Source organism: Pygocentrus nattereri, chromosome 8 (assembly GCF_015220715.1).
Source record: "Pygocentrus nattereri isolate fPygNat1 chromosome 8, fPygNat1.pri, whole genome shotgun sequence".
Classification (NCBI taxonomy): domain Eukaryota; kingdom Metazoa; phylum Chordata; class Actinopteri; order Characiformes; family Serrasalmidae; genus Pygocentrus; species Pygocentrus nattereri.
In genome coordinates, this window is record NC_051218.1 from 773,369 (window position 1) to 832,673 (window position 59,305).

A 59,305-nucleotide genomic window follows, 5' to 3' on the forward strand; every position below is an offset into this window, starting at 1 on the left:
TCATCATGCTTTTACAGTTTTTACTTTTGAGTTTTGGTTCCTCTCGGTGGGCCTTCCTCGTGCTTTTAGAGGGGTTTTCATTTTGAGTCTTGGTTCCTGACATTGTTTCTTCCTCATGCTCTCAGAGGTTTTGGTCCTCTGACTGTGTTTTCTCTTTGTGCTCTTTGGGAGTCTTTACTTTTGAGTCTTGATTCTTCTGAGTGTTTCTTCCACATGTACTTGGGTAGTTTTTCCTTCTGAATCTTGGCTCCTCTCAGAGGTTCCTCATGCTCTTGGATGCTTTTTCTTTTGAGACTTGGCTACTCTCAGTGGTTCTACCTCATGCTCTTGGATAGTTTCTCCTTTGAGTCTTGGTTCCACTGAGTACTTCTTCCTCATGCTTTTAGGGATTTTTTCCTGACACTGTTGCCAGTGATTTGACCCCACATTTCTTGAATAATATTTTGGACAATGTCTGTTGTAAAAAACGAACAAAATAAAATTGTTTCCCTAATTCTGATGTTGTTCTTCCTATAGATGGTGAGGAGATAAGCAGGGTTTCCAGAGGCACTTTGTGAAGCTCTTGGACACTACCTGGAATCTGGGAATCAAGGAGAAAGTGTGTATAGCCCACTAGTGCCACCTCACGCAGGTGAGCCAGGCAGGCCAGACAGGCCCTGGCAGGTTGGGTCTCACATCTACTGCTCAAGCCATACAGTGTCAGAGGAAGAGGAGTGTGAGGAGAGCAGCAGATTTGGAGAGCAGAAGGCTTGGTGGTGCTGTGCAGGATGCCCGAGAAGAAAGTCAGGTAAACTTTTATTTCCTTTAAATCTACAAGTAAGATTGTCCTCTTTGTAGCCTGAATGGACGAATTATACCCAAAAGACCAGCAGACAATGAATCACAGCCTTTGATCCTTTATCCTTAGACATGTGCCTGCATGCTGGTGAGTCTGTGCTCCTGATTCTTTGTGTGCCGGTGTGTTTGCATGTGTTTGTTTCCTTCCATTTACAGCCTCCCTGCTAAGCTGATTAACGGGGGCGTGGCAGGGCTGGTGGGCGTCACCTGCGTGTTTCCCATTGATCTGGCCAAGACCCGCCTTCAAAATCAGCAGGGTGCTCGAGTCTATAGTGGGATGTGAGTACGCCTTTGAGAAATCTTTTCTCTTTGTCTACACTGTGCTGTAATTTGATACGAACCGCTCAATAAAAGACTACAGGTGTAAATTTATACAGTGCAGTTACCAGGGCTGAATTAACCCCTTAAACCCCAGGCATCTATTTGGTCCGCACTTCAATTCCGGACTCTAACATATTGTTGCTGTCCAAAGAAACACACACACACCTTCTAAGCCACTTCTCCTTCTGGGTCATGGGGGGGGGTGCTACAGCCTATCCCAGCTGTCGCCTGGTGGAGAGCAGGATACACCTTGGACAGGTCACCAGTCCATTGCAGGGCAAACAGACAGACACGTTCACACCTAGGAGCAGTTTAGCATGTCCAACTGGCCTGAAACCGGAGAACCAGGGGGAACATGCAAACTCCACACAGAACGGACCCTGGTCACCCGGCCATGGAATTGAACCCAGGCCCTGCTTGCTTTGAGGTGACCGCGCTCCCCGCCACGCCCCCATGCCACCCAACTTCTTTACAGGAGATTCAAGAGTTTCAAGAGTTTTATTGTCGTGTGCACCGCAGAGCAGGCAGTTACACTGTACAATGAAATCCTTACTTTGCTGTTCCTCCATTCACCAAGTATAAAAAAAAAGTATTAAAAAAAAAAAGAAAATATAAGAATAACTCTAAAAACAGTAGTAAAAAGTAAAAGTAAAAATGTACAGTATGAAAGTTGAAATAAAATTAGTTACACGTGCAAATGTGGACAAAACTCTCTTACCTTTCAATGTAAGTTCATATAAAGAGGTTTTATACGAAGTGATTTTAGAGCATTTCTATTGGTCCTTTCATCATGAAATTTTCATACAATGTAAAGGAAAACAGGTCTGTTGAAATGATGTAGAAAGCCAAAAATCGACCAAAATGGAGATACATGATTATGTTACTTACAGATTAGTTATATAGCAGTTACTGAGACATTTAAAGTATTAAAGTTACTGAATAAGATGTTTTGAGATGGTTTGTGTTGAAAAACAAGCCTACAGTCTCATGATTTTTCAAAATGAAATGATTTAGTCACTGAGATGTATGGAAGGTCAGTCAGATCACGTAGTTTGATATGAAATTGTGCGTTACAGATTCAGATTTTCTTTATAGTGGTGGCGATAGGAAGCAGGGGTTAGGATTAGGATTGGAATACAATAAAGGCATCATCAAATACCAGTTAGAAATATCAGATACTGACATTGTTAAGCATATATAAGCATATTATATATTTTCCAGAAATGACCAGTGAACCACGGGTTTTTATATATAATGCTGACAATGGTTAAAATAATCTTTGACTACATTGAGGTCGCAAAATAAATTACAGCAGTGCATTATTTTACATGTACCATCCAATAAACATCAAAGCTTCAATCTTTCAAACACTGATTTCTAAATGCTAAACAGTGCTGCTAACCAGGAGAGTTGGTTAGTATTAGCTTAGCCAGCGCTGCTCATCACAAAACAGGGGAGATTCTGACGAACAAAAGCTTGACTGACACGGGTTTAGAGGACAATAACTCAACTCTGAGGAAGCGAAGTCAAGCGGCTGGTGTTGGAGAGACAGACGGATGAAATTAAACCTGATGTTAGCCAGCTCTTCTCTCCTAGCTAACTTAGCTTAGCTAATGGGATCCAAACACTCTATAAAGGTTCGATCTGATTAACTAGTGCACTGCAACTACAAATATAGATGATAAAGACTTACAGCAGTAAGAAGTCGACTGACTGGAAGTTGTTCCGTAGTGTTTTAAGCTGTAGACTGTCAGGTTGAGCTAACACAAATATACAGCGCCTCCCACTGCAGTTTAGATTAAGTGACCCTTATTAGTCCCACAACGGGGAAATTTCACCTCCGGATTTAACCCGTCCGTGAAGTGAAACACCACACACACACTAGTGAACACACAGACACTAGAGGGCAGTGAGCACACTTGTCCGGAGCAGTGGGCAGCCCTATCCACGGCGCCCAGGGAGCAGATGGGGGTTAGGTGTCTTGCTCAAGGACACCCCAGTCATGTGCTGTCGGCTCTGGGTATCAAACCGGCGACCTTCCGGTCACGAGGCTGGTTCCTGTCGAGTGCGCTCTACTATCCCTCACTTGACAGCACTCGCGTGTTCGTTGAATCTGGTTACAGATCAAAACAGACCCAGCAGTTTTATTATCAGAGCTCTGGGAGCTTCATCTGGCATTCACAAAGTCTGCCAGAGAAGGTCTCAGTCCAGGTGTGCAGAAATACATTTTATAATCAAACCCCACCCTCATCGTGTGGGTGGGAGGACAACCAAACCTGAGCCACAACAGTTGGCTCTTAACGCTCTCTAATGCTATACGAGAGTAAATAATGCTAAACAATTATGATATTTCCACATTCCCTAACCTCCAGCCCACGACTGCCCCAGTACAGGTCTGGGTTTCAGCAAACCGCTGCTTAAAAGCACCCATTTAGAAGATAAAAACTCAAATCTGAGATCACAAATTTTAATGTGTGGGTATTTTAATTGAAGTGACAGAAGGCAAAAAATAGAATTGAATTAAGGAGACTTTGAAAAACTGATGGACTTCCCATTAATGAAGCAGTTGTGGGCTGAAGGTTAGGGAACCGGCCCTGTGACCGGAAGGTTGCCGGTTCGATCCCCAGAGCTGACGGTCCATGACTGAGGTGCTCTTGAGCAAGACACCTAACCCCCACCTGCTCCCCGGGCGCTGTGGATAGGGCTGCCCACCGCTCTGGGCAAGTGTGCTCACTGCCCCCTAGTGTGTATTGTGGTGTTTCACTTCACAGATGGGTTAAATGCGGAGGTGAAATTTCCCTGTTAATAAGAGTCACTTAATCTAATCATTGAAATTTACAGGATTTGGCTCAATAACGCCCAAAGAAACGGTTGATCTGGCTATTGTACTTGCGTGGATCTCTACAGCTAGGGGTGTCTTTCCCAACATGCGGCATAACCAGCAGGCTGATTGACTTCTGAAGGGCAGGACTGTCTCTGCCCACAGACACCATGTTGAGCGTTATGAGCAATCCCATTCGTATTTAAACAGTGACCGGTCTCCTCCTTTTCAACATCCCTGGCTGAACCCTGCTGGACTACGCCAATGGTAAGCGTAGTTAAGTAGCTTCAGTAACTGATGCTCAAATAACACCAGTTTAGAGGATGAAGGATCTGAGAGCATGCCGAGCGACAGATGGAATGTGTGGGTATAAGGCTTTTAGCACTCAGCCACTCTTTAGTGTAGTTTTCTTTGGTATTTCCTGGTTCTGGTTCAGCAACATAACAGATGGACAGAAATTGTAACGGGTCTCACGGGTCTGGACCAGCGCAGCCCTGAGAACCATTTGGCTCCACAGTGGAAAAGAGGCCAGGCGTCAGATTCATAACCATTTGTAATGGGTTTCTGTTACTGAACTCTTCGGACGTCTGGTTCCTATCACCACCACTGTAAATAATTCTGGTAAATGTTTCTAGAACTGAACATTTTACATCAAATCACTCAGTCAGTTTGTTCAATTCTTAATCTTAACCATTTAATCATGTAGAATTTTTTTAAGTGCAATTCCTCTTCAAGGGGTTAACATGCTGTCTTACTTCAAACCTCACAGTTTGGATTTGAGTCCATAATGGGAGATTTTTAACATTACATTTTATCAAGCTGCCAAGTTGAAGATATTCTGCTGTTTTACTTCAATGTGGAATTCCATTTCTAGCAAAAATTCCTGGTTCTGAAGAACTTACAAAACCTAGCAGGCCTACAAGGCGTTTCCCCGGGAAAAGAGGCTAGAATGGTCCATGTGGGATACATTAGGGCTTGTTTACATCCTGACTGGGCAGAGAGATGCTGTGGTGAACTTACCATGTGACTGCTATGACTCACACAGACGATGCCAAACCGCCTGAGTCATGTTTTTCCACCATCTGTAGTTAAAGCGAGTGTGCACACCAATCCCAGCCGCTGTCTGTGTTACTTGGTACTTTTGCACAAACTGCACAGTCACCCAAGCGCTGATACGCTGTGTGGTGGCATTAAAAGAGCAGGCGAGTTGTATCAGACTGGTGGTTCTCTGGCGTCCGCCGCCCTCTTTGTTTACTTACATAAGAATCCCAGTGAATACCTAAGTAAGCGGCCAGGAAAAGGCCCACTGCCATGTTTGAGGCACTCTTTCCAGCAGCATGCTGTCTTCTAAGAGTTCCCAGTGAAAGTGAGATAAAGGGGATGTTTTGGATGCGATGACTCACAGGGAGTCCTGAGTCAGAGCTCATTTATGGCCTCTTTATTTCTGCTGTTTTACAGGCCTTTTGGGCTTTTTTATCCTATTATTCCTGAATACTGTAACCTGGGTCTGCTGGCACATGGAAAGCAAACTTAGCATAGAACGTTTGTTCTCTGATGTGGTTAATGGATGTAAATTTACAAGATATTCATTTTTTAGGAGACATTTCTGAGATTAGATTAAAAAATCCTTTACTTACATAAAGGAGAAAGTCAAAGGAAAATATGTGAAAAAGAAATTTGTTTCTAAAACTGCCGTTGAAAAAAAAACATGATATATTTAAAGTGAGAGAAAATGAGATTCTTAACAACTGTGACGAACAGCGCTTTCATCTTTGAGAGTGAGGAGAAAATCGAGCTGCTTCAGATCTGAAAGAATCCACATGTATTTCTTTCCATCCTTCTGAAAGGACGTGTAGCTCAGCTCTCACTGAGAAAAGGCTTATTAGATCCTAAGGCTTATTACTGAGTAAATTACATGGAAAACAATGCAAACTGAGCCATTCTGAAGCTGTAGGTGTGTGGAATGGAAGACTGGACCTGCCCGTAGGTCACTGGCCATTTAAGAGGTTAACAAGGTGCCTGCAGATAAATGGTAGCATTACTGTGTTTCTGCTTCAAACAAAAACAGTTTTATTTCATAAAAGAGAGACCAATAGTAATTTCACTGGCTGAAAGACGTCTTTTCCTTTGTTGTGAAGGCTGGACTGTTTGACTAAGACGGTTAGGACGGAGGGCTACTTCGGCATGTATCGAGGTATGACAGACCTAAACCTGTGCTGTCTGTGTCAGATTCATACCCACTGCTTCTATGTGTTCAATTGATTCATACGATGCTTCAGTGCAAATGCTGTGGTTAAATATCTTAATTGTGACAAAATATCACCCTTAAATGTTTATTGAAAACACTTCAGTCTTATTCTTGTGTTCCTTTCTCCATCACACCAACCGTTGCAGGCGCTGCAGTGAACCTCACACTTGTAACTCCAGAAAAAGCCATCAAACTTGCAGCCAATGACATCTTCAGGCAGAAGCTCTCTAAAGACGGGTATCTCCTCTCTCAACTCTTCTGAATAACTAGCACATACAGATGTGTTGAAGGAAATCCTGACCATAAGGAGATTTATATAATGAACGACTGATGTATATTTTATAATGGACATGATTCTCATTTATGTTAGTAGGTAAATAAGCTGCCGAATTATTGTGGTGTTTCTTTTGACCTCACCTTTCTTTTTTCTGACCTAAAGGAAGTTGCCCTTGTGGGGGGAGATCCTTGCAGGCTGTGGGGCAGGAACATGTCAGGTGGTGGTCACCACCCCCATGGAGATGCTGAAAATACAGCTGCAGGACGCTGGCAGGTTGGGTAAGTTGTGACCCACGTTGTTGTTAAACACTAGTAAACATGAGGTAAAGAGGACTGGGCCAATCCACGGGATGGAGTTTTCTCAACTGTATTACACGATTCCACGTACTAGCTAATTATCAAGAACGTGATGAGCTAACAGTCAGGTTTGTTAGAGAAGAGAAAATTCTCTTTTAGGAAAATAAAGTTGCTGGGAATGTAAATGTCTTACACAATGTACACGTGTTATACATTTGCTTTATTAGAGGCACCTGCCTTGTGCTTCCACTCACTGGCCACTTTATTAGAAACCCCTACCTTATACTTCTACCCACTGGCCAGTTTATTATAAATGCCTCTCTATTACTTTCACTTGGGGGCCACTTTATTAGAAACACCTACCTTGTATTTAAACTCACTGGCCACTTTATTAGAAACACCTACCTTATACTTCCACTCAGTGGCCACTTTATTAGAAACACCTAACTTGTACGTCCACTTACTAAACACTTTACTAACACTATAATTATGCCTACCTTGTAGTCCACGTTGTATAATTACAGACTGTAGACCATCTGTTACTGCAGAATTTATCAACCCCCTTTTTCCTCTTTACCATAGGTCCACTGCTGTCCAGACATTATTTGGGTGGTGGATCATTCTTAGTACAGCAGTGACACTGACCTGGCTGTGTGCTGCTGGTTTCCTTTTAACGTCAGTGTTACTGCTGGGATTACAGCAGACCGCCACCCTCAGCCAAGAGCAGCTCTGTGGTCAGAAACTGGCCGCTGATAACAGGCCGGAGGAAGGCTAACAGAAAGCCATCCATTGTAATGCCAGCGTTTAACGTCCCGTTTGTGCGTCTCCACAGCTGCCCAGAGGTCGGTCTCGGCCTCGGCTCCAGCCGCCTCTCCGGCTCCCTCTCTGGTGGCGTCTCGAACAGCTCAAGCGGGTCATGCTGCAGCACGCCGGGCTTCAGCCACCAGCATTACTCTGGAACTGCTGAGAACGCGCGGCCTCAGGGGGCTGTACAGGGGCACTGGGGCCACTCTGCTCAGGTTAGACACCGACACTACATTCATCTCCTTTTATATGAATAATTTAGCATATTTCATATATAGTAATAACTAATTTTAGAAGTTTTATTTGTTTATTTATTTATTATTTCAAGCATTTCGGGAAAACAAAATGTTATTAAAGGGCCCTTATGATTCATATGATTCATTATGACTGATTTCTCCGATTTATCCAGAGCATTGTTTTTTGTTTTTTTCCAGAAAATGAATCAATCCTTGTAAATCAAAACTCGAATAGTTGATGACACTGTCAGCTACTAATTATGTTAGTGGATAATCCGACATGTTAGGCCTTCCGTTCAGCTCCTGATGTCCTAACCAGTGAGAGAGCTGCATAACCGGCCGTGCGAGTGGACGAGTTTTCTTTCGCTGTTTCAAGAATTCAACGCTTTAGTTTCCAACCAAAACTGATTGATATTTGAACTCAATAGCAAAACAAACACACCCCCCTCCCTGTTAAAGCCAGTTTTTATTCAACTTAAACTTGGAACTAAGTTGTAAATAAATCTGAAACTGAAACTTTGCTTGTGTGTAAAAAGTGATTTCAGAGCCACTCGGTTCTCCCTGATGGAAACTGTTTACCTTCAGTGTTTTGTGCTTCTGATCAATTTAATAGACGTCAGCGTCACTAATTAATGACGTTCTATAATTTTGTACTGGAAACAGTAAAAATGAGTTAATGTTATATTATATTGTACGTATATTGTATTATATGTATTCTTTTTCCTACCTTTCGATTCAGTGAAGCTGCCGTCAGCTTCTATTTACCTTCTCGTTTGAATTTTCCCGCTACACATTAAAAGGTCCAGCAGCTACACTGCATTCCAGCGCCTCAGCTTCCTGTTCAAAGTTTAACATTACAGCTTACATTGTCCACACACGCTGTGTGGGCGGTCACTGTCTGGGGAGGGCAAAACAAAACGTGGGGAGGGCAAAACAAAAACGTGGGGAGGGCAAAACAAAATGTGGGGAGGGCAAAACAAAAACGTGGGGAGGGCAAAACAAAAACGTGGGGAGGGCAAAACAAAAACGTGGGCAGGGCAAAACAAAAACGTGGGGAGGGCAAAACAAAAACGTGGGGTGGGCAAAACAAAAACGTGGAGAGGGCAAAACAAAAACGTGGAGAGGGCAAAACAAAACGTGGGGAGGGTAAAATAAAAACGTGGGGAGGGCAAAACAAAACGTGGGGAGGGCAAAACAAAAACATGGGCAGGGCAAAACAAAAACGTGGAGAGGGCAAAACAAAACATGGGCAGGGCAAAACAAAAACGTGGAGAGGGCAAAACAATAACGTGGGGAGGGCAAAACAAAAACGTGGAGAGGGCAAAACAAAACGTGGGGAGGGCAAAACAAAAACGTGGGCAGGGCAAAACAAAAACGTGGGGAGGGCAAAACAAAAACGTGGGGTGGGCAAAACAAAAACGTGGAGAGGGCAAAACAAAAACGTGGGCAGGGCAAAACAAAAACGTGGGGAGGGCAAAACAAAAACGTGGGGTGGGCAAAACAAAAACGTGGAGAGGGCAAAACAAAAACGTGGGGTGGGCAAAACAAAACGTGGGGAGGGCAAAACAAAAACGTGGGCAGGGCAAAACAAAAACGTGGGGAGGGCAAAACAAAAACGTGGGGTGGGCAAAACAAAAACGTGGAGAGGGCAAAACAAAAACGTGGAGAGGGCAAAACAAAACGTGGGGAGGGTAAAACAAAAACGTGGGGAGGGCAAAACAAAACGTGGGGAGGGCAAAACAAAAACATGGGCAGGGCAAAACAAAAACGTGGAGAGGGCAAAACAAAACATGGGCAGGGCAAAACAAAAACGTGGAGAGGGCAAAACAATAACGTGGGGAGGGCAAAACAAAAACGTGGAGAGGGCAAAACAAAACGTGGGGAGGGCAAAACAAAAACGTGGGGAGGGCAAAACAAAATGTGGGGAGGCCAAAACAAAAACGTGGGGAGGGCAAAACAAAAACGTGGGGAGGGCAAAACAAAAACGTGGGCAGGGCAAAACAAAAACGTGGGGAGGGCAAAACAAAAACGTGGGGTGGGTAAAACAAAAACGTGGGGAGGGCAAAACAAAACGTGGGGAGGGCAAAACAAAAACATGGGGAGGGCAAAACAAAACGTGGGGAGGGCAAAACAAAAACGTGGGGAGGGCAAAACAAAAACGTGGGGAGGGCACAACAAAACGTGGGGAGGGTAAAACAAAAACGTGGGGAGGGCAAAACAAAAACGTGGGGAGGGCACAACAAATACGTGGGGTGGTCCAGTGTTTTCAGAGGGTGGGACATGCACGTGCGGCCAGACTGGCTATGAAAACAAAAAACAGAGCAGCTTGAATTAAACACACACAACGATGGTGTGACCTCACACTCTGCTCAGAACGCCTTTATTCCACTATATCTGAACAAATAGTTACAAAATAGTTGCTTGCTGCTACATTAATGTTAAAAACATCAAACATATCACCTTTAACAATTACATAAACGTGTAATAACTGCAGAATTTAAATGCAACATGATAATATTAAATAATAATGAACAGTGCTATTTACAGGAATTCTGCTATTTACTGTTATTTATCTGCTTCACTGCCTTTGTAATGGAACATATCTAGAACGTCAGTTTTTTTTTCAAATCATTTGAAACCTGTAGTGCTGAAACTATCTAGCATATTATACATTAATTATTAGATTAGATTGTTATTTAAAACATGATCCCAAACTTTTGAATGGCATTGTTTAGAAGCTACGATGACCTTTCACACATAAATAAACACACCCACGCAAAGCCACCTACACACGCGCACACACACACACACACACACCTACACACGCACACACACACACACACACACACACACGCACACACACACACAGAGGGTAAATAAGTGATGTAATCTTTCACTGACCTATTGTGACCTGTTGGCTGTCAGCGCTGATTTGTCATCCACAGCCACTAATGAACATTAAGTTGATCTCAGTGGCCGGAAAGCGTGATGTGGCCAGTCCAGGCCGACGGGAAGCAGTCGTGATATATTTGTGAACTCTGCGGAATTCTGTTCCATGAATATAGTAATGAAGGAATCGTCCATTAGGACGTCACTCCGGCTTTGAAAGGCCAGACTGTTGTAGTGTAAATCAATCAAAAGTCTTCCAGCCATGTCTGATTGACTTTACTATGCTCACTGTGACTCTCTCACACTCTCACACTCTCTCACTCTCACACTCTCTCACTCTTTCCCTTTTCCCTCTCACACTCTCTCACACTCTCACACTCTCTCTCTTTCCCTTTTCCCTCTCACACTCTCACACTCTCTCACTCTTTCCCTTTTCCCTCTCACACTCTCTCACACTCTCTCCCTTTTCCCTCTCACACTCTCACACTCTCTCACTCTTTCCCTTTTCCCTCTCACACTCTCTCACACTCTCTCCCTTTTCCCTCTCACACTCTCTCCCTTTTCCCTCTCACACTCTCTCACACTCTCTCCCTTTTCCCTCTCACACTCTCTCACACTCTCTCCCTTTTCCCTCTTTTACACTCTCACACTCTCTCCCTTTTCCCTTTTTCACACTCTCTCACACTCTCTCCCTTTCACACTCTCTCACACTCTCTCCCTTTTCCCTCTCACACTCTCTCCCTTTTCTCTCTCACACTCTCTCCCTTTCACACTCTCTCACACTCTCTCCCTTTTCCCTCTCACACTCTCTCACACTCTCTCCCTTTTCCCTCTTTTACACTCTCACACTCTCTCCCTTTTCCCTTTTTCACACTCTCTCACACTCTCTCCCTTTTCCCTCTCACACTCTCTCCCTTTTCCCTCTCACACTCTCTCACACTCTCTCCCTTTTCCCTCTCACACTCTCTCCCTTTCACACTCTCTCACTCTCTCCCTTTCACACTCTCTCACACTCTCTCCCTTTTCCCTCTCACACTCTCTCCCTTTTCCCTCTCACACACTCTCACACTCTCTCCCTTTCCCTCTTTTACACTCTCACACTCTCTCCCTTTTCCCTTTTTCACACTCTCTCACACTCTCTCCCTTTTCCCTCTTTCACACTCTCTCACACTCTCTCAATTTTCCCTCTTTTACACTTTCTTACACTCCCTTTATCTCTTTTACATTCTCTTACACTCTCTCCCTTTCCCTCTCTCTTTCTCTTTCTTTTTGTCTTTTTTGCCCTCTTCCTCCCTTTCTCTCTCTCTTTCATCTCTTCTTTATTTATTCTTCTTTATAAATTAGACATTTTCTTTCCTAATTTTCCCTCATTTTTCCCCCTTTTCTCTCTCTCCCCCTCTCTCTCTCTCTCTCTCTCTCTCTCTCTCTCTCTCTCTCTCTCTCTCTCTCTCTGTTCAGGGACGTTCCGTTCTCCATGATCTACTTTCCACTGTTCGCCAAACTCAACGCGGTGGGTCGGAGAGAAGATCTCCATGGTAACCCCCAGGACCGGGCTCCCTTCATGCAGTCTTTTATGGCTGGCTGTGCGGCAGGCTCAGTGGCGGCTGTAGCGGTCACTCCACTGGACGGTGAGATACAGGCAAGAGAGGCATGGAGTCTCCCATTGTCCCTCTATCTCCTTTCACTCTCTGTCTTTGAATTTACTCTCTTCTCTTTCTCTCATTCATTCTCCTCTAGAAAAGGTTATACTCTCTAATGCCATCAAGTTCATAGGCCAACAGGTTCAAGCTGCAAAACTCAGCTCTAATCCTCTTTAGAACCTGTGTGCTCACCAGGAAATGTAGAATAAGATCATTAGCTTGCTGGTGAGTACATTTGTGTCCACAAACAGGATGGAGAGGAGGCCTTGCCATTATCAGCCACTACATTGTATCTACACTCTCTACACTGGAGATGGCCTGGCTCCACTGACCGTATAGCTGCACTCTGTAGTTCTACAGTTACAGACTGTAGTCCATCTGTTTCTCTGATACTCTGCTACCCTGTTCTTCAGTGGTCAGGACCCCCATGGACCCTCACAGAGCAGGTACTGTTTGGGTGGTGGATCATTCTCAGCACTGCAGTAACACTGACGTGGTGGTGGTGCGAGTGGATCAGACACAGCAGTGCTGCTGGAGTTTTTAAACACTGCGCCCACTCACTGTCTCCTTTCTTGTCGGTCCACCTTGTAGATGTAAAGTCAGAGACAGCAGTTCATCTGCTGCTGCACAGGTTTTGTTGGTCATCCTTTAGTCCTTCATCAGTTCGCACTGGACACTGTTGGCTGGATATTTTTGGTTGGCGGACTATTCTCGGTCCAGCAGTGGCACTGAGGTGTTTAAAAACTCTGATCCACTCAGTATCAGCACAACACACACTAACACACCACCACCACGTCAGTGTCACTGAGAATGATCCACCATCCAAATAGTACCTGCTCTGTGGTGGTCCTGACCATTAAAGAATGTGTGTATGCAGAGAAACAGTTGGACCAAACTTGTGCACCTGTACGGTAGTTGAAGCTGAAAAAATGAGTATAAGTATAGAAATATAGTTTTAATGTTATGGCTGATCAGTGTACACTATCATGTACATTATGTGCTATGCTGTCATTACTGTATACTAATGACGGAAGGTCAGGGTCTGAATCAGTTTCATTTCAGTCCAGTGCAAAAATGTGAGAATCAGATTCACCATTCAAATGTATTCACACAGCGTCAGCTTTCCAGCTCATCGGCTAAACTGGGGGAAATCACCTGAAACGAAACCCCAAACTGAAACCCTAAACCCGTAACTATTCATTGTTTTCAGTCATAAAGACTCGGCTTCAGACCTTGCAGAAGGGGCAGGGAGAAGATTCATACAGAGGAATCATCGACTGCACACGGTAAGACCTGGAATGCAGCAATAACGAGCCTCTCTCATCCTTTTATTTCTAAAGAAATGTTAGGAATTGAAAAGGTTGCGTATGGGGAATATAGACGTGAGTGAGAATAATGCTAATATTGTTTGAAAAGAGTAACCTCGCAAAAAGCCGAATTGACCCAGTTTTTCCTGCTTATCCCACATGTAGTCAACCTGACGAGACATTTACGTCCTAAATTTTGCACTGGAGCTAAAAAGTAACAAGAAGCAATGGAAGCTTATAGACCATCATTTAGTGTTGCATTCCTAAAACATCACATTCTCAACTCAAACCATGTCACGCCGTTAAATATCACAAACATATTTGCTTCTGTGGTTTCCGACACTGATTTACTGGTATTTATAAACATGGACATGGACTTCAGTGTAGCCTCTACCAGAGTATTTCTACTGAAGAGAACTGCTGCTTTGTTAGACACTAGAGGGCGCTCCAAAATGAATGGGTAATCTTTAAACAGAAAATTAAATAGTGTAGCTAACTATCTTGTGATCTCAAGATAACAAAGTTGTTAACAAAGTTGTTATCTTGAGAAAAAGACAACGCTCTTGCGATCTCAAGACAACAAACTTTCTATCTTGAGATAACGAGTTAACTATCTTGTGATCCAGAGCAATCCAGAAAATTAGCCACACTCATGGCCTCTCTGGACTTACATATAAAATATTTTAGTATTATTATTATTTTAAACTCCAGTTCTAGGACTTTATAACAGTGCCTTACGTACAGTACTTCCATGACATCAGGGGGCTCTAACCACTTTTATCCATCAATGAGCTGCCAACCAGTCAGTAATGCTAAAACCCATCCATCCATCCATCCATCCTCAAACGCTTACCCAAGTCCGGGTCGCAGGGGCAGCAGCCTAAGCAAAGAGGCCCAGGCCTCCCTCTCCCCCGCCACCTCCTCCAGCTCTTCTGGAGGGATCCTGAGGTGTTCCCAAGACAGTCAAGAGATATAATCCCCCTAATGTGTCCTGGGTCTTTCCCGGGGTCTCCTCCCCGTCAGACATGTCAGGAACACCTCCCTAGGGAGGCGTCCAGAGGCCATCCTTACCAGATGCCGGAACCACCTCAACTGGCTTCTCTCAACGTGGAGGAGCAGTAGATCTACTCCGAGCCTCTCCTGAATCGCCGAGCTTCTCACCCTATCTCTAAGGGAGAGCCCAGCGACCCTGCGGAGAAAGCTCATTTCGGCCACTTGTATCTCGTTCTTTCAGTCACTACCCAAAGCTTGTGACCATAGGTGAGAGTCGGAACGTAGATTGACCGGTAAATTGACAGCTTCGTCTTCTGGCTCAGCTCCTCTCTTCACCATGACGGACCGGTATAGAGTCCACATCACTGCAGACGCCGCACCAATATGCACCAATATGGCAACCTAAAATCCTAAATGCTAAAATCCTACTGTCTAAAAAATGTTTGTTGTAAAAAATGGAAAATGGAAAAATACTGTTCTTTTGTTTGTTTGTTGTTTTTTTTTTTTTTGAGGGAATACATCCTTTCCAAAATTGAAGGGACTTCCATTCTAAACATGTAGAAACTCAAAAATCTGTTATTTCAGAAACGGTAACTTTATAGGAGAAAAAAAACATTCTTCACTTTTAATGTTAATGAATTAAAACTTTTTCTGGTTAATTTTGGACTATTTCTCTTGATCCTTTAGCCATGAAATTAACACTCAATCTAAGGGGTGACTGGCATTTTTAAATAGTGTAAAATGTTCTAAGCTGCTGTTACCGCTAACACAAGCAGTGACGTTGCACACTAATCGCTTCTAAGAGCAAAAACAAACAGTTTTCCAAGTGGTTTAAATCAAGCGGATCAGGGAAATCAAGGAATACTTCAGCGTTTTTCAGTGTAACCTTTATCTGCCGCATTTGTGTCATAACCTCGATCACAACGGACAATGAATTCAGCCAAACATGTCGTGGTATTTGGTGCCACCAGAGATTTTAGAGGCTCACACACAATCTAAAGTGATGATAAATGATATCAAATGTTTTTAGTTGTTTATCTCCTTTCACCCCATTCACTGAGAGCTGGTTCACAGGCAGCCTATAGTGTTTTTACCCTCATGATTTCAGGAGAAGTAGATGGCCAGTCATCCTAAACTGGCTCTGCTTCTAGTACCATCATGGTCCATCACACAGTTTAGACATAAGACATGTCTTGGCTGATCGACTAAGGCGTAAACTTTTGTTTTAAGGTAGAAACTTTATTATCGCACTTGCATGTGAGAATTCTGAATGTGCTTTGGTTTTGTTTTGGCCTCCACAGACGCATCCTGAATCGAGAGGGACCGCTGGCCTTTCTTAAAGGGGCGACGTGTCGAGCGCTGGTCATCGCCCCGCTCTTCGGGATCGCCCAGGGCGTGTATTTCCTGGGAATCGGGGAGAAGGTGCTGGGGCTCTTGGGATAGAGACAGAGAAGGCAGAGTCTAATCATGAAGAACAAACACACAGTACTGTTTCTACATGTGGAGAGGGGGGTGAGGAGGGAGGTAGTAAGTGGTTTAAAAAGAGGGAGATGTCCACTTACTTAACCAAAGGAGTCAGGGAAGACGAGGGGAAAGACAGGGAGGGTTGCTAACGCTAACACAAGCAGTGACGTTGCACACTAATCGCTTTTCTTTAGCGTTCTAAAAGCTGCAAACAGGGTTCTTTGGGCTAAACAGGGTCCTGAGTGATCAGAAGGCTGAGTACTGTAAATGTGGGTGACGCATTGTGAACGAAACCTCAGCTTTCCAAAGCGGTTTGAATCGAATGGATGAGGCCCACATCAAGCGTTTTTCAGGATGACGTTTAACTGCCGCATCAATTACAACAGATATTAAACTCAACCAAACTCGGGCTGCGTTCACCAATTCAGAAGACCACGATAAGAAACACGCACAATAACATTTTCAGACACTTTTAAATACTCACATTGCAATTTAGTCAAACACACTGCAGCCCCGCGGGAGATCTTTCAGAGACGCACACCTGTTTTCACAAGCTCCCACTATACCGCCTCACGCTCACAGCAGAAGGAGGAGCAGGCGGAGAAATTTCTCTCCCTCGTGAAGGCGGAAAACTCATGCCTCACTCAGCTTTGACTCAGACTCAGGAACGCATGAATGCAGTCACAAACTTTGTGCGTATAAAATAAAAGGCTTAAAATAAGACCGAACATGCGCTGACTTAACACCGGTTCTGTTAAACAGCCAGATCAGCAGGCGGAGTTAGGTGTTAAGTTGAAATATTTACTAAATAATCCCATAAAAAACTGGAACATGCAAAGTAAAGAAGGTTATAGGCTTTGTTTTTTGTACCGAACCCAGTACCGAACCCAGTACCGAACCCAGTGCGGGGAAAAGAAAACTCCACTGCCGTTAGCTGGATGCTAATATGTAATGAAAAATCTCATTCCTGCTGCTGTAAATTGGCATTATCGCTGCGTGTTTTTGACAAATTTTTTATTTTATTTAAAATTTTATTGTAAATATTACACACTGCTATTATACAATGAAATTCATGACATAGCTTTTAATGTAAGTCGATGGAACCAGACTTTTTTCCAAATAATTTTGGCCCGTTTCCTATGTGTATGTATAAATATGTGTGTGTGTGTGTGTGTGTGTGTGTGTGTGTGTGTGTGTATATATATAAAACACATACACACATAATGGTTCATGCCTAATTTCAATACGATCTCCTGTACCCATTGACATGAAATTCGCTATATATACTAGACGTTATTTGGCAGTTTCTGGATTTGAATCTATAACCACTCCACTCTAACGGGCTCTTAGAAAGACACATAGTGGGACAACACTCGACTAAAGCAGTTTTATTCCAAAGTTGAAAACAGTTTTGGTTTCTTATGCTTTTCTTAAGGTGTTCTGCTGTCCAGGCGGAGCCTGTGAAATGAAATGCCTCAAATTCTTCCCTCTGGAAAACTAGTCTCACCTGTAAAAGCCTGAATTACACAGATTTACAGTTTCATTTACAAATCCTTTGAGTAAAGATGTGTTTTACAACACACTTGCACATAAACTGAGTTAAGCAATGAGTTTGGCTTCTGTTATAAGTAAGTCTTTCTGTTTTTTTCTCTAAGAACAGAGAAAAACGGTGAGATTGTGCTGGACCGTACACTACAGATGCGGCAGAGAGTGACTTTAACGACAGCTTGCTAAATGCACGGAAACTGCAGAAGAGCGATCAGTGCTGCATGAGGTAGGGCGTGATGGGAGCTGTACAGGGTCTGTGCTGTTAATCCGTGTAATCTGCGTGCTTTAATCCCAGTCCCTGCGTGCTGTAACTCTGTAATGATCTCCTCAGTCTTAGTACGGACTGCTGGGCTGCTGCTGAGGCCTTGTCTTAGCATTGCTTCTCTGCGATCGATGCTCCTGATCCCAGGCCTAAAGGACCCCTGTGCTGTAGTTTAGTGCACACAAAGCTGCTACATCTACCAGCGCGTGAACTTTAGCTTCCTTAGCTCAACATGCGTGGCTTCTGATAGACTCTGATAGTTATAACTGGACCAGACTGCTGGCCTAAAATCTGATTTACAGTTTGCCCCTCACCCCAAATGTAGTCAGTCAGCCAAGGACAAATAAGGGGAAAAGCCTGTGGGTAACACTTTCCTGAGGGGCCGCATTTGTATGGCTACATGACACCTACATACAGTAAGTCTTTCACTATATAGCTGATAAAAATCAACACTTGGGGGGGAAAATAAGCTCTTCAAGGGTTCTTTACTGTGGGGGCAGTCATGGGGCTGGAGGTTAGGGAATTGGCCCTGTGACCGGAAGGACGCCGGTTCAATCCCCAGTGCTGACAGTCCATGACTGAGGTGTCCTTGAGCAAGACACCTAACCCCCAATTGCTCCCCGGGCGCCATGGGTTGGGCTGCCCACCCGGGCAAGTGTCCCCTAGTGTGTGTGTCTATTCACTAGTGTGTATGTGGTGTTGCACTTCATGGGTTAAATGCGGAGGTGGAATTTCCCCGTTTGTGGGATTAAAAAAGTGTCACTTGACTAAATAGAACCGTCAACACTCAAAGAACCCTTTGAATGATGAAACGGTTCTTTGCTTGGTAAACTTGTTTATTTAGTTTGATGGACAATGTGCTATGGAAGGTTCTATATAGCACTCAAAGGGGTTCTACTGTTACAATGTCAAACTTGTAACAACAGAAGAACTATTTTGGGTGCTATATAGAACCCTTTTCAATACAGTTCTATGTAGAACCATCTACAGAACATTCATGCGCATTTTCCATCAGTCAGACGAACCCTTTTATGATGCAAATAACCTTTTAATCAAGGAAAGGGATAGTAAAGAAAATGGTTCTGGACAGAACCATGAACAGTCATGGTTCTATCTAGAACTGTTTACTTAAGAACCCTTGGAGAACCATCCTTTTTAAGTGTGTACAGTGATATTTTCACTCTTAAAAAAGATGGGGCTTGAATGGTTCTTTGGTCAAGAAAGTGGTAAATAAGAACTGTGAACACTCAAAGAACCCTTTGCATGATTAGAGGGTTTTTTGCATCATGAAATGGTTCTTGGATGTGCAGGAAGGTGCTGTAGATGGTTCTATATAGAACCTTTTTGAAAAGGGTTCTATGTAGCACCCAAAAAGTTTCTTCTATTGTTACAAGCTTGATATTGAAGAACCCTTTTTGGTGCTATATAGAACCATCTACAGGACCTTCATCAATTGGCACAGTGCTATTTAGTGGGGTACAAGCAGAGAACCTGTAGAGGAGAATTCCCACTATGTAATATCTGCCTGGCTCCTCAAACACTAGTGGGCGCTCCCGAGCAAGTCCAGAATGAATGGATTAAGTTGGAGCATTTGAGCAAAATCATTAAAAATTTTAGATTTCCAGAACTCTGAGCTGCATAACACATTTTAACACCGCTGTTATATTTTTATGAGCTCATAAATTCGAGCCATAGGAGTTTAAACACCTGTCAGCGTGAACAGCCAATGAGCTGCTCTGCTCGCCAACCAATCACCACTCAGTAGCAGTAATGCCAGTGTTGTGCTGCCCAAACCCCGTTTACTGTAGAAAAACAAACGTACAGGTGAGTTTTCTTTGCTCTTTTAGTGAAAAACATCCTTCTACTTTCTAAAAAGAAATGTTCTGGGCGAGTGATTAGAAACTATTTTAACATCTAATTTTCAGCCATTTAGCTCCATTTACTGCCATTCATTGAGGACTTGCTCACGGGCGCCCTCTGCTGTTCAGCAGTCCTGGTTTTGATATAATGGGGGAAATAAGAAGAGGCTCCTCATAAACTGGCTTTGGTGCAGGTTTCCATTACTTACATGAACTTTGTATCGCCAGCACAAAACAAAAAAGCTCAGTTCAGACACTAAACATGCCTTGGCTGATTAACTATATTTTGATAAGGTACAAATTCTGTAAATCAAGTTTTTTTTAAACTCTGGATGAGTTCAGCATCTCTTTGAGAACAGGCAGTGCTTTCCACATCTGAATAAGCTCATCAAGGACCGAGGGCTGAGTTAAGTAAGGTGCTGTAAAGTAGAGAAAACAGAAGTTATCGAGGCAGGGGTCTTCCAGGCCTTCATACGGGACAGGGACATGTGCGATAGCTGGATCATCGTTTCACTGTGCTTAACGTCTATCCTAAATAATCTTTTGTGCGCATAATAAAATTAATGCAATAAAGCCTTATCTTTTCCGTGCCCTGAAGGGGGACCCAAATGTCACTTTGAAAGGGACACGAGATCAGTGGCTGTTGGAGAAAGATAATTGTAATCATGTATTCAGATGCTTTTAATTATTATCTATTGACTTGTGATTACTGCAGTTACTTAATTATATATAGCAATCTGCATTTGTTTCAGGCACAGAGGGACGGACCTCTTTTTATATTCATGATTTGAAGTATAGAGAACAATGAATGCTTCGTTTTTAGCACAGCGACCGATATATTCACCAACATAAAGTTTTATATATATATACATATATATATATATATATACATATAGCGCTCGACTGACCGAAATGAAGTCAGCCGTGACAAAATGTTTTTGAGTACGTGCCTCTGAAACAATGACCGCAACCTTGATCATGTCATCTAATCACACTACAAGCACCTCAAAGAAAGACTTTGCCTATGTAAGAACATAGGGAGAGCCTTATATGGTAACAATGCAATCCTCACTTTTTTTCTTATCTATTTTTTTTAAAATATAGGCTTTCATAGTATTTTCATAGTTACTCTAGCAAAACACCCTCCTTAGAGGGAAGAGATAATGAGGAAAAATATGGACACAGTCCAAGTTCTGCGAGAAACACATTACATGAAGACACATGAAGGAACAAGCGCCCCCTTGTGGGTGTTTTATAGGCTCGGTTTTAGATGAAAGAAAAGGCTCCACTTTTTTTCACTATTCCAGGATAATTCAGATGTAAACAAAGTCGTTCAGTGGGTTGATGTGAAATGGTTCACTGTAGAGAAACTCAGTGACTCAGATTTCTTCACAGCGGTGGTGATGAGAACTGGGGTCGGAATGTCTGACGCAAACATAGTCCTTTCAGTTTAGTCGCTATACAGAACAACCGGTGGACCTGCACGTGCTGCGCGAGTGTTTTGTGCTTTGGGTACTAGACCACCTCGCCTTGCATGTACCACTCCGCCATAAACTGATTTGAAACGTATATAAGCGAGTTTTAGGCCAAGACTTCATCTCAATCCTGTCCTAAAGCTGTCACCACTGCAGAGAACAATTCTGACTCAGCACTTTTCCCTAAAACTTTGTTTGCATCTTAACAATATGTATAATTATGGAGAATGTTTGAAAAAATGGTGCAGCTGCTCTTTAATGGCGGGCTACAATCAGTATTGATGAAAGGTTTCCATTGAAAATTCACTGTATTCTAGATCCGGTTTGATCTGACTATATGAAATTCATACAGTGTACAGTGACAGACACTATGATGCATGTTTGAGCACCGATGTGCAGTATTTTGTCCATAAGGGGCAACATGTCTCCAGTATTTCCTACAATAAATTGTTATGTACTAATTTGCATTTGATTGTACAGAAACTGCACGTTTGTCTTTTGTTTCATTTGTTTTCCCGTTCCGAACAAAAATGAAGGAAAAGTCCACATGGATATTTTTTTTTGCTTGTTGTTTATATTATTTTAGCATGACTTTCCAGTCTTACTGAAATGCTTCCAGATAGAAATAAAATGTATTTGATTTATTCCTCCGATTTAAAAATCACAACAAAAATCAATCAATTCAATGAAGGATCACACAGGAAACCACACATAGGACAGAGTAAACATCCCGACTTCCTTGAGAAAACTGTCACTGCAGTTGGTAACATAGTGAACTAACATGGAAGGCAAGAAGAAATAAAAGGTGAACCTGCGAGCGGCTGGGAAAGGGACGTCAGAAAGCAGAAGTACAGCCATACGCCTGACTACAGTGTAAATGGTGGGCTTCTCTCATGGAAGATAAGTGCTTAGATCATCGAGTGTACACATTAAAGAGTTAAACAGGGGCGTTACTGTATCATACACATCCTGTAAAGTAAGCCCTGGTCCTGAACTGAGTTTTACTGAATAAATACAAGCACACTGAGCACTTTTCCAGTCAGTTCTTTCAACAGGCATAAACTGCAGAAGAAGTGAAAAATGGAGAAGTGGACCGCTGAGCTTCGGGAAGTGAATGAGAGAAATCCACAGTGTGTGTGAGCCCTTGCACATCCTGCACAGAACTCCATGAGAGTCGTATTCAGTTTAAGTGTAAAGCATTCAGTCCCTCTCCAACACCCTCCTGGCTCATCTGGCGGCAGTAACACCGGTCAGTCCATGAACTTGCGGTTCTGGTTAACTCCAAACAGAGCCACACGGATTTCAGGCATCATCTATTGATGGCAAAGAGAGAAAAGAGGGAGAGGTGGTGAATCCAGAGCGACCCAGAGCAATCCTCAATTAAAAGAAGTCATTCAAAAACAGTGTGTGCTTCTGAAGCAATAGAACGCGAGAGGGAAAATATCACACTGCGATTTGGTCGCCGTAGATCTATTGTTCTGCTGCTTTAATACAGCAGTTAAATAAATACAGTAAGAAATGAATAAACTGGCCGTGAACGCGGCTTTAATATGTTTTAATGTTCAGTTCCTTCCTCCTAATTAGAGCTCCTTAACGAGCAGCTCGTTGCTACGTCAGAGTAACGAGCTCCGCCCACTCGCTGCTCAGCCGGCAGTTCGTTCTCCAGCTCCTTACACTAAATTCCCAAACTGTCGTCACCACTGAGCAGCTTTTCAGTCGGCAGCTGTGACAGAAGAACAGCTGAACAACCTGGAATCAGCCAGAAATGAACCCAACACCATTCGCCAGACGTGTCTGATCTTCAGAGTCGGACCAAATTGGACTGAGCCGTAAAACTGACCCAATATCAGGTTCAGCTCAGTTTGGTCAGTTTGTCCAGATCAGTATTAATGTTGTTTTGTTCCAGGCGGTCTGTAAAGCTTCTTACAGCCCGTTTAGTTTGGCGAATGGTGTTGGGTTCATTTCTGGCTGATTCCAGGTTGTTCAGCTGTTCTTCTGTCACAGCTGCCGACTGAAAAGCTGCTCAGTGGAGACGACAGTTTGGGAATTTAGCGCCGTCTCGTCTTCAGAGTCAGACCAAATCGGCTGTCGGTCAGATGTGGTCTTAACAGTGTCCGTTTTCTGTTTGTGGCAAAGTAAGAAGTAAAAACGTTCAAACGGCTCGAGCGTCTCCTACAGCTGTCAGAGTGGTTGCTTAGCAACAGCGGCTCAGTGGATTGATGCAGTGCTTGGGAAAAACCTGTGATGTTATGCCGAAATATCAGCACCTTTATTGGTCTCACCTAATCAGCGTGCGTGGCTGGAACTAACTGTTGTATAATAGGCTTTATTACCACTGAGGAACTCCAATAACTAAATCAGTCAAAACATTTACAGAAAAGGCTACACTAGAGGTCAAAAGTATGGAAGCAAGAAGTTTCATTAAAGTTTCGAAATGATTGCATGGCTGAGTCAAATTGCCAACAACCAACACATTTATTGACAAAGCTTAACCTTGTTGTCCTGCATTCTTACTCCGGCACATTCTATTACAGCCTTCTTCACACTGACGCTCTTCACACACTGATAACAGTCACATTCACTAGCTCTTTCGTGACATGCCTAATTTGGTTAAATCGGATTAAATTAGGTCTGCAGGACCATCAGAGTGGGGCAAATCAGGTGGATCTGAAATACTGCTTCCAAAACTTTGGCCTGTTATGAACGTTATGTGTTTAATTTACTGGAGAAAACCCTTTACCTCTAGACAAGGGCAGCTCTATATTAGATGAAATATTGTGCACTGAGGGTGTGAGATTTGTTGGACCACCCTTTGGGCCAGCCTGCGAGATTTGCTGTCTTTTATTGATGTTGACCTGCTGATGACCACTGTTGAAGTAATGCCCTAGGCAGGCAGCAGGTGGTGCTATACTCCACTAAATGTCACCCTCATGCTTTCCCAACGCCACCAATACAAGGCTATCAAACAATGGAAGGAAGCAGACGGGCACTGATCCTAACATTGAGTTTTATGATGATAATGACAGAATATACGTGACATAAACAGCATATCTGAGGTATCTGAGGTTGAGCTGTTGGACTTTTTTTACATTGCAATAAGTGCAATAGGATAATATTCAGATGTGTCGATATTTTGAAGTCATTTTGTAAAACGTTTGTCAAGTTATCTTTATTTGGCTTGGAATCTATATAGCTAAGGCTATTAATATGTATGTATACTGACTGTACACATAATTCTGAGTAAAAAACTTGGTAAACAACTTCACGAAGGACACACATTTATCTGCTACTGCTCCTTTTCCAGCACAGGATGATGGAATAGTCTCAAAAAATGGTTCTGATCACCAAAAACAATGATGTACTGACAGAAATGTGGGACCAGACACAGCAAGCAGGTGGACTGAAACGTTGGTTCTCCGGCCAGTACACTCAGACCAGCTGACGGCGGTCCGAAAAACCAGGCTGCCAGCCTCCTGCGCCGCCCTTCCCATTTCTGCTTTCTAGAATAGTGATTTCCCATACTGCCCAAGAGTTTCATACCTGCTGGGCCAGGAGGTCCAGTCTGCTCTCCAGAGTGTTGGACACCTTGATCTTTCCATTAGCATTATAGACCTCCACACCTCCAGAGCTGCGCAAACACAATATTTATTCTCATTTTCACTTTTAATTCAGGTTTGAAACACCAGTTCACAATAATGACTACAAAGCCAAGAACATTGGATCGCACCCCTGTTTTTGACCTGTTTGATGGTTTTTCTGCTCTTGTGTGATCAATAGGGCTCATTGTTGATTATCTTCTGATGTAGTAACACAGTTATAAATGGCAAAAGTTCCACATCATTCACCTCATTGTCTGTGATCAAATCAGTGACTTACTAAAAATACTGCATGGATTAATTGCCATCTCTGTAGAGCCTTATTTAATTGTATCTTTAATTTTACAAACAGCATGCATTCCAAATGACAGTAAATCATGAAAACAGAAATATCTGTAGTGCACTGCAGATGACGTCTTACATGTTAGGGGAGAGGAAGCTGTCCTGGTCAATGCGAACTTCAATGTTACTCTTCACAGCTTCTTTGTAGATGGGGATGTTTTTCTGGACAGCAGCCTAGATTTAAACAAGAACAATGCATTTCTTCAGCTGGCTTATATAGATTACATCCATATCCATAAACACCAAAACACGATTACAGCACCACTCTCACTGTTTAAATGACATCATATTTAAAGAAGACAAGCGCTGCTAACCTCCACCATGGGCACATCATCCTTTCGACAGCGAATCGTCACCTTGGGTTCCAGCAGCTGATAAAAGCCCTGGTTTACAGGGAGACGCGTCACTTAAAGGCACTTTTTTTGAAATGTATAAACATTTGCTTTATGGAAACTGGGCTTTCAGAAATGCAGAGGTTATGCTTTTCTCTTTTTTTAACCAAATGCAGTGTTTACAGTCAGCTGAGGGCCTATGCTACAAAACAACACATATAAAAAGAGGTTATGTGGTATTTTGTGTTGTATTTATTGATCTTACATTTTTATATATGTAACATATTTAGTCACTATTTAAATTTTGAGATTTTTGCCCAATTTTTCTCCCCAATTTAATCGTCTCCAATTCCACCCACTAGTTAGGACTCCCCCAATCACACGATGCCATCAGCGTTAGGAGGGTGAAGGCAGCACAGGCTTCCTCCGAGACCTGCGAAACCAGCCACCGCTACTTTTCGAGCTGCCGCTCACGGGACAGCCGGACGCGCTCGGAGGAAAGCGCTGACCACCAGATCTGTTACGTCAGCTAACAGACGCCTGCGCTGACCAGAATCGCGCTGAGTGATGGGAGGAGAAGGGGGGCCATCCTGCCCACCCAGAGAGAGCGAGGCCAATTGTGCTCTCTTGGACTCCCGGCTGCAGCATCACCAGGGATCAAACCCGTGATCTCCTGATGACAGAGCCAACGCTCAGACGGCTGCGCCACTCGGGAGCCCATGCTTTTCACGTTTCCGATAACAAAAAGGGGAGGTGTAACATAAGATCCACAAGGAGTGATGTCATCTTCGCTACTACAAACAGAAATAAACGTTCATTTAGAAATATTATGGTAATGCAAAGCCTATTCAACGAGGTCATTTAAGTTGAGTGATACTTTATTAATCCCACAAACGGGGAAATTCCACCTCCGCATTTAACCCATCCGTGAAGTGAAACACCACATACAGACTAGTGAACACACACACTAGGGGGCAGTGAGCACACTTGCCCGGAGCGGTGGGCAGCCCAATCCGCAGCGCCCGGGGAGCAGTTGGGGGTTAGGTGTCTTGCTCAAGGACACCTCAGTCATGGACTGTCAGCTCTGGGGATCGAACCGGCGACCTTCCAGTCACAGGGCCAGTTCCCTGACCTCCAGCCCACGACTGCTCCCTTAAATTCATTTGGCAAAGAACTAATTTACATATATTTTCTGTCAGTCAATCAAAACATATCTGCTGACTGAAATACAGCTTTGCACTGGAGCTACAAGTCTAATGCAGCTAACAAATCACGGAAGCTTATGATCACCAATCAGAATAGTGCTAACTGTGTGCCTGAATCACCACAGACTTGCCTCAAACTGTACTGAGCTGTTATGTGAACTCTAACAGACCTGTTTGTTGTCCGCCGCTGTTCTGTTACCAATAAAAAATGGATGTCACGTACTTATAATTAGCAGAGGTGGCCACGCTGATGCCTGAATCTATTGGCAGGTCTCGGCCGAATGAAAAGTGCCACTTTAACGTCTAAACAGTCTAGGCTGACATCAATCCTTCCCTCTGATGTGTCTGTAAAGAGAAACAAAACCCTTACCTGTAACACTAAACCCTCTAGCAGAGTTGAGTACTTAGCTGGGTCCTTCGCGATGTCGGCCAGCCGCTTACGCGCCTCATTTAGAAGATCCTACAGAAAGACACATGAAAGCAAATGGAAGTGGTCGACCGGGAAACTCACGGATCCAAGTGAGCTTTAATAAAACAAATGAATGAATGAATGTCGTACCATAATCATGTCATCCCGAGCCTTAAGCACCTTCAGCCTGGCCTGGTTCATCAGATTGGACATCTGACTGTGTAGACGCAAGACGATTCATTCAGAAACGATTAGGAAGTGTATACAATAAAACGGGTACATGACGGCATACAGAGGGCTTCTTTATCAGTTCTCACATTTTCTTTTGCTGCTCAATCTGCTTCTCTTTCTTCTCGTAGTACTCCATAATCTTCAGCCTCTGAGTCTGAACAAGGCGCCCCTTCTCAATGTTGAACTCTTCCTCTGCCTACGGCACAAAGCGTGCACAACGACCGCACATCTTAACACAAACGGCAGATGAGATTCACACTGCTATGTGAAGCATTTCACAGCAGGACACTCTTTACCTTTGCATCAATTTCCTCTGCCTTCTCGCTGGCCTCTTGCTCAATGAAGGCCATCATATGTTTAATCTAGGAACAGAATACGTACGTTAACGTGGGCAGTAAGGATTACAGGTTTTAATCATATACTACAGTATAAATGCAACACTACTACAACACCGGTCTAAAACACAATGGGGTAAGAGAAGTGAGCCAGGAGGTTCAACTCCCAGGACTCCCAGGACTCCCAGGGCTGGGTATTCTTTCTTGTGCCAGTCGTTCGGCAAGACGCTTAAGCCCCCAGCGCTCCAGGTGGCGCTGCTCTGCTGGCAACACTATGCTGTGCCCAACCTGGACATAGATCGGCAGCAAAATGACCTATTCCCAGAGAACCTGTAGAGAGGAGAACTACCACCCTGCAATGTCTTCCTGATTTCTCAGACACTAGAGGGCGCTCCCGAGCAAGTCCAATATAAATCATAGTTTATAAATGCTTAAAGGTTTTCATTTCAACACTGCTGCTGTATTTTAGGAGTTTCCAAACTCGAGTTATAGGAGTTTAAAACAGCGCCTCATGTACGTTCATGACGTATGTGAGCGCAAACAGCCAATGAGCTGCTCTGCTCGCCAACCAATCACCACTCAGTAGCAGCAGTTTAGGGTATTGCTGCCCAAAACCCGTTTGCTGCAGAAAAAAGAAAATACACAGGTGAGTTTTCTTTGCTTTTTCAGTGAAATACATCCTTCTACTGTCTAAAATTAAAGAAAGGTTGTGGACAAGTGATTAAGAACTATTTTCATTTTTCATTTTTCGCTGTTGAACTCCCTCCATTTGCTCATGGGCGCCCTCTGCTGTTCAGCAGTCCTGTATTTGATATAATGGGGGAAATAGGAAGAGGCCCAACTCCTCATAAACAAGCTCTGCTATTTCTCTTAGATTATGGATTATTAAAGCATAACTTAAAAGGTAAACTCTGGCCAAAATAAAAAAAAAAGAACCATCCGTACATCTGTGAACATAACTAACGGTCAGTAGTGCAGAAGTGCACAGAGTGAGATTTTCGCTTCGAAAAGCAGCTTCTGATGGTGTAGCCCGAAGGTGGGAGGCTTATGTTACTGCTAGAAAGCCAGGCGTCTTTTTGCAGCCGTGAAACTGAAGTAAATAAAGTGTCTCATGAGACAAAATTGACTCAGATGAAGAGAACAACAAGGTATAAGCTAAAGTTAGCAAGGTAGGTAGCTGGATACCCCAGTTTGGCTTCACTGCTGTCTGGAAGAGTAAAGTAAACTTGTCTCTATATATATAATAATAGGGGGCAGTCGTGGGCTGGAGGTCAGGGAACTGGCCCTGTAACCGGAAGGTCGCCGGTTCAAACCCCAGAGCCGAGAGCACATGACGGAGGTGCCCTTGAGCAAGACATCTAACCCCCAACTGCTCCCCGGGCGCTGCGGATAGGGCTGCCCACCACTCCGGGCAAGGGCGTGACCTTCCGGTCACAAGGCTGGTTCCCTAACCCATGGCTCATATTACAGCTCATATAGCAGCTCATATTACGTCATTACTAGCCCAAATTTGTCCTCAGAGACGTTTCAGCCAACATTAAATCTTGAGGAGCTCCATGGGCGATTTACAGCAGAGACTACACTAAGCTGAATGTCATGGAGATCTAGAAGGTCTTTAAGAGTTAACCACAGTTTATGAAAGTGCTGGAGCGTTAGGCAAACTTGGAAACTGCAAAAGGAGAAACGAGACGAATGGAAGGGAATGAATGGAGGATTGTGCCGTGACTCCTCGAGCCTAACGAGCCTAAGCTGACAGTAATATGCAGTTTCTCAGCTCTGCAGAGTCCAGCATTTCAGATTTTAGTCGCTTTGTTTGTCATTCAACTCATCGGCTATTCTCTGTATGTGAACTGAGCTGAAGAAAAACGGAAAACTCAGAACTAAGCAACACCTGCTTTCATTTCTCCTTTTGTGGTTTCTTTCTTTCTGTCCATTCTGCCTGTGCCGGGCCTTCGCTCACCAGAAAGCACATTTTAATGACATTTTAAAACAGCTACGTCTAGAATTAGACCTCGGAACTGCCTGGTCTACAATGATGCTTTCTGATCAGGTCATATTTCCACCCTGTCATTCCCAATCAAGTTGTTTTCCAGAATTTGAAGAATGTTATCCTAAAGATCAGAAGTCCAGTGGTGACCAAAACACTGAACTTGGTCAGAAAAACCCAGAGATAATTACTTTTCTACAGAGATTATGAATATTTGGGGTCAAACCAGCCTGAATGTTTCATATGTGGACAGTACAGTGACTGTCTGAGTGTTTGGAGCCCAGTCACACAGAGAAAGCCCTTTAAAACCAGCTCGTCAGTCTTAAAACCAAGTCCAGTGTGTTTTAACAGTCGGTGACTAAACATTATTCCCTGTTTACTGTGAGCTAAAACAGTCGGACAGCGACCAAACCGGACTTCTGACCACTTTACCTGTTTCTGGACATCTGCATCACTGAGCGCCATGGCTGTCTGTCTTGAAGGACCAGTTCCCCGCAGGTGAGCTGAGTTTAATCCGCAGAATAAAGTGTTGAAGGTAAAAACTGAACGCAGCGCTGCTTTTCCGCAAAACTGCACTTCTACTACCGCTGGACAGACGGGGAAGTGCGTCATCGAGCGGCCGGGCGCGTCCCAAATCGAGCAGTGAACACTACACACTTACACTACACACTTACTCTGAGGGGTAGTGCGCAGCTTTACTCCTCCACGCCCTTTAGCAAAGCGAGTGTTCCTACGTTTGTGCATGGAGAAATGGTTCTTCAGATTGTTGTTTATGGTTCTGTATAGCTCCAGAAGAGGTTCTACAAGGAACCTGGTGCTACAAGGAACCAGTGTTCTAGATTACATACAACAATTTACAACACATTCTTCATTAATCTAAACTAAGTTCAGCTGTACTTTATTAATCCCACCTCCACATTTAACCAACCAGTGAATAGACACACACACTAGGGGGCAGTGAGCACACTTGCCCGGAGCGGTGGGCAGCCCAATCCACGGCGCCCGGGGAGCAGTTGGGGGTTAGGTGTCTTGCTCAAGGTACACCTCAGTCATGTGCTGTCGGTCCGGGGGATCGAACCGGCGACCTTCCGGTCACAGGGCCTGACCTCCAGCCCACGACTGCCATGCAAATGCAATGCAAAGAACTATTTAAGCATGAAATGGTTCTAATGGACAACTCCTGGTTCTGAGTAGACCCTTTTTCAAGTGCAGTGGTTGCTGATGTGCCAGCTTTCTTCTCACTCTTTCAGCACATTCAGTTTGATATGAATGTCATTCATGATATTCTGTCTTGTGCTTGTGGAAAATGCGTATTTTTGGCTTTTCATTCAAGATTGATTCTCAAAAAAGAAATGAAAGAGTTGGAAAGTGTCTGTACCTGAGTACTGATGCGCACGCCTCTAAAATAAACAGCTCCCCACACACAGGTACAGGAGGTTGTCGTCATTTGGGCTTATTTACCCAAGAGCTTTGTTGAATATATAAACAAATCTCGTGTAAAACAGCACAGTCTAAATGACAGAACCAGGTCCAGATCAGGGGTGCCCACATTTTTTTACTGGGGAGGAATGAAGCAAATGCAATGTTTATAGTCAGGCTGAGGGCCCACGCTACAAAACAATACATACAAAAAGATGTTAGGTGGTATTTTGTGATGTATTTTTATAATCTTACATTTTTTTATATAACATATTTAGTCACTATATTTTGTGACTAATAAATATGATAAAAGTAAAATGAGGATTTCATAGGTAATTAATAGTTATGTTATTTTATGTAGTATATAAATATGTTTGCCCTTAATGAGGGGGGGCGGGGGGGGGGGGGGGTTGGGGTTGGTGAGTTGGGATGGGGGGGATTAGAACCATTTTCTAGTGGGCCAAATCAAACATCCTCCAGGCCAGACTCTCATGCCCTGCTACAGATAACAGCGTCAATGTAGAAGTGCGGCCAAACGTTTGTGTACATCTGGGTTAAAGATGTGACAACACATTTCCTGTGTTAAGTCGATTAGAGTATTTACTTCATTTCCATAAGAGGTCGTTTCAAAATAGTAGCTAAGGGACGGACTTATTTCAGGCTTTATTTCCTATATCAGATTTTCAGGGGGTCAGAAGTTACAGGCATGCCAATTTGTCTATACGGTTTACATGAACAAGTAAAGCTGGAAATGTTTTATATAAAGAAGTGAAACAAAGTAAAAAATAAAGTACGTGTTTCTTCTCACTGTCAACTGTAATTTAAAGTGTGACAGATATGTGTGTGGATGCATATGTCTGATGTATGTCTGAGTCTCCTGGCCCTCTTTAAAAGACATTTATCCAGTGGTCAGACACACTGTTTATCCAGTGGTCAGACACACTGTTATGAAATGCCATTCGGAGTAGTCTAAAGGTTGACGTGCCGGTTTTAGTGATATTTGTCACCATTCTCTGATTACAAATCACGTTTGTGAGCAATTACAGTGCAGACTAATAATAAAAGGATTCAAAAGGGTTCGATTCCCCGGCCGGGTGACCAGGGTCCTCTCTGTGTGGAGTTTGCATGTTCTCCCCGTGTCTGCGTGGGGTTCCTCCGGGTTCTCCGGTTTCCACCCACAGTCCAAAGACATGCAGTCAGGCCAATTGGACGTGCTAAATTGCCCCTGGGTGTGAGTGACTGTCAGTGTCTGTCTGTCTGCCCTGCGATGGACTGGCGGCCTGTCCAGGGTGTATCCTGCCTTCCACCCAAAGACTGCTGGGATAGGCTCCAGCAGAGACCCATGCATGCGACAGCTCCCTCTGACAGACCTATGGACAAAAAAGTACTGACGCTTAAAAAAATCTCAAAGGCCAATGGGAAACAGTCTGCGATAGCCAGCTGTTAAAACACTGTTTGTGTCACCTGTGGCCTAAAATATCAGTGTGTTTCGACATGTTTAAGAAGAAAAGTGTTGACATATATGAACAGTGTGATAGTGCTGAGAACTATGCAGTCGTCAGGGACAGTATAAGAGCTCAGATATGAGACTACAAGCGAGACGCAGCTGAAATCTTTCAGCTAAAAGGATCATGAGGCCCTGCCTGGCTGTCTTCACCCTCCTTGTGGCTGCTCACTGCCGTAAGCTCTTCATAGGGTAAGTTATAACACCATTGTGAAAGAACATTTCAGTCAATGTCATAATAGTGAAGTGTAGTGATTTTAGTTATAGCTGGGTTATACACAGTCATAGTGAGGGGGGGTTAACTGTAGGTATACTTCATTTACAGATTTGTTTGTGCTTTAACACCATAAAGATACACTCTAAGTGTGTTTTATAATAGCATACTGAGCATGTGCAATGTTTACAATGAAATAGAGGTAAAAACCTGTCCAGTTAATGAGGCTCACTGTGTGTCACTGTCATTCAGGACTAGTGTAGTTAAATCATGATAAACCACCACAATCCAACAGAAACCCAATTAAAGATATTTTATACCAGCAATGGAATTCAGAGAGCTAACACAAACTGATTAACAGTTGCTGGACAAGTTGTGGCTGGTTCTGGAGCTGGAACTGGCAATGTTGTTTGATTGTAAGCCCATTTTTTTCTACAGTTTTCCACTCTGTCTAAAGTAAAATAGAGTTGGGCCATTAATGTGTGAGTTGGGGATGTACACTCACCGGCCACTTTATTAGGTACCAGCAAAAGGCTGGACCCCCTTTCGCCTTCAGAACTGCCTTAATTCTTCATGGCAGACTTTCAACAAGGTGTTGGAAACGTTCCTCAGAGATTCTGGTTGGTTATTTGAGTTCCTGCTGCCTTTCTATCATCTGGAACCAGTCTGCCCGTTCTCCTCTGACCTCTCACATCAACAAGGCATTTTCGTCCACACAGCTGACCGCTCACTGGATATTTCCTCTTTTTCGGACCGTTCTCTGTAAACCCTAGAGATGGTTGAGTGTGAAAATCCCAGCAGATCAGCAGCTTCTGAAATACTCAGACCAGCCCGTCTGGCACCAACAACCACGCCACATTCAAAGCCCCTTAAATCCCCTTTCTTCCCCGTTCTGATGCTCGGTCTGCACTTCAGCAAGTCGTCTTGACCACCTCTACACGCCTAAATGCAGTGAGTTGCAGCCGTGTGATTGGCTGATCAGCTATTTGTGTTAACGATCAACTGAACCTAATGACTGTACCTAATAAAGTGGCCGGTGAGTGTATTTTACAGACAGTCTGTCCGACAGCAAAGCACCTCACACTCTGTGTGAACAGCTGTAGGAATAATTGAAAGCCCCTGTGTGAAACTGAGTCAAGGCTTTACTTCACTGACAACTTCATATCATCATAAAACACCCGTGGCCATAATTAGATTTTCCATTATACTTTAGCTTTAAGCTAACGAGACGTTTTAACTGTAAGCGTTTAACTGTAAGAAGTTCTCAGGATGAATGAGAAAAGCGTGAGTTCTCCTTCCGCCCTGACGGCAAGAGGAAAGCAGGATTTTCTGGGCGGCCCACCAGTGTTCAAGCAGAGTATAGACACAATTCCACTTTTCATCGCTAATTTTCCACTCAGTCCTATTTACTTACTTTTCCTTACTTCTCTAGTTATCCTTTCTAAATGAGTTATTAATAATTGTAATCAAGCACAGTGTCAACAACAACACTGTCTATGAAATCATCCTACGTTAGACCTACTGATCATTTTTCCCTCTCTCAGGTGTTTGTAATGTTTGTCTTAGATTATGTTCTGAAATAAAAGGCTCTGTGTGTTTGAAATCTGTTTGAGGAGATTAAAAACGGAGTGTGTTCTGCTGTAAGTACGCTGGCGCAACTCGGCTGCCGCTTTACACCGGTTTTCTGTTAGTTCTGTATTGTTTGTGTTTGTTTTGGTGTTTGTCATCATATCCAGAGATACTGGCTGAGAGCGGGTTTTCAACTGTAGCTCAGGGGTTTATTGGACTGGCTGTTTGTGTGACGCTGCATTGCAGCTACGAGGCTGCCTGGACTGGTGGTGTTCGTCCTCACATTAATCCAAATGGGCTGGAAAAGCAGGGGGTGTAACACAAGCTCTTTTTTCCTTGTGGGACAACATCCTTTTACACCGCGCCTTAAACTGAGCTTAGAATATATAGGAAGGAAACATCATATCTCCAAAATGATTACTTTACAGCAGAAGTGAAAAAGTCTACTCTACTGGAGCCAGACTTTTGTCCAAGTTATTTTGGGCCATTTCTTTTTGTCTGTTCATACAGAAATTTACACACAATGTGAAGGCAAACATGCACTTTCAAATTATGTTAAAAGCCGATAAATGCTAAAAGTTGCCTTTTCAGGGATTAGGATGATGTTGCAGCATTAGCTGTCTGGATTTCTCCATTTACTCACTGAGTTGATGACGAGACGTGTTTTGAAATTCACGTTCTTCCTCAACAGACACCAGGTTCTTAGAATCAATGCAGAATCTGAGGAGCACATTCAGCTGCTGAAGGAGCTGGAGGATGATGAGGGGTGGGAGGTAGGGCACGTGCACCTCTTACAAGTCTTACACACACACATGGACTCAAACCACTACTCGAAACTTTGGATTTTAGCTCCACTGCGAGATTTAAACTGTAGTACCGCCAAACCTGGAGTCTGCGTCACGTGCAGTGCATTTATAGGGAAATTCATCAGATGTTAATTATAATTCTGATTAATCATTTATATTCAGCTGGATTTCTGGACTCATCCGGCCTCCACTGACCTACCCGTGGACGTCCACGTGCCCTTCGCCAGTCTGCATGCTGTCAAGGACTTTCTTCAGGCCCATAAAATCCCCTTCCATGTTATGATCAACAATTTGCAGGTAAGCAAACCGCACAGGTAGGTTAGGTTTCTCAGTATAGACCTAGTCTATGAGATAAAAGAGCTTGAATATTGCAGTTGAATATGGTTAATAAAGAGGACTTAATAAAAATGAAATACACTGTATATACATGCACATGCACTGCTGAATATTATAATACGATATAATAAAAGTCCATCCACAGCACAAAATATTTTAGTGGCATTAATACAGAATTTACCTATATTGAGCATTTCACACAGGCTTTAAACGTGGCTCAGCCAATCAGACTTTAGGACTCTCTTAGGATCAGCATTATTAAAGCTAATTCATTTGAAAGGCTTTGTAAAATGTATCTGATGATTTGTTGTGTGTCAGGAACTCCTGGATGAGGAGCAGGAAGGTTTGGAGCTTAGTGCCATGCAGGAGCGCAATGCTAGGAGTTTCAACTTTGGAGCGTACCACACACTAGACACAGTGAGTCCCCCCGACCTCCACACACAATTACACACAAAACACGGTCTGGGGGTCTGTGGTGGACCAAGACCCCCAGGAGCAGTCGTATTCTGATGTAATCATGAATGATGAATAATAAGAGTTAAATCAGGAGCTGTGAATAGTGTTTCATATGCAGCCATTACATTCACAGATCTACAGCTGGATGGACACTCTAGTTGCTGCTCATCCCAATCTGGTTTCCAAAGTGCAGATCGGCACCACTTATGAGAACCGTCCCATGTATGTGCTGAAGGTGGGGATAAAGACACAAATGAACTGCCTTCTAAAAGTCTGGAATAAATGTTTTTTAATATTATGAAACTAATTTTGTTTCAGATACATGTATAAAATAATTTATTGATGTTTTGTTGATTTTCTAAATAAAATAAGTTCCTTGACTTAATGGTATTTTTCTGCAAATGTTAGTGCGGTTTAGTGAATTTATATATATATATATATATATATATATATATATATATATATATATATATATATATATATATGAATTCACTGAATTCAACATATCTGACAATAATAAAACATAAAATACTGCCTGTGCAAAAGTTATGGCACTTTTTCCATTTTATTTTTATTTTTCCAATATATTCATTGTATAGAAAATCACCAAATTGCACAAAAATTTGTAGAAAAATGTCATTGTCTGTTCCCTGAAAAACATATTTTCACTAAGAAAATTAACAAAACATGTAACTTGACCAAAGATTTTCAAACTTTTCAATGTAACTGTAATTATTACTATTATTACCACACTAATTGCTTTAAATAAAAATAAAAAAGGCAGATAACTTTATGAATTATGAATATAAAGAGATAATTACAATACATTTTATTTATTTCTTGTTCATAGAATCCTTGAAATGTAGAATAAAACTGAAATCTAAATCTCAAAAATACCTTTTGGCAAATAATTTGCATTATTTTTCAATAGTAATATATTCCAGTGTATTTTTTTAAGTTTTTATTGTACATAAAATACCAAAAATTGTTGAGATAGGACAGATTACAAACTTTTGAACAGTCATGCATCATATTGTTCACGACAAACTGCCTGAGACGCATGAGAAAGTACTTCACTAATATAGTATATGTATTCAGTTCAGCACAGGTGGGAACAAACGTCCTGCCATCTGGATTGACGCTGGAATACATTCCAGAGAGTGGGTCTCCACGGCCTCCGCTGTGTGGATGGCTGACAAGGTAAGTATCCTGACTCAGTTGGTCTTTAGATTTGAAGGCTTGCTATGATAACATGGTAAAATAGTTTACTGAGCCCAGTTTCACCTCATTGACGTCAGCACTTCTTCCTGCACTCTCTAGATGGCTAAAGATTACGGTGTTGATCCTTCTGTGACTTCTCTTCTGGGCCAAATGGACGTCTACCTGTCGATTGTGACCAATCCTGATGGATATGCCTTCACTCACACTTCCGTAAGTACAGACTGTATTTCTGAAGCTACTGTAAAACTGTAACTGAAACTGGTGCCAGAGCTTGGCATGTTTTAACTCTTTGTAACAGGGAGTGATGAGGAGGCGGACGCATGTGTGGAGACAAGTGAGATTTATTCAGGGCAAATCCAGGGTCATGGTCAAGACAGTCCGACTTCAATGAGCCAACATGGAGAACAGGAGGAATGGACATAATGAAATAAACACAGAATTTAAACAATACTCTTCGAACAGCACAAACAACACAAAGACCAACAAACAACCAGGAAAACCACAGGGCTTAAATACAAGAGGGATAACAAGGGATAACAGGACACAGGTGTTAACAATCAGGGGCGGAGTCAGAAAACAAGGGGGCCGGACTAGGAAGGAATCAAAACAAAGAAAGCACACAGACTAGACCAAAACAAAAACACATGGAAGATGTGCTTCAATTCCCCACCCTCGTAACTGAATTATCCCATGAAACAAGTTTTCTTTAAATAAAGTAATTTGATATGATATATATATATAAATAAGCATTCCTAACATTTAAAAACTAGGCTGTTTAATATTAACTGTTTTTGTGACGTCACAAAAAACAAACATATGCACCTGCTTATTCACCTGCTTATTATATCTATCTATCTATCTATCTATCTATCTATCTATCTATCTATCTATCTATCTATCTATCTATCTAAAAACTCTTTCTATTAACTTACATTGAAAGTAAAGAATGAGGATATATTTAAATATGTGGCTATGTCACATACTCTATCATGTCACTTCATCATGTAGCTCTGATTAGACCAAGTGTGGCAGCCTGCTGTGCATGAAATATACCACCCTTCCTTGTGGGTTTGTAGATGTGTAAATAAATTAATGAAAAATAAATACATTCAGAGGTGAAAAAGGTCAGAGAGAGAAATATGTAATTGAAACTATAGCAGCCAAAAGAAAACATGATTTTCTTGACTAAATATTTCTGATTAACATGATCATTTGGCACCAATCTCCTGTAATGACTCAACTCCACAGCTTTCCTCCGCTCCACGACTTTTGTGTTAGTTTCTAACTTTAAGTATAATACATGGTAGTTACTGAACATTATGTCTGGCACATCATATCCTTGCACTGTATTGTTACTGCACTGATGTGAATTTCCCATATGAATCATCGTCTTAGTCTTGAAGAGAATTCCCACCCATTTTTCAATGGTTCAGATGTAAACAAAGTCATTCAGAGTGACTGGATGTGAAATTATTTGCTATAGAGAGACTTTCTGAGTCAGAATTTTACACCACTCTGAATGACATACAGAAATTCTGAATTATACAGAAATTTTGAGCAGGCAGCTGAATCCCCCTTTAGATCTTAAACCTAAATAATAAGCCTGCTGTTTAAGGAGTTTATCGTATTTCCAAACATCCCTCAGGACCGCATGTGGCGCAAGACTCGCTCTGTCAACCCTGGATCTGTGTGCCGAGGCGTCGACCCCAACAGAAACTGGGATGCTGGCTTTGGTGGTAAGTTGATGGCTGGACACTCTCTGTACTTTTAAGGACAAAGGTTTTTATATATTAGAGCATTTTTGATCGTGTTCCATGTTTCTGTGATCTTCCAGGCCCTGGGGCCAGTAAGAACCCTTGCTCCGACTCCTATCACGGACCCCTCGCCCACTCTGAGATTGAGGTGAAGAACGTGGTGGACCTCGTCCAGAGCCACGGCAACTTCAAAGCCTTCATTTCCATCCACGCCTACTCCCAGCTCCTCATGTACCCCTATGGATACAGCTGCACAAGCGTCCCTCACCAGGCTGAACTGGTAAACTTTCTAGTTCCTTGACAACATAAACCAGCAGGCAGTAGTTACTACATTATGTACATTATGTCTGTGTCAGGGATACCAAATAGAACCCTGGAGCGCAACAATCAGTGTAAAGAGTGCACTATGAAATATTGCATCAAACTTACATTTCATAATAATATAAAACCAATTTTGTTGCAGGTACATATATAACTGGCATTATGATGCGAGTACTCTACAACTTCATATGTTTGATTATATGATTTGTACACATTTACAGTGATTAACTAGTTATTAAAACATTCATGCAAGACTTTTTCTGAACAACTGGGGAGCCGACGCGACATTCTACTCAAAGACCAATCCACTCACCTCTATCATATATTTTTGTATGCATGAAAAAGTGTATGAATGAAAAAGAATAAACAAAACAATAATACTTCATTCATTTGATCAGGAAAAATATAATCATTATCTTGTTCTTTTCTTGTTAATTCTAAGGTAAGTATTTTAAGAGTTATTTAACTGTATCACTGTTGTTGGAACAAAGTCAAACAAAATCATATCCCCAAAATGATAACATTACAGGAGAAGGATAAAAAATAAAAAACTTTATTTTTAATGTAAGCCAATGGAACCAGACATTTTTCCAAGTAATTTTGTACCTTTTCTTTGGTTCATTCTTTATGAAATGGCAACAGGCCACTTCATATTATGCCAAAAACTGAAAAATACACGATACAAGATACAAGGGACTGCTTATTGCTTTTACAGCACGAAACAGTCCGGCCTTCATGAGATGAGAGTCATGTTTTAAAGCAGGGAAAACACCAAATGTTTCAATACAAATATTTCCGAGTACTCAAGTGTAAATCTCTGTGTTTTGTTTTGTGTCGTAGGATTCAGTGGGCAGATCTGCCGTGCAGGCCCTCAGCTCTCTCTATGGAACCACCTACAAAGTCGGAAGCATTTGCAAAATCATCTGTGAGTGCACTTTCTCTAACGAGGCCGTCATCTCACGTGTCATCATCTCATCCGGTTCCTCATACTGATCACATACTGTTTATCCCCTTCCCACAGATCAAGCCAGCGGTGGAAGCATTGACTGGTCCTACGATGTTGGCATCAAGTACTCCTTTGCCTTCGAGCTGCGTGACACCGGTCGCTATGGTTTCCTCCTGCCTGCCAATCAGATCATCCCAACTGCATCCGAGACCTGGCTGGGTCTTAAGCATATTATGGAATATGTTCGTGACCATCCTTATTAGGATTAATGTGCTGAAACTGACAATAAAGATCTCCAAGCCAAGAGTCTGTAATCTCTTGACTCATAAGAAAGTATGGGAATAGTATTAGTCTTGGAACATAGCATAAAAGTAAGTAAACATTTGAAATACTACAGTGAAAAAGCTTTATCTTTCTGAAAGGTATCAACAAATCTAAAAAGCAGTTTACATATGTAGTCTATGCATCCCCCCCATAGCTTACCAACTGAGCACTATTAGAGTGTGTAGATATGTAGAGTTTACATTTCTCACAGAATACTGATTTGAATTGAAAGCAAAATTGCTTTGCATCATTTACGCTGATCTCTTTTGGCTGTAAAAATACTAGGGATGCCAAAACTGTGATATACATTCTACATGTATCTGCCTGGACAGTTTAGCCCCGCCCATTTGTGCTGAAGTTCTAAGGAGTGTTTCAGGCTGGACTGCTTCTTGAATGAGCCACAACGGAGGACAGAGCTCCTTTACATGCATCTGTCTTAAAGGCACAGCAACTGATCAGCCATATAAATTGAAATATGACTGTTTTGGTAGATAAATACACACAAACATCATATATGGCCCACTAGAAGAAAAGTAAAGAACAAGAAAGTATAGGTGTGCTAGTGGGAATTTACTCAAGTCCATGCAATACGTCCATGCAATACAGTGGTTAGCACCCCAAGTTCCTTAATTGCTCCAAATAGATTGAAATCCTGGCAGTGAAGCAGCTTCTCAATATGAACAGGGCAGAAAATCTGTTATTGACTGTTAAGCTGTGGCATTGGAGTGAAAACCAAATCACACCATACTCTTACATTTATGGCACTTGGCTGACGCTCTTATCCAGAGTGACTTACAATTTAATCGTTTTACACAGGTAGGCGAAGGTAGCGTTAGGAGTCTTGCCCAGGGACACTTACTGGTACAGTGTAGGTTGCTCGTCCAGGCGGGGGATTGAACCCTAGTCTATAGCATAGAAGGCAGAGGTGTTACCCACGACACCGTACCAACCACTCTTCTTCGCCCTTGAGCATGGCATCTATGTGGTATATGGTATATGTGCAGGGATAAGCACTTTTAACTCTTAAGCACTCTTAATTCTTGTTTAACAAAATAATGTCCAACAACTTCAGCCCAATATCAAAACTGACACAGCTGCTCAGCTCTGACTGGTCTAAAGTGGCAAAGATTAGCACCAAAACTTAACACCTTTCTGTTTCACGACATTTTACATAGTTACATATTTATTAATATATTATCTCATTAGAACTACTATCTAATTTTCATAGTTTTTTTTTCACATGTTAAAATTCAGTTCAAAGGTCAGTAGTCAGTAATCAGTAGCTATGTCTGACCAAAATACTATATTAACATAAGATAAGATAGACTTTTATTATCCCACTGGGGGAAATTTGCATTGTTACAGCCGAATACACAGTAAGCAGGTAAAGAGCAGTAATTAGACAAAGATGTGCATCATACAAAATACAAAATATAAGATAAACTATGGAAATAAATAAATAAACAAGGCGTCTGTTAGCAGAAAAATATAAAAAATAAAAATAGAATTAAGAAACTGTACAAATTTACAGTTTACACACGCAGCTGTGTGGATATTGCACATTTCTGAGCAGGTAATGACTGGATATCACACAGAAACTGTAGATATTGTGCAGTAATGATTAGAGATATAGTACAGAACGTGTGTATGTAGTGCACTTGCACCAATCCATCAGCAGCAGATACTGCACATTAATTAGAGGTAGGATAAGATACAGGTCTCTGTGGTGTGTTCGTGATGGAGTGCACTATGATAGAGTGAGGTGTGAACCCATAGAGTGTTTATGACGGAGAGTGTCTGAGTCTCTGCTTGGGGAGGTTCTGGTCGTAGAGCCGACCGGCCGTGGGGAGAAAGGAGCTGCGGTATCTCTCTTTTCCTCATCGCAGGCGGAGGAGCCGGTCACTGAAGGAGCTGCCCAGTGCTGCAGCTGCCTCCTGTAGTGGGTGAGAGGGGTTGTCCATTATGGATGCAAGCTTGGCCAACGTCCTCCTCTCCACCACCTCCTCCAATGGGTCCAGCGCACAGCCCAGGACAGAACTAGAACATGATAAATGAAGTGATAAAAACATACTTTTTAGCCATTTGGTTGAATCGTTTTGGACATTTCCTTCAGATTTGTGGTTGAGTCATCTTAGAGAAGATGGGCAGATGGGCAACAGTTGGGCTATCTTGGGGGCAGCTGGAAGTTGTAGGTCTAGCTAAAGACAGAAAAGTTGGCTGTTGTAGATGACGTATATTCTCCAAGTTGGGAATGTTTACAACTTCGTGAAACGTATTAACTGAAGACTCACATGAAGAAAACAGCCAAAAGGTAATAGTGAGGAACAGCATGAATTAATGAAAGAAAGAAGTACTCTGTGCCCTCAACAAGCCACTTTTTATGTACTGAGATGGAATATGTTGCTACTTTCATGGCAGGTATTCAGTATTCAGCTATCGCTACGAATAAAACCAAGGCGTGACCATGTCTTAGGAAGCCATGGGAACAAGATAGTTAAGTGTTGGCCAAAACTAGTAAGGCATGGGAACAAGATCCTACCACGTGGCCATGACTTAGAAAGGCATGATCTCGTTCTCACACCTTACTAAGTCATGGCCACGACTTAATACTCGGGCCAGCTGTCCTATCAACTTATTATTTTGTAGTTCATATGTAATTTTGAGGCAGCCCAGACCTTCTGATGATACTGTAATAGCTCTTTTTAGACAGCATTAATTTTTAATTATAAAATAGTTTGACTCCCTATATTTTATTTTTATGTCATTTCTATTTATATAAGTTCATAAAACATTTTCGTCGTCAAAAGCTACGCCTGTATTTCAAATTCTTTCTTATTTATTTTTTATTTATTTATTCAACTTTCGGTTTTCCCGCTTTTTCTCTCTGAGGGAAAAGTCGTAGCTAGCTTAGCTCGCGTAGCTCTGCAGCCCGGTCTTTCCACAGCGGCTCATTTTATCCTCTTTAACTTTCTAACAGGTGGATTACTCATTTGATAAAACAAATATGGGCTACTTAAAGCAGTTAGACGTGGAGAATTTCAAGTCGTGGCGAGGAAAGCAGACGATAGGTCCGTTTATGCGATTTAACTGCATTATCGGCACCAACGGCTCAGGTAAGTCAGGCTAGCTAACCTAGCTCGTTAGCTTAGCTCGCTGGCTCGGGCGCAGTGAAGGCCGAGCTGCACGAAGCTTCGCCCGTAACACTGAAGTGATTTCTGCTCTTAAAGGCAAGTCCAATGTCATGGATGCAATGGGCTTTGTGATGGGAGAGCGAGTCTCCAGTCTCCGAGTGAAACACACCAAAGACCTCATCCACGGAGCTCACATCGGCAAACCCGTGTCAGCCACCGCCTCGGTCACCATGCGCTTCTGCGACGATAACGACGACGAAATCGTCTTCAGCAGAACCATCTCAGGTGTGGTGGACAGATGCACTGTGCATATGAATTCTGTCGTTCACCCTAAAATGTACTAACAGTAACAGACAACGTTGGTTTAACCCTGCAGAGTCATTTCTTTGATAGTTGCTTGCTAATGAAGCAAAGCGACCTGACAGCTCAGGGCCTGGATTCACAAAAAAACGTCCTGAGAAAGAAAATCTCGTTAAATCTTTTCGTTTTTCTCAACTGCATACTTAGGAAATTAGTGTCCTTCAAACCTACACGACCGCTCCAGCAATGAGGCCCAATCCCATTTCTTCTTCTTACCCTTACCCCTTGTTTTCGAGTGTCACCCTAACCCCTTAGATCCTGAGTTACAAAGGGGTCCCTTATGAAATGGGACAGACCCTCAGTATTGTAAGAACATGTGTTCTTAAAAACGTGTAACCAGCTTATGTTCCTAAATATTTAAAACTGCCTCACTTTGGTCTTAGACTGCATGGATTGACAGGGTAAATCTCTTAAATCGTAAGCTCTAACGAGAGTCACGAAATTGTAAACACAGCGGACAAGAAGTTCCAGTAATCTGTAAATATAATATGATGTCAGTGTCTACATGACAAACTAAGTCATATGACAACATGGCCTATAGCCTACATATAAAAACAACTACAATTTTCTTAATGAATAAGACTTTCTAAAGAGATGATTTGAGGATTTCCTACGAGAACTGTAGCGTTATTTAAGAACGTTCGTACGAACTTATTAGTGTTTGTCTGAAGGTCCTTTGTAAGTTTTTTCTTAGGAAATCTTTCATGAATCTTGTCCCAGATGAACAAAACAAAACAGAGTTCGTCAGTTCATTTTTTGGACACTTTTTAAACTTCATTGCAGTGTACTTAAATTGCACTTGTTTGCAAACAATAGAAAAATCTTGTAATAATTAAGATAAGATAAGATAATCCTTTATTAGTCCCACAGCAGGGAAATTCACAGTATTACTGCAGCAGCATAGTAACAGGAGTAAGACACTCAGTAATAGAAACGGGAAGCAGTATAAACATCATCAACGTTATAAATAATAAAAAATTAAAGCTAAATCTCGACTATTTACAGTAAAATAAGGATAATAATAAAATAAGAGTTGCATATAAATCTGTAATGCACTTAGGAACATAGGAACATATTGCACAATGAAAAAATATTCACATTCTGTATGTGTGTATATTGTGTGTGTGTGTGTATATATTGTGTGTGTGTGTGTGCGTGTGCGTGTGTGTGTGTGAAGGAAGGACCTGCGATAGCACTCCTTCACACACTTGGGGTGAAGGAGCCGGTCACTGAAGGAATTATAAAGAATTATAAAGAACAAAAACAGGACAGTGCAGTTAAGCCTAATATATCATGTTAATGTATGTTGCAGTGATCTCAGTAATACTGTTGTAATATATGTGTGCAAGAATTGATAATATTGGTATAAAATTAACAATTTATGTTATTTCTTGATAGGCAAAGGAAATATACACATTGCTTCACAGATTGGCTTATGTTTCTCAATGGGCTCCTTCAGGTGAATCCTCAGAGTACCGTGTAAATGGCAGGCAGATCACACTGGCTAAATACACAGGAGAGCTGGAAAAGATTGGCATCGTGGTCAAAGCCAGGAACTGTCTAGTCTTTCAGGTGCTGCTGACACATGTTTTTCTCCATGCTAGGGCTCTGTCTTTCTCTCAGGTCATTTTAGAAGTCATAGCTTACAGTGAACAGTGAACAGAGGCACAGATTTACACAGATCAGCACTATTGCTTTAGCTAATAGACATCCTTTTGTGCTGGGTTAGTAACACCTGTGGATTTATGTGTACGAAAGGGTGCCGTGGAGTCGATTGCTATGATGAATGCGAAGGAGCGCACAAAGATGTTTGAGCGCATCAGTAACTCCTTGGAGCTGGCTAAAGAGTACGACACCAAGCTGGCAGCCTTACAGAAAGCGAAGGAGGACACTCAGTTTCACTTTAACAGGAAACGGGCAGCTGCTGCAGAGAAGAAGCAGGTCTTCAAGGACAAGACTGAGGTATTATAAGAAAGCAATAGAAGGTTTAGGTAATTATGTCAGGAGTTGCATGGTACTACATTTTAAGCTAACCTTTGAGCTGCTGTTATGTGACGTATTGTTCTCATGGCATACTTTGAAAGCTCATGCTCCTTTGTCCAGGCAGAGAAATATCAGACGCTGTTGGACGAGCTCGGTGAAAGCAAGCTCCAGCTCAGCCTCTTCCAGCTTTACCACAACGAGAAGGGCATAGAGGCACGGTCGGAGTCTCTGAGAGAGAAGCAGGAGGAAGTTGCTGCCACGAAGAGCGCCATGGGTGTATGGGAGCAAGCTGTGAAGGCTAGGAAGAAGGAGCATGGACGGTTAACCAGAGAGCTACAGAAACTTGAGAAAGAGATCAGGTCATTGTTTTCAGTTGTGTCAATTGGCCACTTGGTTTGCTCAGTTTTAGTTTTGTGAATTTACTTTTCTCAAACAAATTTATTTCAAGTGCAGCCTGCTGTACTGGAGATAATATGACTAGCCTACGGTGCTACAGAATAACTGAGGAATTTCTGCACTACATATGTCCCTTCTCCAGGTCCCAGGAGCAAATCCTTAGCCAGCAAAGGCCTCAGTACATCAAAGCTAAAGTGAACACAGCTCACCACCAGCGCAAGGCCGAAGAGGCACGAGCCAGCTTGCAGAAGAGCCAGAAGCAGCAGGCCAAGAAGGAGCAAGATCTGCAGGAGCTAGAGAGGGAACTGGCAGAGCTGGAGAAAGCCTGGAGGACGTACGAGAGAGAGATGGAGGAGCAGGGAGCCCAGAGGGGTGCAGGTGTACAGCTGGATGAAGCTCAGGTTGGCATAAGAGACAATGAGTGTGTTTACATGCACTCCATAATCTGATTTCTGCAGTTATCCGATGATTCAAATGGTCGTATAAAACAATACTGCCATCTAGAAGTCTGATTAAGAGAGCTGGATTTAAGCCCAGTAATCTGGTTTCCCAGTTTTACATTACGTTTACGTCATGTCTTCTTCTGGGAGTTTATTGCCTGGTTGCAAAGCAGAAGTCTGATTACTGTCTGACTCGTGTACACACAGAGTTTCCCGTTATCTGATTACTCAAGTGCATGTAAACATGTTGTACTGACAAAATCTCATTTTATCCAAAATGGTGTTATTATTGCCCTTAGCCTTTGACCTTTTTTCACCAGGACCCCTGGCCAACGACTATAAGTGCTTGACTTTCTTCGTAGTACTTATTCTTCACTGTAAGATTCTTTGACAGTGCTGCGTTTTTGTTCTTATAAATAAAAAAGCACAGCTTTAACCTAATAGATTGGAGCTGTTTTGAATGATATAGGTCCTATAGTATGTAGGAATGAGCTGTTTGTTTTTTGTGATTTATCATAGCTGGAGCGATATAAGGAACTAAAGGAACTGGCAAGGAAAAAGGGAGCCGTCTTTGTCCAGAAGGCTGAGAAACTACGCTGGGAGGTGAAGGCAGATCGGGAGAAGCTAGAGTTCGACAAAAGGCGAAAGAGCGAGGTGGAGGTAGGTGTACAGTTGTCTGGCTTGTCAGTTGTATGTCTGTTGCTTCTGTAACACACTAGATATAATCATATGTGCATACATTGTTAGTTATATGAAAAAATGTGTTTGGTGTCCTGATTATCCAGTTAGCATTTAAGTTTTGCCTTTTGCAAAATTTGAGAAAGAGTGATGTTAATCTAGATCAATTCACTGCTTTGATACGCTCAATAAACATAATACCTGTAACATGATCTGCTTTGGCTTTTTCGTTTGTAAATGTAGGCAAACATTAAGCATTCTCAGACACAACTGGATGACTTAAACAAGAGGGCAGGGAAACTGGAGGAATACGCCAACACCTCTAAGTATGTTTCATTCTTTCTTTAATTCTTTTATCTCTCATTCATTTTGTGAGTCTTAAATATGCTAGTATTTGTACTGAGTGACACTATGAAGGGCTGCATGAGAGCACAGGTAGCCCTTGAATTGAGGGATTAAGGAAAAAGGTCTACCTTTCAGTTGAGGGTAGAAATTTAGCTTGATTAATAGCCAGTGAGGTAAAATAAGTGTATTAGAGCCAGGGCAATACTGAATGTGTGATATACAGGGCTTAGTATTTTGTTTTGATCTAACATTTTGTCCCACTTTTTTAGGATAGCTCCCAATAAATTACCTATAGATGTTATTACTATTCGGTGAAGCTGATAATGAAATGTTACCTAACATGTTTCTACCTTCATTACCCTAAAAAATGTTCTCTTCTTGTATTTTCTGTGCTGTCTTTGGTAGCAAAGCTCTGGAAGAGCTACGAGAGCAAGAGGAGCGTCTGGTGGAAGAGTTGGAGCGTGGCCGTGTACGGATGCAGGAGTTGAACGAGGAGCTGGTGAATGTGCTAGGGGAGCTGCAGAACGCTCGCGTTGATAGTCAGGAGAACCGTCGGCAGCAGAGGAGAGATGAGGTCCTCGAAAGCCTGTGCAGACTCTACCCGGATGTTGTGGTATTGTAACTTAAACATTAATGCACAGCAAGCACTTAATATATATTGAAGCTAATTTGAAGGTACCAGCAAGCATTTTCAAATGATGACAAAAACTGAAAAATGGAGGTACAAGGTTTTGTTCTGACTGCAGTGATATATATGTGTGTGTGTGTGTGTGTGTGTGTGTGTGTGTGTGTGTGTGTGTGTAAACCAGAGATATCAAACTCCTTAAATTCTTATTAACTGAAATTTTCTTTTTGTCAAGTATGGGCGCTTGGTGGATTTATGTCAACCCATCCACAAGAAATACCAGCTTGCTGTTACCAAGGTGTTTGGCAAATACATGAACGCTATAGTGGTGTCTTCAGTGAAGGTGGCCCGTGACTGCATTAAGTTTGTAAAAGAGGAAAGAGCTGAGCCAGAAACCTTCCTCCCTATTGACTACCTAGATGTGAGTTCAACACAGTCTTGAGGTGTTATATCAACACAGTGCTGTAAAAACTGCATGTTGCATGTTGCGTTCCCAAGATGTCTTTGATGTACTACGTTCGTTCATGTTGCTTATGATGTCGGTGACATGAGAGGCTTAACAGAATGTTTTGTATTTACTTCTATTGTTAAATATGGTTCTTATTACTAATCATGTAGCAGCACATAATAAATGATAGATAAATCAATGGTCTTAAGTATCTGAAATGGATACATACTGTGTGTGTGTGTGTGTGTGTGTGTGTGTGTGTGTGTGTGTGTGTGTATATATATATATATATATATATATATATATATATATAGGCCATCAAGTGAATGTATTCATTCAGGCTTGAGATGTTTTCTTACTGACACAGAACACAGGATACATAGAGTTAGTATCGGTATTAATACCTGGCATTGACCCATACTCACTGATCAGCTATATGTATTGGTGTCAGAAAAAGTGATAATGGTGCACCCTGAGTTACAGTCATTTAGATTTTAATGTAGATGTCTAGAAATTTCTGAGGCTGTAATTTTATCCAGGGATGTTTTGGGAACTAAATTAGAACATTATTTGTGTTCGGTGTGGAAAAAATATTTAGTTTTCTCTTTTGTTTGTTTGTTTTTAATCCATATTTTCAAACATATAATATTCCTCTCTTGCAATATTCTTCCTGTGTTAGGTGAACCCTCTGAACGAGCGTCTAAGGGAAATGCGAGGAGCCAAGATGGTGGTGGATGTGGTGCAGTGTTCCCAGAATGCTCCTCAACTGAAGAGAGTGGTGCAGTTTGTGTGTGGGAATGCCCTGGTTTGCGAGACTCTCAAAGATGCCCGCAACATTGCTTTTGGTGGCCCTGAACGCTTCAAGGTGTGATTTGTAATTTATGTTTATTTAGAAAAATAAGATCAAGTCAAAATAATCGTACAAGTAGTTTCAGATCATTGATTACTGCTTAATACTGCATAATGTCAAGTTAATTATCAATTAAGCCTTCAAGCTCAGCCTTTAAAACCACAGTAATTCACAAAGTTCCTTAACAGTGCTAAATCCTAATTGATTTGTACCTTTTAAGAGATTTATTTAATAGACTGTTAGTCATGGGTTCTGAAAATGTGTAATAGGGTACTTCTCCATCTATATTAAAAGCCCTGCTTCTCATGTTGCTCTGTAATTTGACAGACTGTAGCTCTGGATGGTACCATGTTCTCCAGATCAGGCGTGATCTCCGGCGGCTCTGTGCACCTGCGCAGCAAAGCTCGACGCTGGGAGGAGAAAGAGATGAGTGGCCTGAAAGAGAGGAAGGAGCAGCTCACTGCAGAGCTGAGGGTGGGTCCAGACCAAGAGAAGGCTTTTCCACATATGGAAATGCAGAAACTCCGCTGATTGACAAAAGCAGGGATTCAGTGGCTGAGCATGCTTGTTTAAACCTGTGACGTGAATAAACATCTTTAGTAGATGCTGCAAGATCAGAAGGGCAGGCCTGAAAAGCGAGCCGGCAGGGTTCTCACTAATACTGCATTTTAGTCTAAAAATAGTAAAGAGACCTGTGTACAGTCAAGGTGTTCAGTACTCTGCTGAAATAGAGGAATCACTTGTTGAACTTTGGGAAATACAAATCTTGATATTGTTTATAATATATGGACCAGGCTGTCAAAGGACTGTCTTTACTTGTTGTGAAACATTTTTCCAGCAGAGCCAAAAAAGAAGGGCTTTGTCATTTGTAAGCTATTATTATTAGAGAGCGGTCACAGCGTGTGTTAATATAGAACTGATATCTGTTTGTTGTTTTTACCATTAAAATTTGCATAAATCTTGGAACTGTGTGTTGACAGGAGCTGATGAAAATGAGACGAAAGGATGCTGAGCTGAAGCAGGTTAGAGCCCAGGTTCAAGGAATTCAGACTCGCCTTAAATATACCAACTCTGAGTTGGAGACCATCCGTAAGAAGAGCATCCCCGCCTGCCATGCGGTGAGCTTGTTTCTCTGTTTCTTTCTTTCTTCTCTGTTTTTTTCTGTTCTGTTCCCTTTTTTCATGCAATAGAAGTTTGTATATGTGTGTACATGTGTGCCTTGCATGCTTGCTTTTGGTGCAGGAAATCTCCAGATTGGCTAGTGAGCTCTCAAACTTAGAGTCCCACATCGAGATGCAGGCAGAAAATGTGCAAGTGAAGGACAGTGATATGATGGCCATTCAGCAGAAAGTCAATCAGGTGACTCATTCACACAACACAGCCTTTGTTATTACATGTACAACTTTTACAGCTCAGTTAATGGACTCATTGGGTTTTCTTGTTGTAGTTGGAGGATATGGTGTTCTTAGATTTCTGTGCTGAGATTGGGGTGGCCAACATTCGTGAATATGAACAAGACTACATGAGGCAGCAAGAAGACATTGAGCAAAAGCGGTATGACTCTTAAGCCCTGTTTGAGTTGGATTAGTTTTTCACAGGCGGTCCGGTAATGCATTTTGTGCATGATTTGACTGGTCGATTCATACGGGTTAAAGATGAGATGTTTGTTTTAGCATTATGCAACAGGTGGCTCACTTCCAAACAGTAACAGCACATAGTGTGGCTAAAAAAAATCTAAACATTGTGGGTTTTGGTCGTCTCGTCATGAAATTAAGGGTTAAGGAAAAAAGAAAACATAGAAGTGCTGTTTTCTGTTATTCAGTTTTGTTACTACAATACTGTGATGTTGATCCAAATAGGACTGATATCAGTGAGGGAGCTCAGTGTCTGAGTGAATTGAAGACGGTAATTCGCTCCAGAATTCTTACTTAGCAGACTTGTAAAAGCTATGGACATGGCAGATGTACTGTATTAGTGTACCAGAAGCTTACTTTAAAACAATAAAAATATAGCCTTCATTGTAACAAGATATGTAAAGTATACATGTTCTTTTATGATGTACACTTTCCAACAGGTTGTCTTAACACAGAAACAGTATTTCTTGTATTAAGCATATTAGCTGCTTTCTGCAGACTACAGTTTGAGTCCCAGAATACAAGACTTAACACACAGCTGGAATATGAGCGCGAGCAACTAGACAAACAACGCAGGAACATGAGAAAAATAGAGGATTCAGCCCAAAAAGAAGAGGATGTAATTCTCACCTTGAGAGAGGCAAGCCTTCTTATCTGTGACGTTTGTCTTTATATTTATTCTTTATTTTTAATCGACAGCTTTCAGGGTAATTAAACATATGATACCACAGAACATAAAATACTCTCATAGAATTTGACTGAACACTTATAATTTCACATTTTTTCATGGGACACTAAACGCTTGTGTGTTCCTTAGGAGGAAGAAAGGCTACTGGCTGTTGTAGATGAGACTCAGTCCAAGCTCCTGGAGCTAAAAAACTTGCTGGCGGGACAGAAGGCCTCCATTAATGAGGCCAAGGCTGAGCTGGACATGAAAGTTAGGGGCCATCAGGAGAAGTCCAGGTATGTGTGTTTGCTCATAGTGACTAACTTGAGTCATGTTTCTGGAGTATCTTCAGTTTTTGTTTGTCCCCTTTTCCTCATCCTTTCTCATAACAAGGTGTTAAGTCTTCAGGGGTTGTCAGCATCATCATTGTCACTTTTATTTATGCTGTGCCTTGCCCCGTGCTCAAGGATGCAATCAGAATATTACTTATCATACATAAATACAATCACTGATAAATGAAACAGCACAGAACACACACAATTCCTACAGTTACCGGGAGGCATTCCACTGACCACGGTATAGAGTGACCAGCTAGGCTGGAAAGAGTCCTTAAGCCAGGCATACACTGTGCGGTTTCAGAAATCTCACAATGTACATTTGAATCGCCCATCGAATCCAAACCCTAACTTAATCAGGTGAACCAGCCTGATATCTGGAGAAGTGAAGTTTATTGGTTTTCGCACAGGTACCAGACACCTAGCCAACCCATAAGACTACGGGCTGACGCAGCTTTATAGCTGGACGCAGCCCCTACAGTTAGCTCTGTCTACAGACAATTTTCAATGATGCTGCTTCGTTCAAAACAACATGCTGCACATCCACATCTTGAGCACAAACATTGGCTGAATCTCAGGTGGCTCCCTGCTCCGCACAAAGTGCACAGCATATTAAAATAGTCGCTCCTGCACCCATAAAGTGCATCACATGTCTAATAAATAGCCTTATGGGATTCAGTCGTGTGTGCACAGCTTCATATTGGTCAAAATGCACTATTTAATTTAGAAGCCAGAACTTGGTGCACTACATAGGAAGTAGGGGGCAGTTTGAGATTCAGCCATTGACAAATCTGTGCTTCAACAGCTTTACTAACTTACTAACACACTGTGCACTGAAGCTAAAGAACAGGCGATCTACAGGCAGCTCTACAAAGACAAAAAAAAAACAGAATTTATTTATACCTCGCAATTGAACTCAGTCAAACTAAGAAAAGTCAGCATATACAGACGCTGGTGCTGCAGATTACTTTTTTGTCTCTGTGTAGAAGCGGTGGTTGTGATTGTGTGCAGTTTTGGGTGCAACTTTGATGAATCAGTTCGTCAGGCTGCTCAGACTGTTAGACAAACGACCAAAATGTTTGATATGTCAAATACATCCGATCGTCTGACTGCCCAACCAGAGCTTGTTTTGGCAGTTAATCGGCTGTTGTTTCCCCTCTTACACTGCACAGCAAACAACGTTGTCTGAAGCTGAAATTCAGCTGGCTCCAACCAAATTGGGCTTAAAAACATGTTAAAATCACATAGGGTATACCTGGCTTTAGGTGTGGGGCAAAGTCTCACTCCGCAACTACAGTGAGCCGCACAGATGGCCGGCCTGGGACGCCTCAAAGGCCAAAAATGTCCTTAGCCGCAACAAAAATGTATAGCCTTACCCAAGCGGCTGGTCCAGGCAGCCACGTAGCTGCGATGTGGCATTGCTTAGGCAGCAAGCCAGAGAGGCCTCGTAGCTGCTCATGCAGCTGCACACCTCTGGTCCAGGCAGCCCCACAGTGCATTCCAGTAGCTGGCCTAGGCAGCCACATAGCTGTGATGTAGCATCTAGCAGGTCCCCAGTCCAAGCAGCCTCTTAGCCACTGCACAACATCACTTAAGAGGCCAGTTCAGGTTGCATCATAGTTGCGATGTAGCTTCACCCAATCGACCAGCCCAAGAAGCATCCAAGCCACGGGTGGAATATCACTCTCAGCCGTTTATCTCTATGGATAAGACGGCAAACTTCTCAGCCAGCAGTGAAACATAAAAACATAAACACAATGTAAGACAAATGGTAAAGATGAAAAGTGGCAGCCATATGGCACTAGGGTACATAATGGAGCGCATGCATATGCACACCAATGCATAGTGTTGCAAACAGCAATTGAGCAGCTGTTTGTAATGGAGCACAGATACATAAAGATAACTAAGTCTCTCTCCTCTCTCCCACTCTCAGAGAGCTGGTGAAACAACAGAAGGAGCTAATCTCTGCAGAGACAGCTTTGGAACAGCAGAGGCTGCATAAGCACAACCTGCTGCTGGCCTGTAAAATTGAAAGCCTTCCCCTTACTCTCCTTTCAGGAACACTGGATGAGATCAGCGATGTTCAGGTACACAGACAGAATGCCCAGCATTATCAAATTACACCAGCTTTTTTAAATGAGCATCTACTGAGATCATTTGGCCTTGCGCTGGTGTTCTGATATCCCACAGTGCAGTACTTGTCCTTGGGCTCATCATTAAGGCTTTGTTTAGAGGTTTTAGAAGATATGAAATACTACACGATATTACAATAAAGAAAACAATGCAGTGTTGTTGTTGTTGTTGTTGTTGTTTCATAAGTATCCTATCAAAATGAAATCTCTTCTCTCAAACACAGCTGGACTCAGAGTCCCAGACTACCTGTACACTGGACATCTATGAGCGTGAGGCACATGTGGTGTTTGACTATGGACCGCTAGGAGACGAGCTAAAAGTGAGGCTGAGCATGCACTCACAGACAGACATCGCTTTCATCTGATATTACTCCAGGATTTTTACTTGAGTAATTCAGCAAGGTGTTTCATTCACACTTACATATTTTAACATTGGTCCTCCAAGTGAAAAAATCTTTAAGTCAAGTCAAGAGGCTTTTATTGTCATTCCATCTATGTACAAGTACACAGCGAAGTGAAATTACATTCATCCAGGGAACCACATGGAACAAAGTAAACAGTACAGAGTGCAAACGTGTTTAAAATTTAAAATAGAAACATCACAATAAATACAATAAATAAAACAGGCATTAGACACAGTAAACAGACAGGACAGTGTGGCGCCGACACAGCACTCATTTCTAAGCATGAGGTAGTGAGAATAAGGTGCAGAGATTATTTAACATGCTGTGATCTGTGTGAATACACAGCCAGATTATAACATACGCGAGCACAGCAGTTCCTGAGGTAGGATATACACAGTACTTGAACAAAGTGTAAACACTGTACTAGCAGCAGAGTTCCAGATGCAAATAGAGCATCAGAAGATGAGTGTGTGTGTGTGTGTGTGTGAGTGTAGAGTATGTGTGTGAGGAAGTTTTCAGTTCAGTCCTTGTGAGTTTAGAAACCTGATTACTTCAGCAACAGAACTGTTGCAGAGTCTGGCAGTTATGGCACGGATGCTCCGGTAAGAAAGTCCGTGTGGATGATGGATGGGGTCATCCACAGTGCTGGTGGCTTTGCGGGCGCCGTGTGTTGTGTAGATGTCCATGATGGAGGGGAGAGAGAACCCAATGATAAAAATCTGAAAATAATAATGGAAATAAAAATGCACATCCCGGTGGCATGCAGGTTTTCTCAGGCAAGAGAATTTGTTATAGAACAAATTTTATGTGTGCGCAGAGTCTGACTGAGATGGATGAGGTGGAATCCCAGTTGGAGATAATACAAGAGAGAGTGTCACATCTGGAAAAACTGATACAGGTGTCCAAGCCACCCAACCTGAAAGCCCTCGAGAAGATGAGGGAGGTGAAAGACAGCTTCCGTGGAGTCATAGATGGTAAGAGATGGTCACTTACTGTTCCCTTTGAGAGCCACCGTCATGCAGAGCTCAGTTCCAACTGCGATGTAACCCTCATCCAGGTAATGGAGCTGTTGCTAAGGCTTTTGCTGGGTTCAGTCATAACTGATTAGGGTTGGAATTGAGCTCTGCAGGAAAGTAAATCTCAAGGAGTATAAATCTTTGCTTCATTTTCATCATTAATTAAAATTTTTTAACCTGTATTTGGGCAGATTCTCACATCCGGCCCTTTTTCCATATTTTTCCGGTATACATATCTTTCCAAAAACACTGAATGGATCTTTTCTGTCCCAGTTCAGACCTTACTTGCTCAGCAAATTAAGAGATGCTTGCAGATCCTCTGCAGATGTGGAGCCTTCACCACTATAGGGCAGACCCAAATTGAACCTTTCATACTCAAACGTCTTTTTGTGTGTGTCAGCGTTCGAGGCCAGCACAAGCGTAGCTAAGAAGTGCCATCGGGAGTTTGAGCAGGTGAAAGCAAAGCGCTTCAGTCTCTTCAGCCAGTGCTTTGAGCATGTGTCGGTCGCCATCAACCAGATCTACAAACAGCTGTGCAGAAATGACAGTGCCCAAGTGAGACTTGTATATCTCCCTCTTTATCTTTCCTGCACTCTCTCTCTCTCTCTCTGTCTCTCTAGCGCTGAGAGTGTTGTATGTTATAGTAGCTACACACGTTCTGAGCCTGCATCCCATTTACATGCATCATTTTCCTGTAAGGATTAAATATAATTTATTTATTTATATTTAAATTCTATATATAAATAAGTTGCGTTATTCTCTCACGCTCTTTCATGCACTTGACACACTTAACAAAGATTTTAATATGACATTTGTCTCTTTTTAGTAATGAAATTTTGACTCATTTTGTTTGCTCTAGGCTATTCTGAGTGCTGAGAATCCAGATGAGCCATATCTGGATGGCATCAGCTATAACTGTGTGGCGCCTGGTAAGAGATTTATGGCCATGGACAATCTGTCAGGAGGAGAGAAGTCTATTGCAGCCCTTGCTGTGGTGTTTGCTATCCACAGGTAAAAATCAACATTTTTACTACTAGCACACCAAACACACAGAATATAGACTACTGTCAGTTATTTAATTGCCAGTATATCTTATGGTAATAATAATGAGATTGACAGCCTTGAGAATTGACATTCTTTCCCTTTCTTCAGAGCTAAAAATGTATCTGTATTTATGAAGGAACTGGTTATATGAGTAAAGGGCGAAATAGTTATTTCCTTTGAATGTTTTCAGTGATCCAGGCTTTTGGCTGACTCTGTTTACACTTATTTCCAGCTTCCGCCCTGCTCCATTCTTTGTGTTAGATGAGGTGGACGCTGCATTGGACAACACAAACATCGGCAAGGCAAGATCACCCTTACTGTATACTTTACTGTCAAGAAAGTCACTAAATGTGTCAGCAAAAAATACAGTACTGTAATCCAAAAACTGAATGTAAATGTAATGTACCTGAGCCAGGTAGTCTTCTCAGTTGTGTTCCAATTAGCCATGAATTTTCCGAGCCTCGGTTGTGCTTTGCTACATGGATTCAAGTGACACCTCGGTTTGGCTCATAGCTACTAAATTAGTTAATTCATGCACACTAATTTTTCAATCTGTTTTTTCAGTTATATAGAACCTTTTGATTTGCAGATACATGTATACACTTATTTTATATGATGCGAGTACTCCACATTTTTGAAGTTGTAGGAAATAAAAAAAAATTAAGTTAATAATACGTCATTGAAAATGAGCTGTAATTAAGTTATAATAAAACGATATCCAAAATACCTTGTACTTCAGAAATAGTGATCAAGAAAACATTGCTATAAATAGATAATTGCTGTATGTTATTAAACATTTACAGTAGCTTCTTGTTGTGCTCAAAAACCTATATTACATATAGCATTAAAAAATGGTGTCCAAAGTTTATAATCTTGCGGTCTACACTGAACAGCAGTTATTGAAATTACAGGTGATTCCAAACTTGTGAATGGTAGTGTAAATCAAAAAGCCCTTTGATGTTTGTTACTGTGCTTTTATACAGAAATTGTTTGCTTTTATGAGAATGAGCTCTGTGAAATGTTTAGTCAGAGAAGATTTTTTGAGTCATATTTTGAGTTTCTTTATTTTTGTCCAGGTAACAAGCTTCATTAGGGAGCAATCCAGAGAGAATTTCCAGATTATCGTCATCTCACTGAAGGAAGAGTTTTATTCACGCTCAGATGCCCTGTTAGGGGTCTACTCTGAGGTACACACACATCCATGCAGGCGCACTCATATATATATATATACACATGAGCGTGATCTGAGTTTGAATCGCACCTTCTGTTTCCCCACTCAGCGTATATCAAACAGGCTACTCCTGTTCCGACCTGCTGCTGTCTGTTGTTTTTATGTGAACTTATTTTTATCGCCCCCTGCAGTTTAATGAGTGCATGTTCAGCCGCCTCCTCTCCCTGGACCTCACTCCGTACCCCCTCAATGAGGAGAACGGCAATGAGAGAAAGAGCTGTGATGGAGAAACAGGGAAAGAAGCAAAATGACGAGATGGCTTGGTACTCAAAAGCAAAATTTTTGAAATGTTCCTACTTCTGCAACTTCTGAAGTTCACTTTGGATCCTCTTGCTTTAGAACCACCCTCTTTAAAAGAGTGTTCCAGTGGTTTTTCAAATTTGACTCACATGTAGGCAAGATCGTTTAGAATGGTTTGATGTGAAATGCACCGTTTCTAGACAATGAACTATTTCTCATCAAATGATTTTGTAGATAATGCAGAGATTCCCCTTTAAATGCCTATGTTGACTTTTCTTGTTATATCAGATAGCAGCTGTCTTGCATTAATTTAAGAACAGTTCACAGTATGATATCATTTGCTGCCTCTTTCAGGATATTTCTGCCTTCGTAGCGTTACAGTTCCCATTATCGTTGTATTTGCTGCCTCTTTCAGGATTGGTTATATTAGACTAGCACGTGTATGTTTAGTAGGCGTGGGTTTGTGCCTCGGTTTTGGAGAAGCCAAGGAATGTTTCTTGTTGCAGTGCTGAAAGGAACATGTGCCGTTTTTAAGGCTGTTTTTTTTCCAATAAATGTCTGTGTTCCTATAAAGGTTTTGTTTTTTGTAAAGGTGTATATTATATATATATATATATTGCTGTTCTTGGAAGAAAACCTCCAAAATGGTAACTTTACAGGAGAAGGAAAGAACTTACTTTACTTTCAATGTAAGTCAACGGAATCAGACTTTTTTCCAAGTCGTTTTGGGTCATTTAATTTAGTCCATCATGAAATTTACAT

General features: G+C 42.1%; 4 protein-coding genes across 4 annotated transcripts in view; 3 read left to right on the plus strand and 1 right to left on the minus strand.

The window, feature by feature from the left end:
- The window catches only part of slc25a18 (solute carrier family 25 member 18), a 19,105-nt gene extending 2,244 nt beyond the window's left edge, over nucleotides 1-16,861 (plus strand). The window contains exons 2-10 of the mRNA XM_017721037.2: nucleotides 517-787; nucleotides 994-1,116; nucleotides 6,118-6,173; nucleotides 6,374-6,464; nucleotides 6,667-6,782; nucleotides 7,633-7,819; nucleotides 12,188-12,357; nucleotides 13,580-13,655; nucleotides 15,971-16,861. Of these exons, the coding sequence (XP_017576526.1) occupies nucleotides 768-787; nucleotides 994-1,116; nucleotides 6,118-6,173; nucleotides 6,374-6,464; nucleotides 6,667-6,782; nucleotides 7,633-7,819; nucleotides 12,188-12,357; nucleotides 13,580-13,655; nucleotides 15,971-16,112 (981 nt within the window). The 5' untranslated portion in view covers nucleotides 517-767 and the 3' untranslated portion in view covers nucleotides 16,113-16,861. The remainder of the gene's footprint in view (nucleotides 1-516; nucleotides 788-993; nucleotides 1,117-6,117; nucleotides 6,174-6,373; nucleotides 6,465-6,666; nucleotides 6,783-7,632; nucleotides 7,820-12,187; nucleotides 12,358-13,579; nucleotides 13,656-15,970) is intronic.
- A 4,968-nt stretch (nucleotides 16,862-21,829) lies between these two features.
- Nucleotides 21,830-30,310, minus strand: atp6v1e1a (ATPase H+ transporting V1 subunit E1a). Its single transcript, XM_017721035.2, has 9 exons — nucleotides 30,147-30,310; nucleotides 27,689-27,754; nucleotides 27,479-27,588; nucleotides 27,312-27,378; nucleotides 27,123-27,212; nucleotides 25,530-25,598; nucleotides 25,295-25,389; nucleotides 24,818-24,905; nucleotides 21,830-22,590 (listed from the first exon to the last, which is right to left on the minus strand). Exons 1-9 carry the CDS (start codon nucleotides 30,177-30,179, stop codon nucleotides 22,528-22,530), a joined length of 681 nt encoding a protein of 226 aa, XP_017576524.1. The 5' UTR covers nucleotides 30,180-30,310; the 3' UTR covers nucleotides 21,830-22,527.
- Nucleotides 30,311-32,679: 2,369 nt separating this feature from the next.
- Nucleotides 32,680-40,560, plus strand: cpa4 (carboxypeptidase A4). The gene is made up of 11 exons (XM_017721054.2): nucleotides 32,680-32,829; nucleotides 35,112-35,193; nucleotides 35,389-35,523; nucleotides 35,881-35,979; nucleotides 36,152-36,253; nucleotides 37,117-37,218; nucleotides 37,339-37,449; nucleotides 38,885-38,975; nucleotides 39,074-39,273; nucleotides 40,155-40,239; nucleotides 40,336-40,560. The coding sequence occupies exons 1-11, from the start codon at nucleotides 32,765-32,767 to the stop codon at nucleotides 40,521-40,523; spliced, it is 1,260 nt and encodes a 419-aa protein (XP_017576543.2). The 5' UTR covers nucleotides 32,680-32,764; the 3' UTR covers nucleotides 40,524-40,560.
- Nucleotides 40,561-43,588: 3,028 nt separating this feature from the next.
- Nucleotides 43,589-58,554, plus strand: smc1b (structural maintenance of chromosomes 1B). Its single transcript, XM_017721051.1, has 25 exons — nucleotides 43,589-43,697; nucleotides 43,812-44,000; nucleotides 45,535-45,647; nucleotides 45,834-46,037; nucleotides 46,179-46,417; nucleotides 46,597-46,855; nucleotides 47,414-47,554; nucleotides 47,816-47,898; nucleotides 48,323-48,530; nucleotides 48,778-48,963; nucleotides 49,670-49,855; nucleotides 50,168-50,314; nucleotides 50,821-50,958; nucleotides 51,083-51,199; nucleotides 51,288-51,394; nucleotides 51,973-52,114; nucleotides 52,292-52,437; nucleotides 54,410-54,563; nucleotides 54,833-54,928; nucleotides 55,830-55,986; nucleotides 56,429-56,583; nucleotides 56,888-57,039; nucleotides 57,305-57,374; nucleotides 58,149-58,259; nucleotides 58,435-58,554. The coding sequence occupies exons 1-25, from the start codon at nucleotides 43,589-43,591 to the stop codon at nucleotides 58,552-58,554; spliced, it is 3,729 nt and encodes a 1,242-aa protein (XP_017576540.1).
- Nucleotides 58,555-59,305: the final 751 nt, after the last annotated feature.

Coding starts and splice junctions, on each gene's coding strand:
- atp6v1e1a (XM_017721035.2), bottom strand. CDS start 30,179: ATGGCGCTCAGTGATGCAGATGTCCAGAAACAG. Junction 27,755..30,146: donor ATGCAGATGTCCAGAAACAG/GTAAAGTGGTCA, acceptor TTCTGTTCCTAG/ATTAAACATATGATGGCCTT. Junction 27,379..27,478: donor ATTGAGCAGCAAAAGAAAAT/GTGAGAACTGAT, acceptor GCGTCTACACAG/TCAGATGTCCAATCTGATGA.
- cpa4 (XM_017721054.2), top strand. CDS start 32,765: ATGAGGCCCTGCCTGGCTGTCTTCACCCTCCTTGTGGCTGCTCACTGC. Junction 35,524..35,880: donor TTATGATCAACAATTTGCAG/GTAAGCAAACCG, acceptor GTTGTGTGTCAG/GAACTCCTGGATGAGGAGCA. Junction 37,450..38,884: donor ATGCCTTCACTCACACTTCC/GTAAGTACAGAC, acceptor AACATCCCTCAG/GACCGCATGTGGCGCAAGAC.
- smc1b (XM_017721051.1), top strand. CDS start 43,589: ATGGGCTACTTAAAGCAGTTAGACGTGGAGAATTTCAAGTCGTGGCGA. Junction 47,555..47,815: donor GGCGAAAGAGCGAGGTGGAG/GTAGGTGTACAG, acceptor TTGTAAATGTAG/GCAAACATTAAGCATTCTCA. Junction 48,531..48,777: donor GACTCTACCCGGATGTTGTG/GTATTGTAACTT, acceptor CTTTTTGTCAAG/TATGGGCGCTTGGTGGATTT.